Genomic DNA, 70,886 nt, shown 5'->3' with positions numbered 1-70,886 from the left:
AAAGAGATGGAGTTATCGCAACTATGTCCGAGTGGTAGCAGCAGCAAAGCCCACCAGGCACCAGCAGTGGCTGAGGTCCATGCCCAGGAGCAGCCGTGGATGGCCATGGTGTGGGCAGGCAGGAGCCAGGCAGGGGCTGCTGTGCCCAGCAGCGGGGCCCCGAGGGGATGGGGGAGCCCATGCTGAGCGTCCCTGGGCTGAGGCCACATTTCCTTCTTTGGCATCATCTCGGCCTGGACCCCGTCCAGGTGCATGCCCAGGAAAAGAGGGAAACCACCTAGAAAGTGCTTGCCTTGAGATCAATGGAATGAGGCTGGACTCTGAAGGAAGTCCTTCATAGCCTGAGGGGTGAGCTCAGAGCCCAGAGACAGAGACTGAGCCTGTGGCACCCGCAGATCTCTTATGAGCAGAGTGGCCATTTGCCCCCAAGCCTCATCTGTTCACCCAGGGACACGTGGTGAGCACACACCGAAGATGGCTCAGCCCTGTTGCTGCTCCCTGAGTGTTATGTTTGGCTCCGTCTAAAAGGCACGCAGGGGCTTTAGGTCATCTCGGTGCTGTGCAAGGGGCTGGGGGCACCCAAAATTGTGCAGGGAATTTACTGTATGTGGAAAGGTGTGCAGGGGTCAAGGGACACCTGTAAATAGAGCAGGGGTCTGGGGTCTCTTGTGAGGCACATAGGGGGATTTTAGGGTGGCTGAGGGTATAGCCATAAGATGTGCAGTGGGTTTGGGTGTCCCCTAAAGTGTGCAGCTCCCCTGATGGCCTGTGTTGCATTACTTTTGTAAGCTATGGCATCAAGTCCTCCACTTTTGAAATAGGGGTCAAAGGCCAGCACAGCGCACAGCACGGACTTGGTGGGAGCGGGGCAGGGCTGGGGCTGCCTGCAATAGTGGGAATGGCCAACGTGAGATGAATTTTGGACATGACATTGCTTTGGCATGTAGAACCATGAAATGTCTCACATGCCCAATATTGTCTAACTCACTTCTGGTGAAAAAGAGCTAGATTGCACATAACTACCAGCAGGGACACACTCTCCTTGCTGGAAGGGCACCTCTTGAGATCCTTTGCCACAAAAACCTGCCCCGGCCATGAGGTCACAGCAGGCTCACGGGTCACAGCAGGCTGAGCTCTCAGCAGGCTCTGAGGTCACAGAGGTGCCAGAGCCCCGTGGTTGCACAGCAGCACAAGGAGCCAGCAGTCAGTCCCTGAGCACAACTGTTGCGGCAGCAACGGCGGTGGCAGCAGCGGTGCTGACGTTGGGACAGCGGTTTCGGGACAGCGGTGGCAGCAAGAGCTGCGGGACTGGCGGAGGGCAAGGCAGCATGGCCCTTGCTCTGCGCCTCTTCCTCCTGCTCCTCCTGGCCGTGGCCCTGCCTGCCAGGGCTGCCCAGGCTGCTCCGCTGCAAGCGCGGCGAGCAGGTGAGCCGGCAGCCTGGCTGCCCTTTCCCGGGACAGCGCTCCCTGCTCCCTGGGAAGCGCTGGGGATGGTTTTGGCCAGGGCTTTAGGGAGGGTTTCCTCTGTGGGAGGGACAGAGCCCCCACAGGGCCTGGGCATCTCCAGCCATCACTCCAGGGATGTTGCACAGGGCCTGCAAAGAGGGTGGAGAGTGACCAGGAGCCAGTCCAGAGCTCCCCAGGCCCCTGTGCACCTCTGGCCTTGTCCACTGACATCTGGCTCCCACAGCCTTACCCAACCCCCTTGCAGTACCCAGTTCTCTAAGGCAGAGGGGGATCCCAGCACACCATGGAAATGGGTCTGATCAGATCTTGCTCCCCTCTAGATGAGCATGCTAGGAAGGCTTCTCCAGCAGCTTGGCTCCATGAAGATTTTCAGCCTCTTAAGCCTCCTGCTGGTATGTTGTCAATGTTCCTAAAAGAATAATCATTGACAGCCTGGTAGGCACCAGGTGACAGGAGCTCCTGTGGCTGTTGAGTTACAGGTGTGTCTGCAGCAAAGACTTTTCAGGCTCCTTTCCTGGTTGCTGCACACAAGCCCCGCTCCCATGGCAGGGGTGAGTAGTGTGTGCCTGCTGACCCCACAGGCTGAGCCCTTGTTCTGTGGGATCCCTCCCAGGGAAAATGCAAATAATTCTCTTAAAGTCCTCCAAGAGGGAGGAACAAACCTATAGGAGACAGGAAGTCCCTGGAGGCATCCAAACACATGGATAGGGTCCTGAGTGAGGTGGACAGGCAGCGTGGTGGGTGCATTTCCCTCATGCTTCCCCTGGGACTCATCACCCACGGGCTTCGGCTGCACATCTGGACACGCCGTGCCCGGCACAGCGGGAAGGGATCCATGGCAGCCTCGCTGCCCCGCTGCTGCTGCTGCTTTCACGCCCTGCAAGGCTGTTTCCCAGCCTGGCCTGGCTGCAGCTTCTGCCCAGCCTCTGCAGGAAGGCATTTGGCATCAGCTGCGAGGGAGCCCAAACTGCACCATGGGCCATGCCCACCCTGACATCCCCTGCAATTTCCCAGTCTCTGAGCACATCTGGAGGGGCCGCTCTTTGGAGGAGGGAGGGCCCTGGAGCAGCCCCAGTAACCTGGTGACAAGCATTGCCTCCTGAAGATGCCACATTCCCACTGGGGAAGAGCCACACCTGATTCAGCTGTCCCTTTTCCTTTCTGCAGAGATGGAAAGAAAGCCTGTGCTGAAGGCAGCATTACCCAGAGGAAGCAGTGGCTCCATGGCAGCCTCTGCTGCAGGAAGGGAGGCGATGCCAGGCACAGGCCCAGGAGGTAATTGCTGTGCCTCTGGGCCTGAGCCCTGCTGAGGCTTCAGCTGCCCTCTCTGCTGCCTGGCAGTGCGGGCACACAGCATTACCTGACCCCCTTGCAGTGCTCGGTTCCCTATACAAGGGGATCCCAGCACAGCATGGAACAGTTCCCATCTGTGCTCCTTTCTAGACTGGGAACGTGACTTCCGTCATTTGTTAAAGCACAGTTTAAGGATCTTGGAGCTTGGTGAAGGTAGGTTATCAGCAACCCTTCGCTAACAGAATAATCATTGTCTAAGTGTAATCATTGTCCAGAGTAATATTCCTTTGTGATTTCCCTTAAGATCCTCCAAAGTTTGATGGATTCTGTAAATCCTAGCCTCCAAATTTTTACTCTTGTACCCAACAATGATCCCACAGGATTGCTGTCAGTGGGAGGAAGGAGCATTTAGCTGTCCATCTTCCTCCCGTGGGCAATGCCAGTCTGTCCTTCCATGTGCTCTGTGCAGCCAGGGCGAAGAGCAGAGAGGGAAGGGGCCGGGCCCAGGGCTGTGCCCCGGGGCTGAGCCTTTGGCAGCTCCTTTACCGACCCCTGGGAGCCTGAGCTGCTCCTGTTGCCACTGCCAAGCCCTGGCCCTGCCTGTGGCTGGGTTTAGAGCTGCTGGCAGCTCCCGGGAGTCCTTTCTGCCCCGACTGCCCCGCAAGGGACTCCTTCCATCCCAATGTGGGGCCACTGCAGGAACGTGCTCCCCCTGCTCCTGCTCCTGAGTGGGAGGCAGAGCTGAGGGAGTGCCTTGGAGGGCACCAAGAATCCAGGTGCCCTCATTGCCACTTGGGCCTGAAGGAGAATCTTCAACAGTGTCACAGGAGCTCTTCAGTCCTGCCTTTCTTTGCAGATGAACCTGATGATGATCCTGATGATGAATATGAGCCTGTTGACGAAGACTATCCTGTGAATGGAGATGACTTGGATTCCCAACGCATATCCATTACTGAGCCTCTGGGCGATGCTGAGGGTAGGTCAAGGCCTTTCCCCTGGGAGAGCTGCCAGCGCAGAGCCCAAAGCTGGGCCAGGGGGGCATTGCTGCAAGTACCAGCACAGAACCAGGCACGTGTGTGCCCTCTCCCTGCGCAATCCCCTCCCTGCTCCTGCGGCTCAGTGGTGCCCGTGCAGATCAGCAGAGATGGCAGAAGCTTCTGTGGCTGTTTTGTTACAGGTGTGTCTGCAGGGAGGACTTTCCCAGGTCCTTTGGTGGATGTTGCACGCAAGCCCAGCTCCCATCACAGGGGTGAGTAGTTTGTTCCTGCTGACCCCACAGGCTGAGCCCTCGTTTTGTGGGATCCATTCCTGGGAAACGGAAATATTACTCTTAAGGTCCTCCAAGACGGAAGAAGAAACCTACAGGAGCTCGTACATCCCTGGAGGAATCCAAATATCTGGAAAAACTCCTGAGTGATGTGGACAGCCAGCGTGGTGGGTGCATTTCCCTCATGCTTCCCCTGGGACTCAGCAGCCGGGGGCATTGGCTGCACATGTGGACACACCGTGCCCGGCACAGCGCGAAGGCATCCATGCACCACAGGCCATGCACACCCTAAGATCCCCTGCAATTTCCCAGTCTCTGCGCACATCTGGAGGGGCCGCTCTGTGCAGGAGGGAGGGCCCTGGAGCAGCTCCAAAACCCTGGCCATTCTCCTTATCCATGTCTTTGACAACTGTTGCCTGGAGCAGAAGGGCACAACACAGAGGAATTATGGCATGCAGGCTCAGGGGGTTTGGGTACTGAGCAGGCCTGTGCCAAGGGGCAGCAAGGTGCCTGCAGGCCCCAGCTCTGGGGTAAACAGGGAGTGAGAACGTCCTGCCCGTATCCACAGTGCTGCCAGCTCAGCAGTGCAGCACAGCACGGGCTCACGCTCCCCATTGCTCCAACAGATGCAGACAGCACCTCAACACATTCTGACATCATCTGGAAAAGCATGAGAAGAGTTTTCTGCTGGGGAACACCTTGTTTGATTAAGTTGATGGCCATTGTGGCTGGTGCGGCACTGTGCCTGATGATGTGCTGTGCAGGAATCTGGTATTGCTGGAAGAGAAAATCGTGAGTGTTTTGCGATTCTCCACCTCAAACAGCTTCCTTTAAATGCTGCTCATAGTCAGGGAACATTCCCAGAGAGTCTGAAGTGGAGTTGTGGCCAGTCCATGATTTTCCAAATAACTCTGCTGAGGGTTCTGCTGCTGCCCAGTGCTTCCATTGGCCTCTCAATTGCTGGGGCTTGTCCTGGGGGCCCGCTGGGGCAGCAGCCAGAGCTGGCTCCCACTGAGGCTGCCTGGCCAAGAGCAGCCCCAGAGGCACGGGGCAGAGGCAGAGGGAGGTGGGAAGGAGAAAGAGCAGGGCCAAGATTGCCCTTGAAAGGCAGAGGCGCTCTGGGGCCCGCTCCTGGTCAGGGACCCTGCCCAGAGCCGTGCCCTGCTGGCCGGGGCCTTGAGGGGCAGCTGTCCAGCTGGGCCCAGCTGTGCCAGCAGCTCCAGCCGTGCTGGGGAGCCTTGCCAGCTCTGGGCCCTGCTGTGCACGAGGGTCCCTGTGTGCCACTGGCAGCTGGGGCCTCAGCCACCTCCTCTCTTCACAGGTGCTCCTGTGCATGTTCAGAAGACGCAACTAAAAACAGAGAAAATGAGAACCTGAAACTTTATCCCAGCTCTTCACTTCTGCCCCTATCTGCCCTGCCATGGCTGCATCCCCGCCATGAGGCCGTCCCAAAACCCACCCCTCCTCAACGAGACCCTCTGCCCCTGAGCCCTCTGGTCCTGTTCCCTGGCCAGGAATGAAGGTGGGCAGCCCTTGCCTGGCAGGACAGAGCTTGTCCCACATTTTATGTTTAAATAAAGAAATAGAGTTTTCACAACCATGTCCGGTTGGTAGCACCAACAAAGCCCACCCGGCAGCAGCAGCAGTGGCTGAGCTCCATGCCCAGGAGCAGCCGTGGATGCCCACGGTGTGGGCAGGCAGGAGCCAGGCAGGGGCTGCTGTGCCCAGCGGCGGGGCCCCGAGGGGATGGGGGAGCCCATGCTGAGCGTCCCTGGGCTGAGGGCACATTTCCTTCCATGGCATCATCTGGGCCTGGACCTGAAGAGGCTCAAAGGGATATTTTGGGGTCCCTGCTGAGGGGTGCAGGAATCCCTCATGAGGCACAAAGGAGTATTGATGGCCTCTCCTAAGGGGTGCAGGTATCCCTCATGCGTTGGGCAGCAGGGTTAAATTTGAGAGGGTTTTTACTCTTCTCAGCACAGCACAGGGACACTTGGCCGAGGTTTTGCCAAGCTGGGAGAAAGCCTCTTGCAAAGGCTTGGGCCCAGCCTGTGGGCACAGCGGGCGGGCGCAGCCCATCCCCTGGGCCAGGCCGGGCTGCTCAGGCCGGGCCGGGCCGGGCCAGGCTCGGGCCCCGGCAGGGAAGGGCCGCGGCCCTGGGCTCTGCTGAGGCTGCTGAGCTCCGGCCTGCCCTGTTCTGCAGCCCAACACATTGACAGCCATGGCCGTGCCCTGGGCCACCGCAGGCACCCGGGGCTACAGCTGAGGCCGCGCCTTCTCCCACTGAAGGGAGGCTGGCTCTGTTCCCTTGGAGGGCACAGCTTAGCTCCCAGCACCATTGTGAACCTGCCTGCTGGGGAAGTGCTGGGGGACAGAGTGTTCCAACCCTTCTCATTGGGAAGTGTGTCTGGTGGTGTGGGGATTTTAAATTTTTTTCCCTCTAAATTTGTGTCCTGGCAGAGGGTTAAGTTTGGTTGCTCTCAGTAGGGCGCTTTTCTTCTTGGCAGTCAGTGGGGCTTCAATGCAGCCAGGGTTGAAGGAGGATCTCTGGCTGCTTGGGCTGTGGTTGTGGGACACCTTGGCTTCATCCTCCCTTTGGCTGTTATTTGCACTGGTGCTTGTGCAGGCATTTTATGGCAAGTGGCTTCAGTTCGTTCCTATGCCACCAAAAACTGAGAATAAACCACTTTTACCCCACTGTAGTATTAAGAGGCAGGCCTTACTTTCTTGTCTTGCTGGATGCACAGGCCATTGGCATCACAGGGCCTTCTTGGTGGGGTCTTCAGATACCCTGGTGGTCACTAAAGAAGGAAGCTGATTTTTCTGGGAAAAAGATTGTTTCCCATGTGTGGAAAAGAATAACCTCTCACTTCCCCATCCCTTTCTATATAAAGTGATTCATCTATCTCTATCTGCCTTGTCTATCTATCTATCCATCCATCTATCTATCTATCTATCTATCTATCTATCTATCTATTTATCTATCTCTATCTATCATATATCTATCATCTATCATCTATGTTACTAATCTATTGTGATGTTGCATTTTATTCAAATGGTATGCTCTGTCTCAAAAATGTACCCCTCAAAAATATATGGTTTATTCCAATCTGTGTTCCTCCCCTGAAGTCCCATGAATCTGCAATCCCATTGGTCCAAATGTTATTTCGCACCCACTTTGAATTTCCCTCTTAAGCTGTGTGAGGAAGACCAGATTCTCTCATGGCCCATCTCTCCCCTGGGCTCCCCCTCTCTCCCCCTCTCTTTCCCTTTCCCCCTTCTCCCTCTGAAACCATGTTACTCCTGGGGCTGGGTCCCCCAATAAACCCTCATCTAATCAGCACCCTCAGAAGCCGTGTGGAGTCTCCTTGCGTGCCTGCTGCTGCCAGCGAACTCACAGCCCAGGGGGCCCTCCGGGGACTCCCCGGAGAGCTCCTCGCAAAGAAACTGCTACAATCTGTGAAATATTTCTATGTATGATATTTTGTTTATTCGTACATTATGACACATCTCTTGAGAGCTGGAAAAGAATACCATCCATCTTTGATACAGCAAAGCTTGGGTGGAGGAGCAGACATGATCTGTGATTTCCTTCTTGCTAGACACATGCGGGCTTGTTTAGATTGACTTTCAACTGAAATCCGGCAAAGCTGGAAAATGACTGGTGGCCATCACTCTGATTTCCTTAAAAGCCCTTTTTTCATTTTAATTTTTTTCATCTATGGTGGCTGGTAAATACCTTTCTTCCTTAAGCTATGTGCTGGCAATACTGGAGGTAGAAAATAACATAATACTGCATAGTTTAGATAATGAATAGTTTTCTTGTGAAATTTTATGGCAGTATCTCCTGCCCCAAAACTAAAGCAGCAGGTCAGCTACTAAGCACAATTTAGTGCATAGCTGCAGCTCATGTTTCTACAGTGGAATTGCCTTTTTGTTCTTCTGCATGGGTATGAAACACTACCAATTGAAAGGCTTCTTACAGAGCAAAGACCCTTTTTTAGGGTAGCCTGGACTTTGGGATGCTGGTAGCTGTTAGATCAATACCCAGCAAACTACCTAAATTATTTTTCGTGACTACTCCCTCGTGATTTTGGCCTGGCTTCTTTAGGAGATTCAATTTTCATTTAGAAATGGCACAGTGGAGCCAGTGCTGCCTCAGGACAGGTGGAGCTGGGACAAATGGCTCATTGATTTGGGTCTCAACAAAAAGCCACCTGAGCTCCTCATGACAGCAACCCCATGGACTGGTAATGGATCCATTAAAATTATCTCATCACAGAGCTTTTAACTTGAGGCTCTGACATATGGTGCTTGTTCAGTTCTGCCATGGAGGAAGGGAGTTTGAAGACAAAGAGGTTTAGCAAGGAGATCCATGTACAAAAAAAGTATTTGTATTTTAGCAAATGAAGTATCTTAGGATGTAAAACTTCATCCGTACTCCAGTCTTATCCCTCCATTTACCCAAATTCTCGGTCTTAATTCCATTGTCAGTAGGAAAATATGACAGGGAAGTGTACATCCTCCTTTCCTTCTTCAGCTGGACAGCTTGTAATCTTGTCTTCTTCCACAAACAGGAGCAGCCAAACAGGAATCTTGTCATGAAAGCACACTTGGGAAAGTTTGCCCTGTGTTTGTTTTTGCCCTGAAGCAACTGAGATTCACTGGAGTCTTTACAAGCCATAAATGATGGATTTATTTGGGTTGCTAGAATCTTTCATATTTTATGACTTTTCTGCTGCACAAGAGCCTGGCACTTGCAGAACTCTTGCCCCATGCACTTCTCCAGTGCTTCTTGCAGAGAAGCTTTGGGAAGCACTCAGGAAAAGTGCCATGTTCTTGTGTGGTTTATGGAGCCCACAGGACAGGGAAATGTCTTTGCAGTGGGCACTGACTTTTATTCCAAGGTGTAGAAGGATTCTTGGCTGAACAAGGCCATGATATTCTCCTGCGGGAATGGGACAGCCCTGGTCTGCAGATTACAGAGTTACTCTGAAAACCATGTACTGTCCTCGAACAGGAACAAGATAGACCATGCACTGTCCTCAAATAGATACAACAAGGAAGAATGAGCATTGTGTCAGGATGAAACCAAATGCGCCAAGCTCGTCGTGGGATCTGCTCATTTGGCACACCTTAGCTAAAGATGCTTATAGCGTGACAACCAATCAGTAATTAAGATGTATGTGTGAATATAGCTACTTAACCAATCAGCATTAAGCACTAGTGGCGTGCGACAGTGTATAGAGAAGGATAAATATGCCAAAGTTGCTTAATAAACGAGGAGGACATGTAGCCACATTGGCTGTGAGTGTCGTTACTCAGCCGACTCTCCAAGGAATTGGGACCCTCCTCACCAAGGAATTGTCATTGCTGTGGGCACTGGCTGTTATTCCAACACCTGTGTCATTTATTCTACTGGAATCCTTGTGAGAAAGGTTGTTCTTCGCCATTGAGATTTTTAGGTGACATTTTTGATCTCAAACAGCCCAAAGTTTTCCATCTCTCAGGTTTCTGATGCTGTTTTTTCCTTTCCAGTCTGTTGTTGGCCAAGGAAGATGCTGCTTAGATTCTGCAGGCCCCCATACATGGATACTGTTATAGGTAAAAATCGATCCAGCCAATTCAATAAAAATAAAATGTAAATTTATTCACAACCGATATACAGTCCCGACAGCCAACAATCAAGGACAGCACTGACCCTGGGATGGAAGCTGGGTGAACACAGATCCGCCTTCTATCGCACCCAATCCCCCCTGTTCACCAATGCTGCTTGGCAGAATCCCTTCTTATACTCTTTTTCTAGCCCGTGGCAGAGTCCCTTTGTCTTTCCTCAGGGTTTTTCACATTCATGATGCCTCTATTCTCCGTCCTGTGCTGGACAGAACCTTGTCTGGGAACTGATGTGTATCCACTCTTCGGTTACCGGAATCCCGTATGCAGATGTATGTCCTTGATGGTCCCCTCTGTCTAAGATGAACATCTCCATGGGCCACCATCACTGGGCCTCCTCCTGTTCACACCAGTGAGAACGACAATCTCCTGTGCCGGCTGGGTTCACTTCCTATGTTAATGACACTCCTCCTAGTCGACTGCCAGCTGCGGTTTCCTCACCCTGTGAAGCAATCCCCTCTTCCCTTGCTACTGTGATTTCAAGGCTTGATATTTTATTCTTTTATATATATATATTTGTGTTCTATCAGTACGAATTACCATAATATACATAACAGGAACCAAGCTGAAAGTTCTCCAGTGCTCCACAGCAACCCAGTTATCCACAGGAGGGCCAAGAGCAGCTCCAGAAGCTCCAAGGGATTCTAACAGATGAATTTCTGTCCCTCAGGAAAGCAGGGCTGTGTCTGAAGTTAAGGGTCTGACCCTGCACCCACATTTGCATGGCAGCAGCTGTCCCATACTTTGTGCAAGACACATAACATGTGCCACTCTTAATTCAGCACTGGCTCAGTCAGTCTTATAAAGTTCTAAAAAAAGCTTTGACTGGTCAAAAAATTATTTGTATTTTAGCTGTTTGGGTTTTTTTGTTGTTGTAGTTGTTGTTGTTGTTTGTTTTGGTTTTTTGGGTTTTTTTTGTGGTTCTTTGCTTTGGCGCTCAGAAATCATGGAGGAAGAGGCAGATTTTCTGTTCAACTTGCCTGGCAGTGTGCAGGGGGCAAGAAAAGGAGATGACTTTTTCACCAGCTGGTTAAGGAGCTCTAAAAGCAATTGTGCTGTCCCTAATCAGGGGGTGGGGGCACTGCTAACAGCCTGGATTGCCCCCACCTGTGTTCCCCTCCTTACCAAAGTGCTGTGTAGATCCACAGCCTTGTGCCTTGGCCCAACGGTGCAAAAATCCTCCCAACATCCCTCCGTTGGCAAAAATAAAGGCTTTGTGCTCATTAAGGTGAAAAGCTGTATGGGTGGCCTGCAGCTTATGTTCTTTTATTGCCTGGACCCCAGTCAGTACTGACATCTAAATGACTGACCAGCCCCAAGCTGCTCTTAAGACTGATTTGATCAAAGGCACTGAAGCTCTGTTGAGTGCCAATTCTCCAGGAAAACAAGCACAGGAACTTGGATAATGTTGGTGGCAAAAGCATATTACAGAATGGTACCGATTCCAGCCTTTATTTTACCTTCTTTTGCTGCCATGCATCAAACTGTGTCAGACTCATCACTGACCTGGGTTCTTCCAGGATGGGGTGTGCAAGGACGATCCCACAGCTCATGTGTGGACCTGGTGTGCACCAGGCCAGAGACGTGACTGTCATCCATAGCCAGCCCCTGTCTGCCAAGAGAACAGGGAGCTGCAGCTCTGAGGAACTCAGGGGTGAGGCAGCAAACAGCCCAAATGCCTAGTTTATATCAGTTACTGGTCAGGAGGATTTACTGCTGAGAGATTTTTATCTTCCTGCTTAGAGCTGGAATAAAAGAACCCTGGCAGTTTGCTTTAGCTGTGAAGAGACTCTCTTCAACAGGTTCCAGCTCTGCTGCTTGTTTCAATTAAAAGCAGAGCCAAACTCTTCTGTTGGTCACATCAAAGCAACATAAGTTTCAGGAGTCTGTGAAAGACCTAAGAGTGTCAACATTATTTCATTTTATAATACTTACAGTCTTCTAATTCAGCCATGGGATACCTTGGCCATCACTGACTATATCAAATAACTGGAAAAAGCACTGGGAAAGAAGTTTTATTACAATTAAGTTTTAAAAACTAATGAAGGAATTTCATAACAAAAGCCATGTAGTAAGAATACAGTAATTTAAACATCTCAACACTCTTTGATAATGGAGCCTTGAACACCAGTCATGTGCAGTGCAGCCTCAGCTCTCCCTTTGAGGCCAGAGAACTGCCAAGGCTCAGGGCTGGGATGAGCCTTCGCCCAAAACCAGCTCCAAGATTGATTGGGAATCAATCCAGAGCAGGGCTCACACAAAGAGGAAAGTCTCAAGGCCAAAGCCAAACCTTCATCACGTTGGATTTGTTTTAACACTGATCTGGAGCAAATTTGCTTGACCTGCAACACCACTCTTACTGTAAAACTTTACATGAGGTACTAAATAAGCACTGTCCTTTCCTGTCCTGAGCTGTGCTGCCCAAATGCTGTTGAGAACTTGCTCTGCCTCTGCCCTGTGCCCCTGGGGCTGCTCTTGGCCAGGCAGCCTCAGTGGGAGCCAGCACTGGCTGCTGCCCCAGCGGGCCCCCAGGACAAGGCCCAGCAATTGAGAGGCCAATGGAAGCACTGGGCAGCAGCAGAACCCTCAGCAGAGTTCTTTGGACAACAATGGACTGGCCACAACTCCACAGTAGCATGACTCCCAGTCATGCTACCAATGCCAGAAGTAGAGTTATAAGAAAACTGTGGAGAAAAATCAACAACTGACCGTCTGAGCTCGTACAGCTTACGAATGCCAAGATAGCAGCCTATCAGCACAAGTGGCACAGTGAACACTGTCACCACCGTGCCTATCATGCAGGTCCTGCGCACATCCTGGGGGCAGACAATTCTTGGGAAGCGCACTGGATCCGGGGCATATATTCCTGTTTCATTGATAACGTCTGTGGGAGCAATGGGGAGCGTGAGCCCGTGCTGTGCTGCACTGCTGAGCTGGCAGCACAGTGGATACAGGCAGGACGTTCTCTGTTTCCCCCAGAGCTGGGGCCTGCAGGCACCTTGCCGGCCCTTGGCACAGGCTGTGCCAGCCAACAAAGCCCAGCAGGCCGGGAGGAGAGCCCGGGGGCAGCGCAGCTGCTTGGGCAGTGGCTGCTGCCAGGGACACGGGCCAAAGCCATCCCTGAGCAGCCACTGCCAGCCCTGGCCCTCCCTGCCCCGTGACAGCTCCCCCAGCCCCAGGGGACAGTCAGGCCCTCTCAGGAGACACTGGAGCAATCACCTGCTGTGCCAGTGCCTGGAACTGCCTGTTCTCCTGCAGAAGAGGCTGCCACTGAGCCGCTGCTTCTTCCTGGAACAGCCACCTTCTGTGCCAGCTTTTGGGTCATCGCTGGAGAAAGAAAAGGGACAGATGGATCAGATGGGACAGTTCCCCATTGGGGAGGTGTCATCTTCAGAAGCTAACACTGGTGAAAGTCATGGACAAGGATCACGAAATCAGATGAGCTTTTGGGATTGGACAGGCCCCTCCCTTCTCCAAACCACCACCTCTTGTGATCTGCCTGGAGACTGGGAAATTGCAAGGGATCTCAGGGTGGGCATGGCCCATGGTGCAGTTTGGGCTCCCTGTCAGCAGATGCCAAATGCCTTCCTGCAGAGGCTGGGCAGAAGCTGCAGCCAGGCCAGACTGGGAAACAGCCCTGCAGGGCGTGAAAGCAGCAGCAGCAGCGAGGCTGCCATGGATCCCTTCCCGCTGTGCCGGGCATGGCGTGTCCAGATGTGCAGCCAAAGGCCCTGGCTGCTGAGTCCCAGGGGAAGCATGAGGGAAATGCACCCACCACAGCATCTCTCCAGGTCACTCAGCATCTGGCCCAGATGTTTTCCTGACTCCAGGAACTTGCTGTCTCCTCTTTGGTACTGCCTGTTGGAGGACCTTAAAAGTACTTCCAGTTCATGTGGATGGATCCCACAAAAATAGGACTCAGCCTGCGGTGTCAGCAGGGACACACTACTCACCCCTGCCATGGGAGCTGGGATTGTGTGCAGCATCCAGCCCTGGGGCTTGAAAAGTCCTCCCTGCAGACACACCTGGAACTCAACAGCCAGAGAAGCTTCTGTCACCTTGTTCTTCCAGGCTTACAATAATTATTCTCTGAGGGAAACTGGTGAACTAACCTGCAGAAATTCCCAAGGGCTCCAAATCATCTTCCATCCCCACTGCTGGAGAAGCCATCCCAGCACCCTCACCTAGAAGGGAGCACAGATCAGAAGTGTTTCCATGGTGTACTGGAATCTCCTTCTGCCTTAGGGATCTGGGCACTACAAGGGAGGGAAATGCACTGACCATGGCGTCTCACCTGTGCACTCATCATCTGGTCCAGATGTTTGGCTGCCTCCAGGGATTTTTTGTCTTCTGTGTCTTGGGTCTTGTCTCTTCGAGGACATTAGAGAAAGGTAGTTCCTCTTCATGAGGATGGGTCGGATAAGGCCATGGGAGCCAGATGTCAATGGCCATGACCAAAGCAGTACCGGGGGATGGGGAGCTATGGCCTTGCCCCGGTCACTCTCCACACTATTTCCGAGCTCTGTGAAACATCCTTGGAGTGGAAACTGAGGAAGCCCCAGACCTCTGGGGTCTCCCTCCCACAGAGGAAACCCTCCCAAAAGCCCTGAGCAAAACCATCCCCAGCGCTTCCCAGGGAGCAGGGAACACTGTCCCGGGAAAGGGCAGCCAGGCTGCCGGCTCACCTGCTCGCCGCGCTTGCAGCGGAGCAGCCTGGGCAGCCCTGGCAGGAAGGGCCACGGCCAGGAGCAGCAGGAGGAGGAGGCGCAGAGCAAGGGCCATGGTGCCTTGTCCTCTGCCAGTCCCACAGCTCTTGCTGCCACCGCTGTCCCGACACCGCTGTCCCAAGGTCAGCACCGCTGCTGCCACCGCCGCTGCTGCCGCAACAGTTGTGCTCAGGGACTGACTGCTGGCTCCTTGTGCTGCTGTGCAACCACGGGGCTCTGGCACCTCTGGCACCTCAGAGCCTGCTGTGAGCTCATGGCCAGGGTGCAGTTGTTTCGGGAGCTGGATCTGCCTTCTTCGGGAGGGAGCTCATCCTGCCCAGCTGCTCTGCCCAAGGGCTGTGACACAGTGCCAGCTCAGCTGATCTCACAGGCTGGGACATGAAGGGATGGAGAGCAGCTCCACCATGGACTTGGGGTTGCTGCTAGAAGAGAGGCTGGACATGAGGCAGCCATGTGCATCCAAGGGAGAGTGCCCAGCAGGTTGAAGGAGGTGATTCCACCTCTCTGCTCTGGTGAGACCCCACCTGGAGTACTGTGGAAGAGGTTTTACAGTGATTTCTGTGAGCCATTGAGAAGTTTGATAAGAGGATCCGTGCTAACCCCTGAAAGAACTTTCTACCAAGGTTGTTGACATAGAAACCAAGAAAGAAACATGGATAAATAAGAGAAACCTACAACTCCCTATTTCAATGAGTATTTTGTTTGTATCTCGTGACCAATGAGTAAAGTATAAACTTAAGAGCTTTGTAAAAATGGAGAAAAAGCATGCAGGCTAGAATAAAAACAGGGTTTGAAGTCTTCTGGAAATGGAGTGTGTTGCTTTGTAGTGTCTCGGTCTCTCCCACGACAGAGTACTGCATACTGCTCTGGGTCCCCAAGACAGGAAGGACACGGTCCTGTTGGATCTAGTCCAGAGGAGGGACAAAATGCTCTGAGGGCTGGAGCCCTTCTGCTTTGGAGACAGGCTGGGAGAGCTGGCAGTGTTCAGCCTGGAAGAGAGAAGACTCCAGGGACACCTGATTGCTGCCTTTCAGGGCCTTCTGGGGGCTTGTAAAGAGATGGGACTGAATTTTAACAGAGCCTTTCATGACCAGACCTAGGGGGAATGGTTTTAATCTAAAAGATGGTCAATTCAGACTAGATGAAAGAAACACATTTTTTACACTGTTTGTTATGAAAACCTGGCACAGGTTGCCCAGAGAGGTGGACATCCATCCCTGCAGACATTCAAGCTCCTGCTCTGAGCAACCTGACCTAGTTCAAGGTGTCCCTGCTCACTCCAGGCCATTGGGACTAGATGGCCTTTAAATGTCCCTTCCAAGCCATTCTGTGCTCCTGTGCACCATCAAAGCAGTGCTGCATTAGTGCTGGGCTGATTATGCTGGCACCTGTATTTTGGTACTTGTGCCATTTAGCAATTGGCCACGAGAGGATTGATGGGCTGGACAGTGAAGTCTGCAAATAACACTCAGTGTGCTCAAGGAGAAAAAGGAGAGGAACACGGCTTCCAGTTCAGATAAATGCCAGCATTTTGCTGCCCATTCCTGGTTAGAGAAATAAAGGAATGTCCTGAAGATCTTTTCTTGTGGGTGCATTATTGGCCATATCAGTACTTGTGTTCTGTAAAACAGGTAAGTTGTTACAGCTTCTTGCCCCATTTATCCCTGGATAAACCCCAAATACTGCATTGCTCCTTGTCTACTTTCTTCCAAGTCAGGGCAAATTTTGTTCATTACTGAGTGGGACATATTCATCTGTTCACAAGCAAATTCCTCTTGCCACTCACACAACGGCAAGACTGCTTTGTTGATTTGCTCTAATCAGACTGTAATTAAGGCCTACCTCTCACTAGAATTAAAGCTGATGCATTGGGAGGCAAAGTGTTGAGTCATTTCTCCTGGAGTCTGGCACTGTAGAGAGTTGTTCTGTAAGTAAATGACATTTGAAGATAGGTGTAATCTACCATACTTCTGGCATACTAGAAGTGAGAAAACAGCTTTTGAAACAGGATTTTATCCTTTCTTCCTCCTCCTCCTCCCAGGAATTTTAATCGCTGAGGTCTAAGCTCTTCAGCTGCCTCACAAACATTGTTTTAATTCAGGCAGGTATCCATGCATTGAGCCACAAATCAGGACCGTGGTGTGAACCTTGAAGCAATGTAGGTTTATAGCACTGAAAATAGTAACCCATTACCCAGGTTAAGCCAAGCATTTCCCAAATAACTCCACATGTCCTCAGAGATGTTTCAAAAGGGATCACTGTTATAGGTGGGAGTGGGAAGAAAGAGTGTCCTCAAAATTAAAAATACAGCTTTCTGAGATCTTTATATTTCTATAAAAAGAGAGTCCAAATTGTTCTTCTACAGAACATTAACTATGAAGTGAATGACAGATTGTCAAAATAATTCCTTGGGGAACCAAAAAAAACCATAAATAAAAACAAGTTTACATGTAGATAATAAGTAAACCATCATGCTGAGGAAAAACCCAGACCTGCAAAAACTAAAATAAATTAGGCTGTATCGTCTGTCTCAATACAAAAAAACCCAAATACTGAAAAGAATCAGAGATCCTCAAGGGCATTACTAAATATAGAAACTTCCAGGTACTGGGAAAAATGAAGGAAACTGTAGTGTGCAATTCACAGATGTAACCTCGAATTTATTGGTGGATTTGTTGCAAAATTTCTGAGAGCAGAGTGGAAAAGCATAGGGGCTAATCAGACAACGTGTGGGCATTTACAGCAGTCTGAGGGATTTACAACTGGAGGGAGGAAAAGCAGCACACAATTCCTGGGACAATCTCTTTGCTGGCTGTGGACTTTTTGACAGTCTGTCCCCTGGGGCTGGGGGAGCTGTCACGGGGCAGGGAGGGCCAGGGGTGGCAGTGGCTGCTCAGGGATGGCTTTGGCCCGTGTCCCTGGCAGCAGCCACTGCCCAAGCAGCTGCGCTGCCCCCGGGCTCTCCTCCCGGCCTGCTGGGCTTTGTTGGCTGGCACAGCCTGTGCCAAGGGCCGGCAAGGTGCCTGCAGGCCCCAGCTCTGGGGAAACAGAGAACGTCCTGCCCGTATCCACCGTGCTGCCAGCTCAGCAGTGCAGCACAGCACGGGCTCACGCTCCCCATCACTCCCACAGATGCAGTCGGCACCACAACACGTGTTCCCGATGCCCAGAAGGGCCTCAGAATGGGTTGCTGTTGGGGAATCCTTTATTTCCATGTGATAAGGGCAAGTTGGGCCAACTGTTTCTGCCAGGAAATAATTTGGAAGTGCTCAACTGAACCTTGAATCAGAGCTTCCCCACTGCAGTTCATGTCTTTGATTGTAATTCGGTCCTAACAGACAGTTTTATAAACCCCTCCCCTTATTTTGTATTGTTATAGCATATTTTATTACTAATGGGTTGCTCCTTTCCCACTGTGTTGTTGGTTTTGCCCCACTCGTCCATCTCCCCAAAGACCTGCCCTTTTGTTCACTGTTCCTCCTCCCATTGCATGTCAGTCCCTCTCCAAGCCTGCCCCTTGCTCTAGAGACTTCCCTATCAATTTTGTATCCTTCGGAACCCCATCGGTTTGTTTAAGTTCTTCCCCTCCCCTGTAATCCCCAATTGGTTTAAACCTTGTATTCCCCGCCTGGTGTTCCACCCTCAGTTTCTCCCAATTGGCTAAAGATTGGATCCTGCCCTGGGACCCTGCCAAGTTTGTAGGTTGGTGTATGCCTTTAGTGCAGTGTTGGCCTGCCCCTGATGGTCTGTAGAATAATCACCTTTGGAAAACATAGAGCAGACCTCACCCCGTTCCTTGTCCCTACCCTCAGGGCAGTCCTACCCCCAAGGCAGTCCAGCTGTGCTGTAGAGCAGCTGTGCCCTGCAGCCACAGCCCAGATTCGACAGTTTTCTGGGGGCGGCCCAGTGCCACTGTGGGTGTGGGCAGCTAGTGGGGCTGAAGAAATGGGGCAACACAGCACTTCCCAAATCAGCTCTTCTGCTGCAATAAAGAGATGGAGCTGTGACCCAGTGTCCTGGTGGTAGCAGCAGCAAAGCCCACCCGGCACCAGCAGTGGCTGAGGTCCATGCCCAGGAGCAGCCGTGGATGCCCACGGTGTGGGCAGGCAGGAGCCAGGCAGGGGCTGCTGTGCCCAGCGGCGGGGCCCCGAGGGGATGGGGGAGCCCATGCTGAGCGTCCCTGGGCTGAGGGCACATTTCCTTCCGTGGCATCATCTGGTCCTGTTCTTCCTCCAGGGGCATGCCCAGGAAAAGAGGGAAACCACCTAGAAAGTGCATGCCTTGAGATCAGTGGAATGAGGCTGGACTCTGAAGGAAGTCCTTCATAGCCTGAGGGGTGAGCTCAGAGCCCGACAGAGACTGAACCTGTGGCACTCCCAGATCTCTTATGAGCAGAGAGGCCATTTGCCCCCAAGCCTCATCTGTTCCCCCAGGGACACATGGTGAGCACACACAGAAGGTGGCTCAGCCCTGTTGCTGCTCCCTGAGTCTTATGTTTGGCTCCCTCTAAAGGCACACAGCAGCTTTGGATCATCTCTGTGCTGTGCAAGGGGCTGGGGGCCCCCAAAAATTGTGCAGGGAATTTATTGTATGTGGAAAGGTGTGCAGGGGCCGAGGGACACCTGTAAATTGAGCAGGGTTCTGGGGTCTCCTGTGAGGCACACAGGGGGATTTTAGGGTGGCGGAGGATACCCATAAGATGTGCAGTGGGTTTGGGTGTCCCCTAAAGTTTGCAGCTCCCCTGATGGCCTGTGTTGCATTACTTTTGTAAGCTATGGCATCAAGTCCTCCACTTTTGAAATAGGGGTCAAAGGCCAGCACAGCGCACAGCACGGACTCAGTGGGAGCGGGGCAGGGCTGGGGCTGCCTGCAATAGTGGGAATGGCCAACGTGAGATGAATTTTGGACGTGACATTGCTTTGGCATGTAGAACCATGAAATGTCTCACGTGTCCAATATTGTATAGCTCGCTTCTTGTGAAAAAGAGCTAGATTGCACATAACTACCAGCAGGGACACACTCTCCTTGCTGGAAGGGCACCTCTTGAGATCCATTCCCACAAAAACCTGCCCCGGCCATGAGGTCACAGCAGGCTCTGGGGTCACAGCAGGCTGAGGACACAGCAGGCTCTGAGGTCACAGAGGTGCCAGAGGTGCCAGAGCCCCGTGGTTGCACAGCAGCACAAGGAGCCAGCAGTCAGTCCTGGAGCACAACTGTTGCGGCAGCAGCGGCGGTGGCAGCAGCGGTGCTGACATTGGGACAGCGGTGTCGGGACAGCGGTGGCAGCAAGAGCTGCGGGACTGGCAGAGGGCAAGGCAGCATGGCCCTTGCTCTGCGCCTCTTCCTCCTGCTCCTCCTGGCCGTGGCCCTGCCTGCCAGGGCTGCCCAGGCTGCTCCGCTGCAAGCGCGGCGAGCAGGTGAGCCGGCAGCCTGGCTGCCCTTTCCTGGGACAGCGCTCCCTGCTCCCCGGGAAGCGCTGGGGATGGTTTTGCCCAGGGCTTTAGGGAGGGTTTCCTCTGTGGGAGGGAGAGAGCCCCCACGGGCCCTGGACAGCTCCAGCCACCACTCCAGAGATGTTGCACAGGGTCTGCAAAGAGGGTGGAGAGTGACCAGAGCCAGTCCAGAGCTCCCCAGGCCCCTGTGCAGCTTTGGCCTTGTCCACTGACATCTGGCAGTCAAGACCTTACCCGACCCCCTTGCAGTGCCCAGTTCCCTAAAGCAGAGGGGGATCCCAGCACACCATGGAAATGGGTTCTGATCTGATCTGTGCTCCCCTCTAGACGAGCATGCTAGGAAGGCTTCTCCAGCAGCTTGGCTCCATGAAGACTTCCAGCCTCTTAAGCCTCCTGAAGGTATGTTGTCAATGTTCCTAAAAGAATAATCATGGACAGCCTGGTAGGCATCAGGTGACAGGAGCTCCTGTGGCTGTTGAGTTACAGGTGTGTCTGCAGCAAAGACTTTTCAGGCTCCTTTCCTGGTTGCTGCACACAAGCCCCACTCCCATGGCAGGGGTGAGTAGTGTGTGCCTGCTGACCCCACAGGCTGAGCCCTTGTTCTGTGGGATCCATTCACCTGAAATGCAAATACTTCTCTTAAGGTCCTCCGAGAAGGAGGAACAAACCTAGAGGAGACAGGAAGTCCCTGGAGGCATCCAAACACATGGATAGGGTCCTGAGTGAGGTGGACAGGCAGCGTGGTGGGTGCATTTCCCTCATGCTTCCCCTGGGACTCAGCAGCCGGGGGCTTTGGCTGCACATCTGGACACTTCGTGCCCGGCACAGTGGGAAGGGATCCATGGCAGCCTCGCTGCCCCGCTGCTGCTGCTGCTTTCATGCCCTGCAGGGCTGTTTCCCAGCCTGGCCTGGCTGCATCTTCTGCCCAGCCCCTGCAGGAAGGCATTTGGCATCAGCTGACTGGCTGCCGAAACTGCACCATGGGCCATGCCCACCCTGACATCCCCTGCAATTTCCCAGTCTCTGAGCACATCTGGAGGGGCCGCTCTTTGGAGGAGGGAGGGCCCTGGAGCAGCCCCAGTAACCTGGTGACAAGCATTGCCTCCTGAAGATGCCACATTCCCATTGGTGAACAGCCTCACCTGATGGAGCATTCCCTTCTCCTTTCTGCAGAGATGGAAGGAGAGCCTGTGCTGAAGGCAGCATTTCCCAGAGGAAGCAGTGGCTCCATGCCAGCCTCTGCTGCAGGAAGGGAGGCGCTGCCAGGCACAGGCCCAGGAGGTAATTGCTGTGCCTCTGGGCCTGAGCCCTGCTGAAGTTTCAGCTGCCCTCTCTGCTGTCTGGCAGTGCAGGCACACAGCATTACCTGACCCCCTTGCAGTGCTCGGTTCCCTATACAAGGGGATCCCAGCACAGCATGGAACAGTTCCCATCTGTGCTCCTTTCTAGACTGGGAACGTGACTTCCGTCATTTGTTAAAGCACAGTTTAAGGATCTTGGAGCTTGGTGGTGGTAGGTTATCAGCAACCCTTTGCTAACAGAGCAATCACAATCCAAGTGTAATCATTGTCCAGAGTAATATTCCTTTGTGATTTCCCTTAAGATCCTCCAAAGTTTGATGGATTCTGGAAATCCTGGCCTCCAAATTTGTACTCTTGTACCCAACAATGATCTCACAGGATTGCTGCCCGTGGGAGGAAGGAGCATTTAGCTGTCCATCTTCCTCCCGTGGGCAATGCCAGTCTGTCCTTCCATGTGCTCTGTGCAGCCAGGGCGAAGAGCAGAGAGGGAAGGGGCCGGGCCCAGGGCTGTGCCCCGGGGCTGAGCCTTTGGCAGCTCCTTTGCCAGCCCCAGGGAGCCTGAGCTGCTCCTGCTGCCACTGCCAAGCCCTGGCCCTACCCGGGGCTGGCTTTACAGCTGCTGGCAGCTCCAGGGAATCCTTTCTGCCCTGACTGCCCTGCAAGGGGCTCCTTCCATCCCAGTGTGGGGCCACTGCAGGCACGAGGTCCCCCTGCCCCTGCCCCTGCTCCTGAGTGGGAGGCAGAGCTGAGGGAGTGCCTTGGAGGGCACCAAGAACCCAGGTGCCCTCACTGCCACTCAGGCCTGAAGGAGAACCTTCAGCAGGGTCAAAGGAACTGTTCTGTCCTGCCTTTCTTTGCAGATGACCCTGATGATGATCCTGATGATGAAGATGAGCCTGTTGACAAAGATGATCCTGTGGACGAAGACTATCCTGTGAATGGAGACGATCTGGATTCCCTACGCATACCCATTACTGAGCCTCTGGGAGATGCTGAGGGTAGGTCAAGGCCTTTCTCCTGGGAGAGCTGCCAGCTCAGAGCCCAAAGCTGGGCCAGGGGGGCATCGCTGCAGGTGCCAGCACAGAACCATGCACGTGTGTGCCCTCACCCTGCGCGATCCCCTCACCGCTCCTGCGGCTCTGTGGTGCCCGTGCAGATCAGCAGAGATGGCAGAAGCTTCTGTGGCTGTTGTGTTACAGGTGTGTCTGCAGGGAGGACTTTGGTGGATGTTGCACGCAGGCCCAGCTCCCATGGCAGGGGTGAGTAGCGTGTGCCTGCTGACCCCACAGGCTGAGCCCTCGTTTTGTGGGATCCATTCCTGGGAAACGGAAATATTTCTCTTAAGGTCCTCCAAGAAGGAAGAAGAAACCTATAGGAGCTAGTACATCCCTGGAGGAATGCAAACATCTGGAAAAACTCCTGAGTGGTGTGGACAGCCAGCGTGGTGGGTGCATTTCCCTCAGCCTTCCCCTGGGACTCAGCAGCCGGGGGCATTGGCTGCACATCTGGACACGCCATGGCAGGCACAGTGGGAAGGCATCCATGCATCACAGGCCATGCACACCCTAAGATCCCCTGCAATTTCCCAGTCTCTGCGCACATCTGGAGGGGCCGCTCTGTGCAGGAGGGAGGGCCCTGGAGCAGCTCCAAAATGCTGGCCATTTTCCTTCTCCTTATCCATGTCTTCAGCAAGTGTTGCCTGGAGCAGAATGGCACAGCACAGAGGAATTACGGTGTGCAGGCTCAGGGGTTCGGGTACTGAGCAGGCCTGTGCCAAAGGGCAGCAAGGTGCCTGCAGGCCCCAGCTCTGGGGGAAACAGAGAACATCCTGCCCGTATCCACAGTGCTGCCAGCTCAGCAGTGCAGCACAGCACGGGCTCACGCTCCCCATTGCTCCCACAGATGCAGCCAGCACCTCAACACATTCTGACATCATCTGGAAAAGCATGAGAAGAGTTTTCTGCTGGGGAACACCTTGTTTGATTAAGTTGATGGCCATTGTGGCTGGTGCGGCACTGTGCCTGATGATGTGCTGTGCAGGAATCTGGTATTGCTGGAAGAGAGAATCGTGAGTGTTTTACGATTCTCTGCCTCAAACAGCTTCCTTTAAATGCTGCTCATAGTCAGGGAACATTCCCAGAGAGTCTCCAGTGGAGCTGTGGCCAGTCCATGATTCTACAAATAGCTCTGCGGAGCTTCCATTGGCCTCTCAATTGCTGGGTCTTGTCCTTGGGGCCCCGCTGGGGCAGCAGCCAGAGCTGGCTCCCACTGAGGCTGCCTGGCCAAGAGCAGCCCCAGGGGCATGGGGCAGAGGCAGAGGGAGGTGGGGAGGAGAAAGAGCAGGGCCGAGGTTGCCCTTGAAAGGCAGAGGCGCTCTGGGGCCCGCTCTTGGCCAGGGACCCTGCCCAGAGCCGTGCCCTGCTGGCCGGGGCCTTGAGGGGCAGCTGTCCAGCTGGGCCCAGCTGTGCCAGCAGCTCCAGCCGTGCTGGGGAGCCTTGCCAGCTCTGGGCCCTGCTGTGCACGAGGGTCCCTGTGTGCCACTGGCAGCTGGGGCCTCAGCCACCTCCTCTCTCCACAGGTGCTCCTGTGCATATTCAGAAAATGATCCTAAAAATAGAGACAACGACAACTTGACAATTTATCCCAGCTCTTCACTTCTGCCCCTATCTGCCCTGCCGTGGCTGCACCACCATAATGAAGGCATCCCCAAATCCACCCCTCCTCAACGAGACCCTCTGCCCCGGAGTCCCCTGGTCCTGTTCCCCGGCCAGGACTGAAGGTGGGCAGCCCTTGTCTGGCAGGGCAGGGCTTGGCCCCTATTTTATGTTTAAATAAAGAAATAGAGTTTTCACAGCTATGTCCATGTGGTAGCACCAGCAAAGCCCCCCTGGCACCAGCACTGACTGAGCTCCATGCCCAGGAGCAGCCGTGGATGGCCATGGTGTGGGCTGGCAGGAGCCAGGCAGGGGCTGCTGTGCCCAGCGGCGGGGCCCCGAGGGGATGGGGGAGCCCATGCTGAGCGTCCCTGGGCTGAGGGCACATTTCCATCTGGGGAATCATCTGGGCCTGGACCTGAAGAGGCACACAGGGATATTTTGGGGTCCCTGCTGAGGGGTGCAGGGATCCCTCATGAGGCACAAAGGAGTATTGATGACCTCTCCTAAGGTGTGCAGGGATCCCTCATGCGTTGGGCAGTAGGGTTAAATTTGAGGGGGTTTTTTACTCTTCTCAGCACAGCACAGGGACACTTGGCCGAGGTTTTGCCAAGCTGGGAGAAAGCCTCTTGCAAAGGCTTGGGCCCAGCCTGTGGGCACAGCGGGCGGGCGCAGCCCATCCCCTGGGCCAGGCCGGGCTGCTCAGGCCGGGCCGGGCCGGGCCAGGCTCGGGCCCCGGCAGGGAAGGGCCGCGGCCCTGGGCTCTGCTGAGGCTGCTGAGCTCCGGCCTGCCCTGTGCTGCAGCCCAACACATTGACAGCCATGGCCGTGCCCTGGGCCACCGCAGGCACCCGGGGCTACAGCTGAGGCCGCGCCTTCTCCCACTGAAGGGAGGCTGGCTCTGTTCCCTCGCAGGGCACAGCTTAGCTCCCAGCACCTTTGGGAACCTGCCTGCCGAGCAAGTGCTGGGAGCCAGAGAGTTCCAACCCTTCTCACTGGGAAGTGTGGCTGGTGGTGTAGGGATTTTAAATTTTTTTCCCTCTAAATTTGTGTCCTGGCAGAGGGTTAAGTTTGCTCGCTCTCAGTAGGGCGCTTTTCTTCTTGGCAGTCAGTGGGGCTTCAATGCAGCCAGGGTTGAAGGAGGATCTCTGGCCGCTTGGGCTGTGGTTGTGGGACTGGCTTCATCCTTCCTTTGGCTGTGATTTGCACTGGTGCTTGTGCAGGCATTTTACAGTAACTGGCTTCAGTTCTTTCCTCTTGCCCCCAAAAACCGAGAATAAACCTGTTTAGCACCAATGTTTGGGCTCCCAAACAGAACTGTTCTCATTCTACGAGTGTCACAGACACATTTTATGAAAAATCCTTTTTCCAGGGTCTTTTCTCCTGTGAAGCTGGGAAGCTTCAGCTTCTCCATGTTTTGTTGCTTTGGAATGTGATTTGGAGAATTGTTACCCAGCATGTGAAATTGTTTTTACTTGATGAGCAATGACAGCCACCTGTGTTAAAGTTGTGAACAGTCACAAGATTTGTTATTCATTCCTTTGCTTTCCCTTCCAGCTTTTTGATGAATTCTTTCTCTCTATTTAGTATAGTTGTAGTGTAGTACTTTAATATAATATCCTCATATATCAGCCTTCTGAAACATGGAGTCAAGATTCTCATCTCTTCCCTCATCCTGGAATCCTCAAACACAGGTATACCCAAGTCTTTCAGGCTTGCTCAGTGAATGAGCAGCTGATTGAAGTACAAAAATACTGAGAAACCCCACAGTCCCTTCCTAGGAAGAAACATCTCCCCATCTAAACCTCACCTGTCTTTATCCAGTTACAGGGGAAACAGACATATATATATATATATATATATATATATATGTATGTCTGTAATAAAATAACTTCAGCTTTAAATGAAATCTCTGTATTTATCCTTTTCCTATGAAATTTTGGTTAGAAAGAAGTTTTATTTTACACAGTTACATTTAGTCAGGACATTAAATAACAGATGCTTTTAAGATGCCAAATACTGGAACTGCAGCAAATTCCTCCCTGACTGACATTCATGTGTGCCTGCTCTCAGGGAGGAATCAGAAGGTCCTGTCCAGAGGGTGAGAGCAGATGTATGCCCTCTTCTCCAGGATCTGCTTTGCAGCTTTTTTAATGGAATCATCCAGGTTTTCATCAGCATCTGTGGAGAAAGAGAGAAAAGTCAACTAAGGGACCACAAAGAGCTGTTGTAAATTTCTTTCAAGAAGTGTTTTTGAACACAAATGCAAGAGTGTGAGGGCCAGGAAGAAACTGAACATTCTCTATTGAAAAAGATTGGTTATTACAGACTGAGCTTCAGAGACCCAATGCCCAGCTGGTCAGTACTTCCCAAAGAGTCCAAATCCCTCATTTCTATCAGCTACTTGTCAGAAGTATATACATGAAATGTAGATATTATCTTCCTCAATAAGGAACTCTTGCAGTTGGCTTTAGCTATGAAGTGAAGAGACTCTTTTCAACAGGTTCCAGCTCTGCTGCTTGTTTCAATTAAAAGCGGAGCCAAACTCTTCTGTTGGTCACATCAAACTCACCTTTTTTTGATTACAGTCTGAAAGACAGAAGAGCGTAAGAACTATTTTATAGTACTTACATTTTTCTAATTGAGCCATGGCATAATTATTCTTGAAATAGGCTTCTGTGCAGAAGATATTTGTAAGAAGCACCTGGAAAAGGAGTAAAACTGAGTTTAAAAATAGTGAATGAATTTCATAACAAAAACCATGTAGTAAGAATACAGTAATTGAAACATCTCAAAGCTCTTTGATGATGGTGCCCTGAACCCCAGTCATGTGCAGTGCAGCCTCAGCTGTCCCTTTGAGGCCAGAGAACTGCCAAGGCTCAGGGCTGGGATGAGCCTTCACCCAAAAGCTACTCCAAGACTGATTGGGAATCAATCCAGAGCAGGGCTCACACAAAGAGCAAAGTCTCAAGGCCAAAGCCAAACCTTCATCATGTTGGATTTGTTTTCACACTGATCTGGAGCAAATTTTTCTTGACCTGCAACACCACTGTTACCATGAAACTTTACATGAGCTACTAAATAAGCACTGTCCTTTCCTGTCCTGAGCTGTGCTGCCCAAATACTGTTGTGCTTATGTGTTTTTATTAATGATTATATGGAAAGAGCTTGGGAAGAACTGCATGGTGTTAACAGATTTGAGAGAACGTGCAGAGTTGTGGTGAGGTTCTAAATGTCTGTGTATGTGTTAAAGAAGTATTTTAAACATGTTGAAAGTGTGCAGCTCAACAAGCAGAGCCCCTGAGAGGCTCCTGCACTCTGGCAGGTTTAGCCACGTTCTGCTGCACTTTTATGGGAGAGTTTGCTGTAATTCCCCAGAGATGCAGCCTGCCTGCTGCCAGGAGCACAGCCTGAGTGGGAATGGTTGGTGCTGAGGGACACTCACCTCGTGGTCATGGTTCCTGAGCCCGATGCTGATGGAGCGGCTGGCCCGGGAGATGGCTGCAGTCATTGCATACAAATTAATCACCACATCTGCCACTCTCTTCAGCACCAGCTGCTCATCCACTATTGTCTGGGAGAGAGAAAATCATTATCTGCTTGTGGTTTGCCAATTTAAAACTTTAACCAAATATCACTGTCCATACTTCATGTTTAGGTCCAGCTTTATTTCGCATAAACCGGTTCTAGCCTAGGTCAGAAATTATCATTGTTAGTTTTGGGTTTACTAAGCTGCACCTTTTAAATTCTACTTGTAAAATTGTAATATTGATGTGTGCCTTAAACCACTTTGTTAAATGCCTGTAGCAGCAGGATTTGTGCTTACACAAGAAGAAAACAACCAATTCACTGAGGGTGCTGGTACTTTGGTTTTGGTTCTAACAATGTAACTTGCCCATTACACTGAGTACCTAATGTCAGTGTGTTTTCTCACACCCAGTGAGAAGGTGTCATGTGAAGGAAGTGCTGGTCCTGCCACACTCAGTCCCCTGCAGGTTCCAGTGGGGCCCTGAGGATAAACTATTCAGTAACAAAGACAACAGACAAAATAAATAGTTACCTTGCCAAACCTACTTAGCAGGCCCCTGACTGTAGTTCCAAAATAATAAATGTTTTCTTCAAGTTTCTTGGCATTCTCCTATAAAACAAAACACAAAATAGAACAATTTAAGTAGTCTTATAACAGAAAAGCAACATACCCCCACCCCCTTTAAAGAGGATACTGGATTTTCTCTTTTTTAACATTCATCCACCTTGCTGCTAAAAGCCAGACAGGCACATTTCTTTCTCTCAAAGATCCATTACAATTTTCTGGAGTTTACTCTCAGTAACTTTTAGTATAGGCTTATGATAACAAAAGTAACTAACAGAACGCCCCATGAAAAATACACCTTATCTTTTCCCTATTAACAGAACATTCATTTTTGGTCATAAAAACCTTTTCCTAAGTGATTAAGCAAGTATGTGTATGTGTAATTCACAGTCATTCTGACCTGAAACGCTGTTCCAATTAAACAGGAAAAACTCCTGTTTTGTAACTAACCTTATAACAAAGGGCAGCTATTAAAAACGCTTTCATATGGTGAAGGCTCAATTTATACAAATTATCCAAATGGATCTAAAACTGGATTTGGTATAAACACAGGCTTAGAGCAGCCTTCATCCTCCCTTGATACTTGGACAATAACTGTAACTTCTTACCCTGTCATGGTGCCAACATCTGCTTACCCTGGAAAATCTCACTGCCCCTAGGTATACATTTTGGTTTGCAAAACCAGGAGATGAAATTGTGGCAAGCAGCAAAGGGAACAAACACACAAGCAGAGAGGCCCTTACCTGGAGGCTGGGATGCACCACCCCACTGTCACCTACAAGCCCCAGATCCACCTTCCTGCCCAGGGTGTCCTGTAACCTGGTCAGGAACTCCCCCAGCGCCACTCCCACGTTTCCTTTCTTGATTGCTCTGAAATGTTGGGGAAAGAATGGCTGTTAAAAAAAATTCCAGGAGGTTCAGACACAACCAGTTGCAATTCCAAATACTTTAGCACCAAGTCCTGATCCACTACTGTGAAGTCTGGAGAACAACTGTGGAGCCTTAAGAGTCATCAGCTGCTCTCCAAGACACCCACAAGGAATTCCAGAGACCAGTACTCAATATGCACAATGCAGCTGTTGCGCCAATACAACTTCATTCAGATACAAAATATTCATTACTGGTCTTGAAAGAAATAATTACAGCTTGTGTAAAAGTCCAAGATAAAATGCATTAAATGCTACAATTCCTAAATCTATGAACCATCCCATTAAAAACACAGAGTCCCTGTAACAGTGAACTTTTACAGACAATAAATAGAAATACTGCAGGTATTCCCTGCAGTTTGTCCTCTTATCTATAAAGTTATCTGATTCTGTTTAGTTTATTTAAAACTATTAAGAATAAATAAGAACATACTTAATTTTGTCAGTTAAGATCTTCCCTGCATGCTGCATCCCTGTCAGTGCAATGTACATTCTCAGGATTTCATTGGTGCCCTGGAAAAAGCAGAAGAGAAAGTGAGAAGGTGGGTAACCAGAGTTTACAATAGTGTTTTCCAAGCAGGTCTGTTGTGCCCCTGTGCTCTTCCCACTGCTCCAGTACCACATGATGACTCTCCCCACACATAAACTGCCGCCTTTTGCTTTATCTCAGTTTTAATTCTGATTTCATGGGGCATTGCAGAAGTTGAGCCCCTCATCATTAAACACACAAATATACCCCAATGTAAAAGAAAACAGACAAAATGCATTTTGATTAAAAATGCTCTGCACTGTTCCAGTGAAGGAACATTTGAACAGTTGTAGAATTGCTCAAAATGAGCTGAGTTAAAATCAAGTCTGACAGTGAGTCTGATATGCACACGATGGGTCACTGACAATCCAGCTTGGAATGAGAACAAGCTTCAGAACCAACTTTTCTTTTAATTTAAATGCCCATCAATAAGTTAATTAAACATCTAAGTTGATCTTTTATGAGTTTCTCTGCTTCACTTGTGAGAAGCACACAAGAGGAAAGGTTACTGCTGTAACTCACACTGTGGTCAGTCTTTAAAAGCCATCATAGCTTATTTTATTATAGGGAACTACTATTGATATTCCAAAGAAAATAAGGTTAGTCCTGCAGTTTTACTGTTAGAGACTTTGCAGCTGAAGGAACAAGATCCTGGTCAATCAAACCTTCAGGTTTCTACTCCCCTTTATAGGAGGTGTGAACTGCAGTTTGCAGAAAAAGGGGATCCTGGTACTTGCCTCAAAGATGAGCAGGATCCTGGTGTCTCTGAGGTAGCGTTCATAGGGATAATCCTTCATGTAGCCAAGGCCTCCAAGGATCTGCAGAGCCTCACTCACACATGCCCAGGCACCTTCAGAGCTGAACACCTGCCATGGAACAGGGTTTGATCAGCAGAGAGTAGATAATAAATCAGCAATAAACACAGGATGCCCTGCTTTGGGGTTGTATCCACAGGACACTGCTGCAGCGTTTTCTGTGTGTTACACCGGTCCTGGAGCAGTATCCCTGTGGCTCAGGGGTTTGTCAAATTTAGTGATGCAATGCACAGGGCACTCTCCACATTCCAGGGACAGGGGCAGCCCCACACAGGGAGAGCAGCTGCAGCTGCTTGGCTGGAGCCCAGAGCAGGAGTTTTCTGCAGTGACCATGAGGGACACCCTGACAGCCACAGCCTGGATATTCCACAGGGTTTGTTGTGCCATCAGCTCCCTGGGAAAGCTGGCACAGCAGCAGCTTGGCCAGGATGGCAGCTGGAGTGTGACTGAGTGTCCCAGTGCTCATGTGAGGCCTCCTCAGACGCCAGCTCAGCGGCTGTGACATTCTCAACCTGTTCCCTGCTGGTTTTATTTTGCACGAGTCTGAGCTTGTGGGGTACAGACAGAACAGTATCTGTCACTCCACCTGGCTGCAGTGCTTCTCTCCTCTAAATGCAGCCCTGAGTTCTCAGCCCTCTGCAGGCTGAACACTGAGCCTTTTCCCAGCCCTGGTTACCTTGACCATGGCAGCCTCGACGGAGCAGTCAGGGAAGCCTGGCCTGTCCATCATCCCTGCAGTCAGGTAAGCCATGCTCTCCATCACGTAGGCTTTCACAGCCATCAAACAAAACTTCTCCTGCCACACAGCAACAGGAGGAATCGTACAGAAATTCAGATGCAAAAGTCCACAATCAACCCTCAAACTTAAAAAGACCTGCAGTTCTTATATGTTTTACATCATCAAATTAATCAATCAATAAAAAGTACCACTTTGAAACAACAATAAATAAAAAATACCTTTATACATTTATCATTCTGGACATTTAAAAGATCAGTGTACAGAAGTCAGCACCAGGTTCACACAAATTTCTAGCAAATCCTTTAAACCAGTACAGCCAAAATACACCCAATGCAATCTATGTCCTGGCACTTCGCACAGAGATTTAGGTGTTTCATGTTTTGTTATCTGAATTAATCCAAACTGGCTGAGTTTCTTATTGAATTGTTTCCTGGTGCAAGCATACTCTGATGTCAGTTCTTCAAAGAAAGAAAAACAAGTCATTCTCAGAAGAGCTGTGACAGACCATTCCAGCAGCTGGTGTCCTTCCCTGGGTGGTGACAGTCTGTGCCCAGGAGCCCCCTGGCTGTTCCAGAAGCAGCACTTTGTGAAAATCACCCTCACACTGATGATGTTGACCAAGTGTGGGACCAGCCTGTCAAAGGCTTTTGAACCAGAGGTATGAACCTGTACTCTTAAGAGAAGTGATCAGGTTTGGTGCTAATTGGTTAGAGAGACTTCTGTTACTGTTTTGGCTAATAATTGGCAGAAAGCAGTTTTAGCCCTAGTTACTGTGTGCAGCTTTGAGCCAGTTATTCAGGTGGGAGGTTCCAGGGGAGATTACACCTTCTAAAATCAATAGTACAGAGGTTTTTTTGTTGGGAATAACATTTTACCTCAGGGAAGTCCAACAGAGGCAATAACCTCCCACTCTATGAACTGAATCTACACTGTACAAAAGGAAAAAGACCTTTATTTCAAAACCTCTGCAAGCAGGCTTTTAATTTAATTTAATTTTTCAAAACCATATTTTCGTGTTTTAAAGATATCAAAGCCTGTTATGACAAGGTCAAGACTCCTGCTCCCACTCTGAATGTCCTGCATGATCTGCCTCAGGCAGAGCAGTTTCTGCTGGCACCCAGCCATGCAGAGCTCCCAATTCACCCACCTATCAACTTCTTAATCATTCCAGCAGATGCACTGCCCATGCTAAATCTTCCACTGTTGAGGATATTCATGGCAACCTGTGAAGAAACAGATGGGGTTTAGGCCACATTCTCCTTAGGTCACTGCTTCCTGCTTCTGTGTTCCCTGGATTTCACTCCTCACTGGGACACACTGCCAGTCCTGGAGAGTGCCCTCACATCAGCCACCACAGCTCTCAGCATCCCAAGGAAAATGCTTCAAAACTGGGCTTTTCCTGCCACCCATTACATCCAATTTTGTATCTGAAGTAGATGATCCGGTGACTTGGAAATAATCTCTAATTAGATGAAGGTAAAATGTAGATAAAAATGCATTTATCTGCAGCTGGTAAACAACATTCCAGCTGGACAGCACGGCTCCAGTTTATCAGATGAAGAAAACCACAGTATTTCTCCTTGCAGCTGACCTGTGATGGCTGCTCTCTGCCTCAGGTGGCTTTCAGCAACACATCACAGAAGGGATAAGAAAGGAGGTATAGAAATGAAATACAGACCAATAATGTAAAAAAAATAGATTTTAGAGTCTGGTGTCTGTAGTGTTGTTTCTCAACATGGGTGACTCATGTCAAAGCCTGTTAGGAAAGAAGTCACTGTCCTACATTTTAACTTGTCAGGAAGGCACCATAACAATCTTCTTTTAATCTCTACTACATTAAGGAAAATAATTTCTTTTAGCACTTAGGCCTGGACTTGCCTGCTACAGCAGGAGTAAGAAATGGAGAAGGAGTAAGAGCAGGTTAGCAACTCCCCAGGTCACACTCTCAGAGAAAGGTTACACAGCAAGGCCACCTGTGGTTTTCTCTCCTGGGGTCCTGCCAGCATTTCCCTGTGCAACAGGGCAGCCCTGGAGAAGCACCTGACAGCCAGGGCACCTTGGAGCTGGGCATGCCTCCAGCACTCCCTGTGACATCCACACAGCCTGTGCCAGGGTGTCTCCCTTCCCACATTCTGCTCTGGAACCAGCAGAGGACATGTCCTCCATTCAGGGCAGAAGGGCAGCTGAAGTCACTCCCTCTTCTGAGGGGACACCACAACAAACAACCAAAAGCCCAACAAGAAGAGAAGAAACACAGAAATCTGAGATGATGGCACACTGTGCACTGTCCAGTGACACCAATTTACAGATCAATGGGGGAATCTCTCTTCCTGTACCCTAGAGTGTGGCAGTGCTCACACCACCCACAAGGAAACTTCAGCACGGGGGGAAACAGCCTCCTTCAGACTTCTATAAATCACCAGTAGTTATTCTCCACTGCTTACCTTAAATCCCCCTCCAACTTCTCCAATTACATTCTCTATAGGCACTTTGGTGTTTTCAAAATGTACTTCACAGGCTGAAACACAGAATTAACACTTGATCAAATATGACACAGAAATACTTAAAAGACATTCAGGAACTTAAGTCACTATTTGTAGCAGGAAATGAAGTCTTCCTAATGCATTGTTTATGACAGAATTATACATGCTTCGCCAAAGAAGTGAGAATTTGGGAAAAGGCTGTAGTTGACATCAGTTATTGATGTAAAATATTTAAAATATTATGAATATACACTGTGTAAACAGAGAACTACAGTTTGGTCTTTATTTCTAGTTCTAAGGAACTGACTGAACAGTCACCAAGATGGTGAAAAGATGCAATCATTACAAAGCTTAGAAGAGCTGAAGAACGTGGACTTCTAGATTAAACCTATTGGCCACTGAGTCTCCTGAATGATTTCTTTCACTGCACAGTGAATGAACTCCACAAATTGGATTTCTTATTTCAGACCCTGCGTCAGGAAGGGCTCCTGGGAAAAGCCAGCTAAAGAAACATGAAACTTATACTGTAACATGGAATACGTATTGATTTGCCCCTGAATTCAGATGATCCAACCAAAATAAAACCTTAAACTATGAAAACAAGTTCTGCTAACAGTTTTAGGTGGCTCTTACTGTTGGAGCCTCGAATGCCCAGTTTATCCTCGGGTTTCCCATGGGTGACGCCCTCGAAGTCCCGCTCCACGATGAAAGCAGTGATTTTATCCTTCACCTGCCCGTCCTTGTCCACAATCTCTGTCCTGGCAAACACTGTGAAAATACTGGCCAGGCCACCATTGGAGATCCAGACCTGTTTTGAGAGAGGGAAGATGTGTAAGAAAGGTAAATGTGCTGATTTTGTGGGCACAGCCCTCCAGGGTTTTGTAACAGGCTGGGAAAAGAACAGAGTGCTGAAAAATTGCTGTTCCTTCCCTTCAGTTCTAATGAGGGTCTGCTCCCAGGGTGAGCACATTTCTGAGGAGAGCTGACCACATGTGCTCAGTTTAGAGCAACTTTAAAACCAGAATGTAGTATCAATATGCATTAAATTAAAATCCACAGTGCATTTCCACAAAAGCTGGTCCATCCTGCTGCTGCTGGCACCTGAGAGATACAGGGGCAATGCAGACTGGACAAACCCTGTGGCCAAAAATTAACTCTGATGAGAAATTCTCTGATCAGCCTCTCCCCCAGGGTGGGTCTCTTCACACCACAAATGGATCAACAACTACAGACCAAGTCTGCAACGCATCCAATACTGCTGAAACCAGGACATCTCTGATTTCTTCAAGACTGGCTTTTGTCACGGTTTCTTTTAACAGAAAGGTTCCAGGCAGACCTATTTCTAATTAAATATCAAGTTGTATTTTAAAATCTAGCCTGCAGAATGAAGAGATGTCAAATACAGGTTCAGGTTTCCTTTTACCTAAGCTGTCATGGAAGGGGCTGATTTACTAAGAAACCAACCCGCCCTGAAGCTGAACACACAAATGGCCAACAGAGAAAGAACCCAGGGTAGTTTTCCATTTTCCTTACCAGGAGTTTAATGCAGTAATTCTCTAACAATAATTTTCTAGTCCCTTTGTGCCTAATCTTTTTGACAGGGTCATTCTCCTCTAGCTTGGAAACCTCCCAGTTCCAGACTGATGCAAAAGACAAGAACACTGCCTACATTTGTAAGAAACCCCTTTCCTGTTCCCAGTCTGTGAGTAGGTACCTTGGAGCCATTTAACAGGAAGTGTTTCCCATCTTCACTCAGGGTTGCCCTTGTCTGGATGGATGCAGCATCACTCCCACTAGAAAACAAACAAGTTACTAATGTTTAAAGAAGTAAACACGCTTTAAAAAAACAAAACTGCATATTCCCCCTCTTCCTATTCTGTAAAAAGGAGGGGGTCTCAAATAGCAGTATATAAATTTTAGCTTTTAACTAACAAGGAAGCTCACTAGACTGAACAGTTCTAAAAGTTACCTGAGGGGACATTTCTTCTCATTACCATGTTATCAGGATTATAACCTGACCAGACTGTGTAGAATGCCACAAAAGCAACATTTTGGAGCTACACTTTGAGCTATGTGAACACACAATGAGCCTCTCACTTAAGTGACAACAAAAATTCTTCCTTTTAGTTTTGGTAGCTCCTTCAAAACAGGCTTTTATATTTTGAATAAGAACTGAAAGCATCCCAGAACAGTCACAGCACATTATTTCTGACGTAGCACAAAGCATCCTTTCAAGTAAATGAATTCCTGGGATGAGAACAAGAATCAAGGATTTCATGGACACTGCCAAAAGCAGCATGTTGGGGAAAGAGTAATTGGAGTGTTCCTTGAAATACCAAAACTAAGCCACAGATGTATATACTGAAGCCATGGGCCCCAGATAAAGAAGCCTGAAGGTATGAAGCAATGCAGCTAAGGCAGTGAGCCCCTGTGGGGCTGTGGGGCAGCAGCACCTGCCGGGCTCGGTGAGGCAGAAGGCAGCAATGTGCTCCCCCGAGGCCAGGCGGGGCAGGTACTTGGCCTTCTGCTCCTCGGTGCCAGCAATGAGGATCCCCTGCAGAAACAAGCACAGGAAACTTTGCAGCATCACCCTGTGGGAAAAGAGAGGGAGCGGACAAGCTCCAGCATGTTTAGAAAGCTTCATCTGCAAGTTTTATGGCATAGCAAGAGACAGTTTAATCAACAAGACTGTATTATTTGTCAGTCATTAAAATATTTTTTCATTAGCATTCTCTGCTCAATTCCACAAGGAATCTTCTCTTGCTATAACAAACTGAGTGTGGTTTCAAGCTTCTTTCTGCCATCCACCCAGCACTAAAAAGGTAAATACCTATGGCTATATTCAAGTTCAAAACTGACACACTTTCTCTCAGATGAGTTATCTCCTCTAGGCCCCCCAACATGCAGCCCCAGCCAGCCAAAGTTCCTCTTTTCTGAATTCTTTCCTTCCTCATCACCTGAGCCCCCCTGATACTGTTTCAATTCTATTTATTCTAGGTACTTTAGACAAGTTTAGCCAATTTAAAAAAAACCAACTTGGACTCATTCACCTAAGAACAATTATCCTAATAGTAACTTCCTTGTGTACTTCCTATGCAGCCTTTCTGTCTCACACTGAACCAGTGGCAGAGGCTGCTGCAGACACCAACAACCTGATTTATGCTTTGCCAGTAATTCTGATTTGCTCCCCCTAAGCCCCACATTTTTCACTTCACCTTTTCCATGCAATTTGTGCAGAAGCCCTGGCCCCAGAGCAGCAGCATTACCTTCAGCCCAATGGCCTGGTGAGCTGCCAGGGTCACTGCAATGGAGCCATCCAGGGAGCTGATTTCTCCCAGACGTGCATACATGGTGTTTGACAGGCCCAGCCCACCTGGAACAGGCACCAGGTTTTATTTCAGTACATTTTTTGTGCCACTTTCCCGCTCCCCCAAAAATCCATTTCAAGTACAGAAATACAGGAATGTAGCAGCTTTAACTGGAGAGGTACAAAAGCGGCACAAAATGCACCCCTAGATGTTCTTCTGTGGCATTTACTCACCATATTCCTCTGGAATCTGCATGCCAAAGAGACCCAGGTCCTTCAGTCCTTGTAAGGTTTCGGGTGGGATTTTTGCATCTTGATCGATTTTCTTCGAGTCCACTACAAATAGAGAATTTTTTCTGATTTAACACTGTGTTTCTCAGTGCCCAGAGCAGCTGGGAGGCTACAGGATTCTCCCACCAGGGCCACAGTCACTCATGACCCTTCTCATTCCCAGCTTCACAAGAATTTCTTCTTTCTAGCTTCAGCCTGACCATCCTGTTTGTCCTCATGACATATTCAGGAAAAAGACTTGGAAATGGGAAAAATACAGCATTTATTTCATTTTCTCAAACATTTCTACTGGTTCTGCATGCCAGCAGATTCCAAGACTGGAATAAGCAAAGTATTTTCAGGATTTTCTATCTGAACTAAGTCTAGGTTGTGAATACAAGAAAAAAAAAAGTACATAAATGAGGAAATTAGAAAATCTTGTTCTTAGGAGATTTTAAGATTCTTGGGGGATTAAGAGAGCTGTTCTGTACCATGGCAGTGAAAACAAACAGGAATCATACTTTCTCCAGACTCCATAATTTGACCCTTTTATTCCTTCCCTAAACATCAGGCTGTTTACTCCATGAACCATGTTCCCCCCCACAGAGCAAAGAGTTAAAAAATGTAATTTGAATAAATCCTTTATTTACTGTCAGTGAGCAACACTACAATTTTACAGTTAAAATCACCTGGATCTCGCCAATTGTGATGTGTGACAATCACTGGCTTCTCCAAACTCCTACAGAGTTTGGAAAACCTCTGTCAATGGGAAGGCTGAGACAGTGCTGTTTAACTGCCCCAGAAATTGCTGTCTGTGCAAACCACTATTCTGCAATTGCTCTGGAACTGGCTTATCCAAGGCAGCACGAATGGAAGAACACCCTGCAATGCTCTCTGGAATGCAGACGGGTAATAAAGCCTTTCCCAAATGGAATTATTACTCTAATACTGAAAAAACAGAAATGCTTTTGATTTTTCATAACTCCTCAACGAGCCAGCATTTCTGAGTATCTCTGCTGCATTTTGCCACGGTCAGTTTTAGCAGAGTAGGACAGCTATAAAGTTCTAGGAACTAGAACTAGGAAAAAAAAATCACAATGTATGAAGTAGTTAGAAGCACAATTCAGCTGAGCTAAAACCAATTTCAAATCCTATCTTTATCCCAGAATTCTTTTACATCCTTGGTTTTTCCCCTGTTTTGGAGATTTAATTCTTCTGATCAGCACCCAAATACTTCCCAAAAAAGCCACAAATGGACATGCTACAGAATCAGCATCACTGTGTGAGCAGCAATAAATGCATAAACTAAATTAAATGTTTGAAACACCTTATAGAACTGCTATAGTGAAATAATTTTGTAATCACTAAATCACTTGCATGGATAAAACCACAATAATATACCTTCTTCATTGAAGAACTTTTCAACAGGTCCCACAAACTGGTTGATTTCTGCCAGTTCTTCATTGCTAATTTCTGGGTAAGGAAAAACTTCTTCCTAAAATAGGAGAATAGGAGAATTATTTAATAATTTTTAATACACGAACCATGCAGTTAAAATAAAAATCATGGGAGATATGCCTTGCAAAGACTCTAAAACACTGTGCAAATTAAGAATTGTGGAAAATGTCCCGAAACAGAAATAGGGCTCCACAGGACCCAACTTTATTTCACATCAAAACCAGACCAGAGGGTGTTAACTGAACAACAGAAACATGAGGGAGAAATCAAGAGATCTTTTAAGAACCACGAGGATGCAAAAGTTCTTCATCACCCATGAGTTTTAACCCTATTCAGGGACTGATAAAAATGAGTTTGATGTTTCCAAAGCTCAGCCCATGAGCACTGTCCCTTGCGAACACCCAGCACATTTCACCTGCTAATGCCTCGAGGACAAAGGTGAGTGAGCCCCACCACTCCTTATCATCCCCAGGGTGTTCTGGCCATGAACTGGAAGCAGCACAGCCTGACAGGTTGGAATTGGTAAAAAATACAAACAAGGAACACAAGGAGTGGGAGGCTACGTGAGAAGAACACTTCTGATTTTTACTGCCTTTCCCCTTTTAAACAGAAGAATTTATCTCTGTCCACACAAATCTGTTCATGGTACTCTGAGCAATATATCAGCATCAAAAATTCAGGACCTGTGAAATGTTAGAGGTTTTCAGAAAGCTGCTGTGTTGAAACTTGAGGGAAGAAACACCCGAGACACATCTGTAGAGGGGTTTAACACAGTGGAGCCTGAGTGCTGCCTGTTTTAACACCTTATCTGACAAGCTCCATTGCAGGAGACTTTATTGCTCAACTTATTTCAGTGGATTTGAGTTATTCCTTCTTTCCGTTTACTTCACCCTGCAATCTCTGATAAATGCACACTCTAAGCCCTGCAGTAACAAACTCTGCTTAATACAGCGTTCCATCTCAGATTTTAACTTCTTTGTCCAGTGGCATCTCAAGGCACCACAAGAACACCGATCTTTCCTACCAAAACTGTAGGCAGAGATTTACAAGAAGCCTCCATCCTTGAAGAACAACCAGAGGACGAAGCCATCCAAGTTCAGCGGCATGCCCAGAGGGGGAGCACGGCGACAGGCAGCGCCCAGGGGACCCGCGGGGCTGGCAGGCACAGGGGCTCTCGGCGTTGTTTGGGTCACTCTGAGCCCCATCGCCTGTTCTGTGTGCAAAGGCTCCCTTCAGTTACCCGGCTGCAGCTGAGGGACACACAGAGCCAGGGCAGGGAGCTCCGCAGGGCTGGACCCGGGGGCTGCGGGGCAGCCGGGCCGGGCCGGGCCCTGCCGAGGGCTCACAGCAACGCCCGCAGCCCGGGCTGGGATGAGCAGCTGGGAAAGGCCCTGGCGCTGCTGCGGACGAGCCCCCGGTGCGTGCCAGCCCCGCTGTCCGCCGGTGAAAGGGCAGCGACCCCCGGGCGCGGCCGGCCCCTACCGCCCCCCGCGGACCCACCTTGCGCAGCGTGCCGAGGAACAGCTCCTTGGCGAAGGCGCGGCGGGGCGCGGCCGTGCGCAGGCCGCGGGGCCGGCCCGGGGCTGGGGCTGGAGCTGGGGCCGGGGCCGGGCGGAGCGCAGGGCCCGCAGCAGCAGCAGCACCGCGCTCATGGCCGCGCTCGGCGCTCCGCTGACGGCACCGCCGAGCGCCCGGCCCCGCCGGGGCGGGGCACGGCCCGCAGCCCCACAGCCCCGCGGCCTCACCGCCTCACGGGGCGGCGCTTCGCTCGCAGGAGCCGCGGGGATGTGCTCCATCCGGGTGACCTGCGGCGGGCACGGCCCCACAGCCCTGCGGCGCCTTGCTTCGCTCGCAGGGCCCGCAGTAACGCCGCTCACGGCTTCCTCACGGCTTCCTCACGGCTTCCTCACGGCTTCCCTGGTGCCCTCCCCTCCCCGGCCCGGCAGCTCTTGCCCGAGCCGCACGGTCCCGCCGAGAAGCAGCTCTTGGTGCAGCCTTTGAATCGCCCTCATGAAGCGAAAGCCGCGGCGCAGGCCAGCCCGCGAGCAGCACCGCAGGCAGGGATCGCTGCTTCCCCTCCTGGAGCTGCGGGACACGCTGGGCTGCAGCGTGGAAATCGCCCCCGAATCTCCCAAATCCAAGCCTAACTCCCCCTGCTCCGTGTGTCGGGAGCCGGGGCAGGATGGTGTGGGCAGCTCCAACCTCCCCTGAGCGGCCCCGCACTCCTGCAGCCCTTCCCGCACATAAACAAGTGTCAAAGACCTGTCTGCTCGCTGTGCCCTGCGAGAGCGCTGCCCTGCACCGAGCATCCCCCTCCTCCTTCACTTCCCCTGCCATCCCTCTGGCAGCGGGTTTTGTCTTTTTTTAAAAACCCAGGTGCCAAACCTGTGTGAAATTACTGATATTCACTGAAATCTGGCTGAGAAGCACTAAGTACGGGAGGTCACGGTCAGTTTTGTGGCACCATCACCCCCCAGCCGCTGCCTCACCTGCAGGTGGCTGGGGCTGCTCACCGACACAGAAGGGCTGTTAAAGGCGTGTTGAGCTTCATTTACTCAAGGGTAGAATTAATTTGTTTGAACTATTTATTTCAGATAAAATAATCCCTTTAAAGGCTGCTGCTACTCTGTAATTTTAGGCATGTCCATGTCCACCTGCCTTCACTTTGCTTTGGTCTGTGTGGAACTGCAGAATGTGACAAAATGGCATTTGCAAAAAGAACAAGTAAACACAGGCTTAATGAACTCACTTATTTTGCTTCCTTTACTTATGACTCATAAAATGAAAATCCTTTAATGTTGTAACCCAAATAAATTGCCATGTTGGTTGCCTCTCGACTGTACTGCAAGTAGGGAACAAGAAGGGCTGAGAGTGAGGGATCAGGAAAAGGTAAGGATGTGCTCAGCTCTGATTAAGTAACATTATCCTGCTTCTTTTGCTTTTGAAGGGTGGAAAAGCAAGAGGTGATGTCTAATCCTCCCGGGCAGCAAAAAATGGGTGGGGAACGCTGAGCTGGGTGCAGCACTTGGCAGTCTTTGGGGTGCAGTGATGAGGTGCCAGTGCTTGATGGTATGGATAGAAGGGCACACGCCTCAGCCTTGTGACATGTAGGGTTAATGGGGCAGAGCCACACCATGTCCCTCTGAGGGGACCTGGGTGGCACTGCCACAGCAGTGTCACATCCCAGCTCTGGGCAGGAGAGGTAAAAAATGATAAAAAAAATTAGTTTTTTATCTTCCTGGGCAGGAGAGGTGCAGGTCCCACAACACCTGCCAGACTGAATATCAGGAATGAAAGGGTTAAACTGAGGCCACCCTCTCCTGGGACAAGTCAGGCAGGTTCTGGTGATGTAGGGGTGATGTGGCAGCTTGAAAGAAAGGATAAACAGAGCGTGGTACAAACTGCTTGAAGAAAATGATCCAAAGAGTGAAAACAAGGCTGGGCAGTTGGGAAGCACAGGGAAAAGATGCCTCATCATGAAGCCCACAAGAACTGAGGCAGCAGCCAGCACACCCCACCCTGTGTGTTCACTCAGCAAGCATGAGGATGGCATTGTGGGGATATCCTGAATAAATAAACACCTGGGGTTTTCCAGTCACAGGGGGTGATATCACACCCACAGCACGAAACTGCAGGTGGACCATCACTGGCACAGAGAATGCTCTGTCCCTGCGCTGGCACCAGTGGTGCCACACCACAGATCTTCTCCCATCCAGTGCTGTGTGTAACCACAGCTGAAATCACACTGCTGGCAGCTGCAGTTCTCTGCAGAATCCCTCCACCCTGACCTGACACATCTTCAAACTGCCTTGCACAGAAGTGCACCATCTACTAAAAAAAAAGTTAAAACAGTATTTTTCTCTTTTGCTTCAGCAATATGCCCAACCTTTTCCTTTCCCCACTTTTATTTATGACTCCTCTCTGCTGTCTCTGCCACTGAGGTATTCATCCACGTGTTCCCATCATTTCAGGTTCCCTTCCTGGGCCATCCAATCCCTCAGCTGTTACAGCTCCTCATAACCCACATTTTGTGAACAACCACAACTCCCACAGTGATGTCCATTTCAGCCCATTCCACACAGAAGCGGAAAAATTTCTTCCTGAGAAGGAATTAATGCAAGAGAAGTGGAGATCAGTAAATGACTACAATAAAAATACCCTTCAGCTTTCCTTTTTATTCTTCCATATTTTTCCAGCAGCTGCTTAAAAACTGGTATTCAGCAATAAAATGACCTGATAACATTTAGGTCTTTGAGACATAGATATTTTATTTACTGAAAAAGTGTTACTAAACCACTTTACAAAAACATTCACCAGGCTTTGCAGCACTTCCAGGAAAATACATACAATTCCTCCTCTCTTTATGCAATCATTGTTTGCTCCTGTTCAAGCTGACAGATGGTATGAAAGTTTTGCACTTGACATCCATAATTGTCTTTCCCACAGGCGTGTGCTCATCGATGATGTGCTCATTGCATCACCTCCTGACTTGGAACATTTTTTTAAAAAGCTGTTTCACATATGAAATCCTGGGAAAGGTGAGGGCAGGAACGGGTATTTCCACTTTTGCTCCTGGTTGTGGGCTGTGCAAGTGATGTGATGTGTTTGAAACCCAGATGTTAACATGGTCACTGTATAAATACATCAATAAATTCGTCCAGGCTCTTGTCCATTCACACTGACTGGACTGTGGCCATCTAAGAAACCACCTGAAAAATAAAGACACATTCTGTTAGTCAAAGGGACTCTCACAACGTCAGGTGGCACTTGCAGGGAAATTGTCCATCAGCTCTGCCATGTTAGATTAAAAGGAAGCACTAAATTGCCTCATGTTTTGAAGTATTTTATATTTTATTTCACGCTATAATTTTTTTTAACAGCCAAATAAGATTTAGTTTCTCAAGCAAGGGAAAATGTGCCGGAGAGTGTATTGAAATCAAGTTTCTGGCTCAGCGAGGGGAGGTGACCTGAGCTCAGTGCAGGAAAGAAGCTGTTGCTGTAGGATTGCACCCAAGGAGCTGTGGGCCAGCCTGGAGAGTGCTGCCTTTATGTCACACACAGGGGACAGTGATGAGTGAGAGGCCAAGGCTGGCTATAAAAAGACCTTGCAGCAACTGGTTAAAGCACATCTTGGCACTATTAATGGATACAGAAGGGACATGGGTCAAGAAGCTCTTTGCCAAAATAACCTTCATTGCACTGTAATGTCAGAGACAAGGGAAGAGCTCCATGAACTCAAGAACATTTCATTAATAATTATTAGTACAATATTAATAAACTATTATTTACATTATTTATATTAAATAATTTAAGTATTTCTATTAAATAATTTATTTATATATTTATGTTAAATATTTCTATTATTAATTTAATTTATTATTTATTTATTAGTTCAATGAGGCATCTGTTTCTCCCTTTACTCATCTGGGAAGAGAAACAGATGACCCAAAATGCCAGTGCTTTTTCACCAGCTTTTTTTCAAAGGCATTTCAAATTCCTGCAGTCAGAGGAATTGCTGAGGACATGTCCCCTGTGGTTCACTACTAATATATAGACAGGTTGGGTTTGTGTGGTTTTTTTTTGGTGGTTTTTTTTTTTTTGGTTTTTGGTTTTGTTTTGTTGTTGTTGTTGTTGTTATTGTTTGTTTTTTGGGTTTTTTGTGGGTTTTTTTGCATGAAGCTATGCTGGCAGTCTGGAAATTTGTGAGGAGGGTAATGGAATATTGCAACAGCCCAGGAAACTGCATATTGTACTAGTAGAAAAAAAATAGGAAGAGCAGAAACAAAGTTTCCTCCTCCTTTAGGCACAAAATACACAAACAAAAGATTTTGAAAATGTACAGATTGGCATAGCAGAGGAGTTAGCACATAATCAAGGACATTTTTAAAACCTGCTGAAATGCCATGAAAATTCAGGGCTATAAACACGTGGGATGCTCCAAGTCTGAATTGGAATATTCAGCGCATTCGTCACTGGGCTGGAAAATGTTGCTGCTCTTCCAGTTTCAGGGGTTGAAGGACAACAGAAGCATCTCAAACTCTGCTGATTGCAGGGGTGTGTTTGGTTGGTTGGTTTTTTGGGGTTTGGTTGGGGTTTTTTTGGATGTTATTTTTAATTACAGCAGAGTCATTTTTTGGAGCCTGGTGTAAGGGCTGAGGCAGAAGCAGAGACACGAGACTACCAGAAAGATGGCAAGGACAATATACAGGATGAATCATTAAATAAAAATGTTCTTCCTTGTTGGAGATGGACATAAAGAAATATTAGCCAGCAAGTGAAGGAATATCAGCCAAGAGAACACAGGGAGCTGGTGGAGGGGGAAGATGCTCAGGGGGTGGGCACCTCCCTTCAGGGCCCCACACTCAGCTGAGCTCTGCTCCTATAAAAAATCACTACAAAGTCAGACTGGCAATGGTTAAATGAACTAATTTCCAGCCTTGGTTCACTCTGATCCCACTGCTGAGTCACAGAACTCCTGCACGGTCCCTGCTTCTCCCACTTCCCTGGACACTCACCCAGGGCCCATCTCCTCATCAGAAACCAGGCACTGTGCTGTGGCAGAGCTGAGAAACTGCAGAGAAAAGACATTTCCATCATGCCCTCCTAATATTTCATTTGCCTTGGAATGAATTTCCTCTGCTCATCTTGTTAAAGACAGATTATTTTTGCTTTGCTCATTACACAGACCTGTCTAAAGCACTGTGTCCAAGGATGAAAAATAAATGAAAGCTCCAGTGGTGCCGTTACCCAGCAGAGCTGATGGATTGCACTCTCCTGTGGCTGCTTTCAGCTGCTGTGTCTCGTGAACCATGCTGCTAATTTCACATCTCAGTTACTGCAAAAATGCTAAATAAAGGTTTTGTTGTTTTTTTTTATTTCCATTTTATCCCTAAAAATGTGTGATTATTCACATGGCAAAAATGATAAATCTAAAGATTTGAAAAAGTGAAGAAGTGATGGCTTCAAGTCAGCATCATGCACACACAACTTTCATTTAAGTCTTGCTTAGCTGAGGAAGTACTTCCAGCAGAAATATTAATTTAAGATTTTCCTAACTTTCATGACCAGCCTCATCCTGAAGTTGATTTACTTTTGCTGAGTAATACAGGATTTGTCTTTAATTCTTGAAATAATAGGAAACAGAAAGAAGGCTTACTTTAAAAAACTACACCTAAAATGAATTTTTTGTGTGGTTCAGATATTTCTATTAAATTGGTTGTGCTATGTTCCCTTCCAGGAATTTTACATCAACAAAATATGGCACCAAAATCACTAAGCAGGGTAAAAATCTAGAAAGATTCCTTTGGAAAAGGTGTATTTAATGCAGCTGTAACACAGGGTGGAGATGAATAAAACACTACACAACTATTAAAATAAATATATGCTAAAATACCATACCTGTTTTTATGAAACTCTGAATGAAAATCAATCATTAAGGCCAACTGGAAAAAAACAAAGTTAAATAGAATTCATTGATTGTTAAGTCAACAAAAATCTGAAGAAAGATACAGATAAAACATTTGAAGATCTTTATTTTGTTTTTCTGTCCTTTTAATCTTGCATTTCTTTATTTCAACCAAAAAAAAAAAAAGGCAAAAATTCTTGGGAAAGAACCTGTTTTTAAAAAGTTGCTATCTAGAAGAGCTTGAGAAGTTGTTTATTGCATGACGACTCATTCCCACAATCTGTGAGTGCACTGCCACGTGCAAACCTCTTGTCTTCTCAAAATCTGCTAAAGTTCTACAAATCCTAATTTCTAAACCAGGAATAGAAGCATCAGTGAAGAACAGCTCTGCAAATTCTTCTACTTCCACTAGAGGATGTTTCACTGATCACCTTCAAAGGGCTGCCACAGCTCAGAGAGTGGCACAGAGGATGATGGTAAGTGGGAACTTACCTACCAAAAAAAAAATTGATGAAGATGCGCATCCTGAAATTACAGCCCTCCAGAAAGAGGTCATAGTTGACTATTCCCACAAAATAATTCAAGAATGTCCTAAAATTTGTAGAAAACAGAAGCAAACATAGTGTTTAGTTTAACTGACAGCTGAGCATTAGCTTGGCCAGGCTTTCCAGAACACACTACAATCTCCTGGAAAGGCTGGAAATGCACCAAGTTCAGGGCACAATGGAATATCCACAGGTGATTGTCAAAGTGTAACTGCAATTCAAACACTGGGAAGGTCACGTGTGGCAAAGGATCCTTCAGGGCTGGAAACTGAGACACACAAACAGAGGACAAGGAGTAACTGGGCAGTACTTACTCGGTGCTGGGCTGAGGGGTCCGGGGCTCCCTGCCCGTGGCCACGAGGCACTGCCAGCTCCTGGGGGTTCCACGGAGCAGCCCAGGACTTGACCCTGGAAAGGACAAACGGGGCCCTGCCCAGGCAGGGCACAAGTGCCCTGGACAGGAGCTCCTGAGGCTGCCTGGGGTCAGCTGGACACACAGCCCCTGGGACAGAAGGTCTCAAAGCTGCCAGCACTCTCCGGGGCTCGAGGGTTTAGGAATTGTCCACCAGGACCTCTGCCGTGCTTCCCTGTCTGCACATCTGGGTGCTGGAGTCACTCTCTCCCTGTCTGCACATCTGGCTGTTGGATTCATTGCTCTTTAGTGACTCTAGAACTCAATTTATTTCAGCACTACCCCACCAAGCTGAGTGAGGACGGGTCACAGACTCCACTCACCACCTCCTCCACCTGATCCTCAGTTCCTGGCCCCTCTGAAGTGAGCAGCACAAATCCCACTGCCTCAGCAGGGCCAGGATACCATTGGAAGGAATTTCCTTCATTTCAAATATGAAGAGTTGAAGCTCTTGGATTGCATTAAATGAGAAACAAAGAGTTTTAAATGATTTATTTGATTTCTCCACATGATCACAGTTATAGTTTTACATCAATAGGGTCTGTTACTACTTACAAACAGAATGCATATTAAAATGAAAGCACTCCTTTCTTCCCCAGAGTTACAAAAGGGGTCTCGAGCCTCCCCAGAACAGAAGCTTCTTGTAAGCATAATGATTTTTGAAGTCTTTAAGAGTCTGCATTCAAGACCTAATTCTAACAGTTTAATACAACTCAAAGCTGATTTAAGTTCCTAGCAGGAGATAGGCAACCTCAAAGTGACTGCAGACTTATAGTAATGCTAATTTACACACTATGTACAATTTAGATAATTCTCTATTCCCCCTACTGGTCCCATTTTCACCACCCCCTTTTCTCTTTTCCAAATTGAATCTTGTTATTGGTTCCACTTTTCTTTGAAATATATACACGAGAATCCATTTTTCAGTCAAGAAGTGCGATGGTATTTTACAAGGGAACAGCAAAATGCATGCTTAACTGCAGAAAACACACAGCTTCATATGGAACAGCAAGTCAACATCTAGAGATTCAGTGTTTAAATATCTGCTGACTGTCTTTCAGCTCATTTTATCAAGAAACAAGAGGCTTCTGCTGCATGCAGTACATGATGGGAAAATCATTCTACACTGTATGTTAGACTCTTTTTTTTAGCAATACAAGGCGGACATTATATTAGGATGAACTTTGATTTTTTGTTTCTTTACATTGTTTTACATTTCATTCTTAACTTAAAAAAATAAAAACCCCAAATATATATTTGATTGTTGTCCCAGAAAAGATTTTTTTTGTTGTTGCCACACCTTCATTCTTTACATTTCCCTTTCATTTGTCCAAATCAGCATTACTGCTTTGCCACATCGTTTATGGGAAGAGAGAATCACGGTCAGTCTATGCAGTTCTGTACCAGTTTGTAATTGGCAATGGTATCTGATAAAAAACCCTCTCCATTCTACTCCTGTCTGCAGGCTGAAGAATTCATTTTAATTCATTTTCTTAACCCCAGGCAGTGTTAAGTGCTGGAATTCTCCTATTCTAGGCACGACCCACACTGCTCTAAGCAACTGTTGATCAAGGATGGAGTCAGAGAGGTTTTACTATGACCCTATACAAGCAGCAAAGGTCTGGAGACTTGTGCTGACACCAAGACACTTTTGTTTGGTTGGAGTACATAGAAACACATAGTCTAAGAAACAAAACAGAACAAAACTAGGAAAAAAAAAAAGTCCACTGTTTCTCCTCCTTGGCTTGAAAGAGCAAGAACAGAGTTTCCAAATCCCGTGCTCTCAGGTTACCAGTTTTGGTTTCTAACCAGCCTCCAAGTGATCTGTGATTTCACACTCCCTGCAGGCCCAGGGCAGGCACATTCTCCTCCCCAGTGTCCATGGAACCATGTGGAAATGTTTCTGTGCATGCACGTTTGTGACATCTCCTCAACACTTTGGTTCACAAATACATTGACTGCACATGGAAAATCAGTGGGCAGGCATTAAACTGTGGCTCACTGTTTAAGCACAGAATATATGTAACTCTAATTTAAATGAATGAAAGGGTTTTTTAAACACAAAGCAAATGCAGATCTGGGAGATTTAACACCTTCAGCGTTAATCAACACAGTGAGTCAGATTTTCCTCTCCACTGCTACTGCATATTCTGCCTTTATTCCATCTACAGAATTTTACTTCCATTATGCCTCTGCATCTGAAACAAGTACAGACTCCATCACCCAGTGAAGAGGAGCTTTCTTACCTCTGTTTTAATTAAAAGATGCAGTTTCTCAGAGATGTTTGCACCTAAATGGTTCTTCATCTTTTCTGGAACAACCTATAAATTACAGTTAGACTCTACTATTGGTACAGATGTATGAAGAAAAGTCTACATATTGAAACATGTTATCACTTTACTTCAACTAATATCAACAGTAACACTGATATATTTTGCAATTATACAATATGTAGAGTGTAGCCTCACACTAATAACATTAGATGACATGCAGACAGTTCTACTTTCCCTTATAAGAACAGTATATATTTTTTAAACTGCAAGGAACAGAGCCTCAGGGGACCCAGGTGAGCCCTCTTAAGGTAAGCCGCAGAATTTAGAATAGAATGAGTGACACAGAAAAATAATAATAATCACTTGTTTTCTTTTCATGGAGATCATTCTGAGGAGAAGGAGCAGAAGGGGAAAACATATTGCACATGTGTGAAACAAACGTGGACTGCTGGAAACAAAAGGCTAAACTCTAGATTGCTGTATTTGCTCTCTGTGGAGGTGAACAAAGTGCTCAGTTTGCAGTTCTGCTGGTATTGTGGTATCCATGGTATGAAAGGGAAAAAATGACTGAACCTCTCCCATCCTCCCCACACTAGAGATGCCATGAGCAAGCCAACAGGACAAGTCACTCTGTTGCTCCCATGTCCTCCCGATTTGGGACGCTTTTATTACTGTTTGTTTTCTGTTCCACAGAAACCCGACTGGTTGGAGCTGTGATTACTTTTACCCATCTCTCACTGGAACTTTTTGCTCATCCTCTTCAAGGTTTGCTTTTAGGCTGGTACAGTTTTGCAGTTGTGATTCCTTTGTCTCTACTGTTTTAGGTGTTAAGTCCTTGCAGTGGCTCAAAGTGCTGAAACTACAAAGTAGGTGCCATGGATAACTTTGTACAGGATTTCGGGATACAAATTGTAGAGAAATTTGCAAATTGTTTGGTTACAACACATAAGCAACAACAGCACAGCCTATTTTTATGTGATGTCTTGCAACTAACTGGACTATGGAAGTGAACGTTTGAGCATAAACTCAGCCTGCTGAGTGCTGGGTGTTTCAAACTAACAAATGTGATGAGTAAAAATGGTAAAGCCACTTCATTGCTAGCACATGGCTACATGGAATTACAGATTTTGAATTTCTTTTATATATATATATATATATATATATATATATATAAAAACCCTATACTAAATTCTAAAACAAACCTTCAAGTTTTAGAGCACTTCCACTGGAAACACTCTGGACTAGAATTCAGCTTCGCTGGGGGTAAAAATGAGCAATTATGGTAAACAGGAACCAAAGTAGCTGAGAAGGATGGAGGTTTGCCATTTTCATGTTTGAGAAGAATGTTTTTGCAGTGTTTACATGCACCTGGCGGAACTCTTCCCATGTGCTCGTTCAATCCATATGCTTACAAAAGAAATGTGGATCATGTAAATTCACAGTTATCACAGCCTTTAAAGTGTCTAAGAACTTGTGTGACCAATGCTCGGAGGTGCCCCCTGGTAGGTGGGCACCCTCCATTGCTACGGAATAATTACTGCATCTTAACGAGTTTGCTTACCTGAAATAGCAGAGCAGCTCTAATACTGATTACGTATGATATCATCGTGTTAATAAAATAAGGATTTATACAAAGCAGTATTGGACTATAACATTTAAATGCTATGTTACTTGGCACATTTAGTAATGATTGCTTAGAAATCTTAACAAGTCCAGGGGACTTGTGATGAAAATACTGAAATGTTTGAAATTGGTTTCTAACGTTTAATGGTTTTGGTCTACTTTCATATGCTATTCATCTATTATACTGTCCTATCAAGTAAGTGGAATTCCTTGTAAAGTCTATACTGCTAGTTTTGTGGACTGAAAAAATTTCTTTCCAAGCACAAATGTTAACTATACAGTATATATATATATATATATATTTATATGTATATATTTATATTATATAAAGTTTACTTACGTACTTTCATCAACCATATCAGGTCTACTTATTTTTTTTGCCCATTGAGAGTAAAAGAGCAAGAATGCAACACTTGGTTCTGTCTGACTTTTTTCCCTGTTTTTTTTCCATAGGCTAGCTTTTCATTATGTGTGTAAAATTGTCCAGGGGTTTGGTGTAAAAGGTAGCTTTCCTCAGATTCAGCAAGCAGCACGTTGTCAAGGCAAGTTTGGAAATAAGAACTAACCAGATGGTGGTGAACATCTATCCAGTAGATAAGTAAAACCAGTATGGCCTGGGCTAACTGGAATTATTTTATTTAGTAACAGCAAGCCTTTAAGCTCATTAAACGGCCTGGGTAAAAACTGACAATGTGATTTTGTTGCTTCCTCTAAGTGCCTTTGCAGCTGGGTTTGGAACTAGAGTCACGAGGAGGGTCTTTAGGCCTAGACTATGGTGCTGATGCCGCTGTGTTTGGGCTTGGTGCTGGCGGCGGCGGGCGGCGGGGGCGGCCCGTGGTGGTGCGGGCCGTGGTGCGGGCCGTGGTGCGGGGCGTGCGGCAGGTAGGGGCCGTGCCCGTGGCCGTGCCCGTGCTGGTGGTACTGGTGCGGGTGCGGGGGCGGGGGCGGGTGCGGGGGCGGGTGGTAGTGGTAGTGGTGGTGGTAGGGCGGCGGGTTCTGGTGGCAGAACTGCGCGTGGTGCGGGTGCGGCGCGGCGGCCGCGCCCTCCGCGTGGTGCGGGGTCTGCGCGGCCGCGTGGCTCTGCGAGGGGGGCTTGCCCCTCTTGCTACCGAACAGGGACCCTAGGAGTGAGGAGGAGTTGGGCATAGTCTGGTGAGGGCGAGATGGACACTCTCGGGTTGATGTAGCTCTTCGGCGCATGTGAGGACTGCTAATGATGGACCCCTAAAAAGAAATTAATAGAAAATAAAAATTAAAAAAAATATATCTTGAAATGTTCGGAAAGGGAAAAAAAAAATTAAAAAAAAAAAAAAAAGAAAAAGTTCACACTGAATCACAAACTCCTCCTTTAGGGTTAACATGGGTGGATTATGTTAGAGAGCTCTAGGGGAAATTTTATCTCCATCTTCCCTAAGTGGCCAGTGGGGCACTCATGCCCTTCATAGAGGATGTTAAGCATTGGGTGATTTTCTCTCAATATTTTGACATAAAGTGATATGACTTCAAATTAAAAAAAAAAATGTCACGGAAATGTAACATGATATAAGACCTACGAGTGTGTTTTTAAAGGAAAAATACATTTTAAAATACTGCAAAAAATACCATACTTGCTTTTTTACCACAAAAAAAAAGCGCTAGATTAAATGCAACCTAAATAGTTAAACATACAGCAGCAAATATTACAGTTACAGCTCAGATGTTAAAATGGTATTTAAATATTTATTTATAGCAGTTTTCCACTACTATATATGACAGTGCTGCTTCTCAGGCCTACCTCTGCATTTTGTGTTAAATGGAACCATACCATTTTTGCCACTAACATTTCTATGTGCTTATATTTTTCTGACCTATGGTCCAACATTCTCTATTATTTAGCCTGGAATTTAGTTGCTGAAGTTGAGGGTTTGTATTTTTAAAGAGTTATGGGACACAAGAGTAGTTAGGCAAAGTATGCTAGATTTAAACTGTAATCTACCTAAAGCAAACACAAAAAAAAAAAAAAAAAAAAAAAAAAAAAAAAAAAAAAAAAAAAGAAAAAATCTGCAAGCTGAATTCAGAGACATGAACAGTATATATAAATGGTTTGAAGATGAATGAAATCTCATGAAATCCACATTGAATTCACCTATCTGAATAATTTTTTTTGTCCTCCCATGCCCTATCTGTGCAATTCCATGGTGTCATGACTGCATACATTTAGCAATTGAACTCGAAAATAAGCAATGGGGATGGTTGAGCATGACAGTCAATAGTTGTAGCTAAATATCAAACAGCAAGAACAGTGTACTCGGTAACAAAGAGCAAGGTGGGCTTTTAAGCTGGGACCAGACTGAAATGGTGGCAAAAGGACACATCATATCCATTTCACCATGCTGGCAGGAACAAAGGGAACAAGGTTAGCTCAAACCAAAAATGGCATTGCTCTAAAACAAGCTGTCAGTGCTTTGTAAGCTGGAAGAATACAGAGTGAATAGCCTAGGCATGCATTTTACTCGTGGCAGGCAGGTTATATATATGTGTATATATATATATGTTAGAAGAAAAAAGAGCAAAAAAATATGTATGTATATAAAAGAAAGGTTTGAAATGCACATCATCACATCCAGCTAGACATCAGGAACTTCCTACTTACTTCCATATTGCTGTCTAGCGATCCTGCACTGCTGCGTCGCCCACGCTTGCCTGCCCAGGACATGCAACAGCAGAGATTAGAGACTGCGACACGACCGGCGCCAGGAGCCGCGGCCCCACAGCCCCACAGCTTCAGGGCCAGCAGGGACAGCAACTCCCTGCACCTGCCTGCGTTTCTAGGGGATCAGTGGAAATTTGGAGAGCTGCTGGTGCTGGGGATCGGCTCACACGAGCGGGGGGTGATTATTTTGTTGGTAATTTGCACAACTTTTGAAGTAGAGGTGTTTGGGCAGCTGGGTTTAGTGCTGCGCTTGTGATGCTGAGCAGCAATGATTTTAAAGGGTTTGGTTTACTGGAAGCTAATCGGCCATGGAGGTTTTTTTTTCTTTAAATATTGAGATATAATTGTGGGGTGGCATTAACTTAAATGCAAAATTTAACGTTGAAATATTCTGAACTTCAGTGTGGGGCACTGTGAGGGCCATCGGTTTTATCAATTAATCAGTTTTATCACTTCATCGGTTTTATCATTTTATCGAATTTATAATTTCAATTTCAGCTTTGAACCTCAGTGGATTTCATACAATATTCTTTCATGAGGTTTAAAAAAAACCCTAAACTTAATTTTTGATCAGTAAATCTGGAATCTGTCTTGACATTATGGCTAGATTTTGTTTGTTTAGCTGTGCAGTGCTTTATCTTTAAGCATGTTGGATTTGTACTCCAACAGTCTCAAACTGCAAAAACTTTTGCCTAAACCCACACGTGAAACTCCAGACAGTTTGCCTAAAGAGCCAGAAGACCTCAGTGGCTGGATAGGACACAGGATCTCAGATTTTCTTTCTCACTTCACAGCAGAGAAAATAGCATCTGGCTGCAGTGGAAATAGAGATTTTTAGAAGATAACTTGTGGAGCTTTGCTTTGCAAAGTTTCAGAATACTTTCCTGGCAGGGTGCAGAAACAAAGCTGAGCTTTGAGGAGCCCTCCTGGTGCTCAGAGCTTCCCTAAAATCTGCAGGGCTTTCGAAACCAAAGCTTTCTCAGCACTCTCTCCTTGTTTTCCTGCAAGGCCAAATATCAGTCTCCACCCTGCATTGGCTGCATTCAGAGTTTTCTACACTGAGAGGTAGTTTTGGCAGAGAATGTGAGGATTTCAGCATCACTTAACCAATTAATGATGTACCCTCATCACAGACACCCCAAAAGCACCTGTGATCAGAACTAGAGAGCAGTGGAACTGCTCATAGGGCAATTCAGACTACCCAAAGGATCAGGATGACCAAAAACTACCACCTGCTGGATTTATAAGCATAGTATTGACCTGGTTGGTCACAGAACACTGCCCTGAAACAAGTTTCTTGTAAGAGCTACAGTTCCAGGCTACTGGAACATTCTCCCCTCTTAAAAAGAGTTGCTCCCCAGTACAACCCCTCTGCAGTGACATTAAATTGAGGGGAAGGCGTTTGTGGTCAAGGTGTTGTGTTTGACTTGAGAAATTCATTGGGATTTGGAACAATTTCCCTGGATGGGCTCTTTGTCAAAAGCTCACTGCTTCATCTCCTGCTGCAGTTTTAGCCTCAGCCAAACTCTACTATCTTATGAGTCCCCCAAGAAAAACTGGGTTTGTTCATCCCTTATGTTGACTCCTAGTCAGGTTTGATATTTTTCTGCTCTGATAACGGGATTAGTACTGATTAACACTCCAACCACTCTTGCTTGCTGATGCAAACACACTGCGGCAGCCACCTCGGAACTTAGCAGTCAGGGTTGCAAATAAGACTGAGAGCTGACACGGGGCATTAAACGTGGCCAAAAATGAAGGAAAACACAACAATTCAATGCCTTTTGCATATGGCAGGAGTCACAGTCTGATCAAATAACCACGGACACAGTAAATACGGACAGAGAGCGACAGATGGAATTTTGCTCAGAATAACTCCAGGGCAAAGTAGTACTTGCAAAGCCAAGAACAAACAGAAAAATCCACCTTAAATGCCTGTAATTTCCCTCAGATAGGCACTACTGCCGTACAGAGGCTTAGTTCTTTTTCTTAAAAACAAATTGATCCCGATTCTGTGCTGACATGCAGTGTGGTGGGTTTACTCAGTAAATCCCCTGGAGCATTCCCCCTGCCAATGTGTGTTTATTCCAGACTGTTCCCTGGTCTTTGGGATAGCATCCCATCGCAGAAATGCCTCCCTGGAGCTCCAGCCTTCACATGCATCTCAGGGAAATTCTAAACTAGAACTGCACCCAAGCATGTACTGGCAGGATAATTAGTAGCTGTGGTACAAAGCAAGGTGGTATTTATCAAATCTGAAGATTAGTTTTGCTTAATATATTAAGCTTACTTTAATATTTTAAGGCTGTTAGAGTGGACTTTAATTTATAAAAATAAATTTTCAATTAATTTAACCTTATCTGTTAGATATGAATATTCCTTGCAAGAAATATCTTGAACTTACACAAGTGTATGCCTCATATATGAACATGCACTATATAGGGCCAAGAACATTTCAAATTTATAGTAGAGATATGAAGTGATTACAAGATTTTTACAAACTTAACCATGCCAAAAGAATATTGAGCTTCATTAATAAAGGCCACTGCACCTTGCAGAATGGATGTGTGCAGGACACATCACAGGATGTGTGGTGATCTCACAGTTTAGGCTACAGATCAGCTCAGTACATGGAAATATTTCTCACTCCTGCTCTGTAGTTCTTGAAACTCTTCTGGGCCAGTGAGATAACTGATAGCTAAAGACTATCAATGATTTGATATTATGATTTAGTATTATGATTTGGCTTTGAGTGTCTTGGGGGAGAAAGCTTGGAAAAAAGTTTTAAGTTAAATTACTCTCTCCAATGACTGGAGAGACCACTTTTGAGGGGGAAAGTACTGTTTGCCACCTTTACATTTTCAGCTTGTTTCTGTGTGAAACAGGTACAATCTTAAGATTTCACACTGAAACAGAAGTATTTTAATCCTGGAAATACCTTTGGTTTTGTTTTGATTTTGCAGTAATCTTTTTTGGCCTGTGGCTGTTTTAGACAAGCCCAGCTCTCAGTAACAGGAACCACTGCACCACCCTCACCTGGTCAGTACTACCTGGCTGTGCCAGTTGTGGAGTACTGGGGCAAACAAGAAAACTGCAATTTTTAAACCAGTTCAGTGTGTAAATACTACTCCCACCTTACAGATTAGTGATGTGGGAATAAAGTTTGAATTCCTCTGTAAACTCAATGTAAAAGCACTGGGTCCCCCAGCAATTCAAAGTGGCTGGAATTCAAATTGAAGAACCTAAAATCAGTGCAATGGGACTGTTTCTGGGAGAAACAGAATGGGAAACACAGCCAGTCCAACTCTTTCTGCTCTGCTTTAGTGACCAAATCATTCTTCCTGTGGAACAGTGGCCATGAGGGGACATCACACTTTTCCCATCTTCCTGTAAACTCATAAAACTCAGCTTTAGATTCATTAAAATTTGCCTGGCTCTAATATTTTTGTATAAATTAAGAATTTCAAGGTCTGGAAAAAATAAATTCAGTTCTTCCAGCTCAAGAATGTGCAATAAAAATTACACATTTATCTTTAGAGAAAAATAAAGCCCTAAATATTTTTGACATATTCGCATCTTGGAACACTTGGATGTCACATTCTGTTTTATATTCCATGGAAAGAACTGTCAAGGCACAAGGAACAACAGCATCTCCCAGTGAAGAGATCCTCAGCACATCCTTCCCACAGCTGGGAGTTGAGCTGCTGTGGCCAAGGCATGGAAACACTCTCAGGAAAGGATACCTGATGGACACATCCTGCTTTTCTGTGCATGCCCAGCCTAGGAGGCAGAATCAGTCAGGGTATTTGCTAGATCTCAGAAGCTGCTGAATTGTCACTCAGAGAAATTTAGTAATTTCCACAGCCTCCATTTACTGGGATGTCTGGGGGACAGCAATGGATTTTTTTCCTAAATAGTTCTGTCAAGTACCTGTGCAGCCAAATGCTGTTCAGTCACATTTCCCTTCACTGAATAAACAGTTAAAATTTTGAGTTTGCATGTTCACTGGACATTTACCTGCCTTCCTGCATAAATATGAAATCAGGCCATTTTCTCTTGTTTGTTAGATTTATTTTTGATTCAAGGTAGAAAGGTCTCTCTAAAAATCTACTTTCCTACAGGCCCACACACTCCTGTTCCTCCTCCTTGTTCATCCTGTGCTTCATCCACAGAAGGATTTGAGGGAACCTAACTCAGGCCTGTTTTAGAGAAGCAATTTAATATGGGATAATCACTGAGGGGCAGTATCTTCCTAACTGAAAGAGATTTCTTTGCTTTTCTGTGGATCACTTCTCCCACATTAAAAATAAAATTAGCCTCACATGCAAGCTATTCCCTGAGAGAAGGCAGAATGATATGGATCATCTCCCTTAAGTCATTCCACCAAAAAACACAGCAAATAACAGGCTGGTTGTTTCTCAAGTCAGTTGCACTGCACAAGACCAAACAGAAGCTCTCCATAATTCTCAGTTATTTCAGGTTAAAATTAAGTTTAGTTGGGTTTAACAAACTCATTGATAAACCCTGCAGTCTGTGAGTGATTTCTACTTTTTGTCATGGAAAAAGGTTATTTTCAGTAAGAAGCATGCCAGTTGTAGGCATGCCCTGTGAAATGTGTTTGTGATTACAAATGTTGGTTTGTTGAATTAAACCCATAATATGAATTCAAATACATGGCAGTGTTTGAAAGAGAGGGATGAGTAATTCTAATGGAATGAAAAAATTAATCAGAAATCACATTTAGGGGTACAGATACCCACTGAACTCACATATTAACAATATGGTAGTTCTCATTCTAATGAAATAAAACCAAAACAACAGAAAAAGATGAAGTATCTTCAAATCTGAGAGATAAGAGTGGTGAAGACTAGGGCTTGATCTAAAATCCGCTGGAGCCAAGCAAGCACCAATAGTCAACTTCAGCCTGATTTTGGATCAAGGGCCTAAGTCTTTTTAATGAAGCACATGGAGATGTGAGTATGAAAGCCTAAACAGAGAAGAAAAGAATTGAAAGAGCTCACTCTCTACATATTTGTATGCACATACATATACCCACAAAACACAGGCTATCATTTCAGTTTACAACAATTTTATTTATTGCAGCATAGCTAATGTCTCCTCTTTAGTGAAAAAAAAAAGGAAATAGGTAAGTAGTGTCTACTACCAAAGATATACAGAATATTGAAATTATGACTACACTGGACATCATCACTGCAATTGAAAGAACAAAGCAGAGTATGCAACACAGCCTATGAACTAAAAACCAAATAACTAAAAAAATAGAGTTGCTACTATCTATGGAAGTACTTTCTGAATAGTGGACATGGTGTTCAGATAAGAGTTCTTGTCAGTGACAGGAATCTTTAACACTGAAAGATTACATGGCTATGCCAGGTGTGAGGCAAACCATCAAATAAAAACATGCCCAACTTCCCCTGGCTTGCTTTGGCTAACAAATTGTATCACCACTGCTTTCCAGTCTTTGACCAGTTAATAAAACTTAAGACACATCAGTGGCTTTGTGGGTTATCAGCATCCTTGTCCAATAGAGCTTCTTTGGTTCTGTTGCAAAGAGTACTTCACAACAACCTCTTTTTGCAAGAATTAGGAACTGTGTCTGAGTTACAGAACCAGAAAAGGGCATCAGGGGCACACTGGTGTTACACAGCTCTAGAGAGAATTTAGTAGGGCTTCACTCAGTTTCATTCATCGAGGTGGTGACACAGGTACACTTGAGCACAGAGTACACAGAAAGCGCTCGTCACACAGAGACCAGGAGCTTTCCTTCCCTTTCCAGGCCTAGTCTATGAGGGGGAAAAAGCAAAGGCAATGAAAAAAAAAGAAAGGAAAACCAAGTGAATTGCTCCTAGCACAAGTCAGTCACTTCTGTTTTATTAAAAACTTACAATTTTTCCTCTGTCTTCACTGTCCTTTAAAAGTTTCTATAGCAACCTACAACGGCTTTAATACTTTCAAACAGCAGCCGCTTAACAGAACAAAGGTAAAAAAAAAAAACCCAAAACAAACAGAAATTAACCACGAGCCGAGGAGGGGGGAGTAAGGAGCTACTTGGAAGTGTAAGATTCCACCACTGCTATTTGTGGAGGCATGCAGCGAGCCGGGGAGGAGAGGCAGCTCTTACCTGCTTCGGACAGGTCGTGCAGGGAGGAGCTGAGCGCGCTCCGCTTCAGCCCCTCGCCGCCGGCGTAGCTGTCGTCCAGGCACGCCCGGGGCAGGGTCCCGTTCCCGGAGTCCTTCTTCAGGCTGGAGCACTGCGACATGCTGGGACGCACCACCCCCTTCTGCTTCTCCAGCTCGGCTGCAACACACACGGGGGCTTTTACAGGGGTGTTTGTGGGCATGAAACAACCCAGAACGTCCCACAGGGAGTTTCACCCCTCTACCCACAGCTGGATTTCTCTTTTGGGAAAATGGGATAAAATTTCATCTTCAGACACTCACGGGACTACCAGCAAAATGTATCGGTTTGGACCATGACTTCCTTACTGACCACAGGAATTGCAACCCGGAAATGAAGAAAAATTCAATGAAGCTTATTGGAAGAGCCATCATTGGGAATTTCAGTGTGAGGTAAATTGCCCTTAAAATTCCTGCTGTAATTTGTGATACAAATCACAGAGCCAGCTCTCCTCTGTCCACATTATCCCTAAAATTCTTACAGGAATTTATAGTACAAATCACGGATCCATCTTTCTTCTCCACATTATCCCTAAAAATTCCTGCAGTAATTTATACTACAAATCACAGACCCAGCTCTCTTCTGTCCAAATTATCCCTAAAATTCTTCCTGTAATTTATGCTACAAATCACAGACCCAGCTCTCCTCTGCCCATTGTTATTTGCAGCTTGTCCAAGATGAATTCCACTGCAGCTACACTGCAGTAAATAGTAGTCAATGAACTCAGCCGGGGCTTAAGGCATTATTGGCTTTTTCCTTCTTCTCAAGATAAAGTCACAGAAAAACCCACATTATTTTGAACTTTTACAGAGTTCTAATGTGTTATACTCTTATACTTTTTATTAATGGTAATTTTTAATTTAAAATTTAAATTTTCCAAGGGTAATATTACTTTTTATTATTTTGATTAGCTGGAAAATGCTCCATTATATGTACCTTTGTACTTACACTCTATTCTGTGCTTTTCCATTTCTTGAACTTCTGCAATTGATTCCCTCAAATCATCTGTAAACTTCTTCCTGTCCTGAGGATTTGGTGCATTGAAATTTATGAGTACTTTGATATCTGCTCCTGGAACAGCTGACGTGAGCCGAATGCCATTGGGATAATCTGGAAGAAAAAGGCAAGAAAAACTAAGCTCTGATTAATACAATTACTTTTCTTTTAATAAAAATACCCACAAAACCAGAAAGCTTTTAGTAATATTACCACAGAGGATACAAAGTCAGAGAAATAAAAGTCTGACAGCATAAAATTAGAATAAAAATCCCTAAGGTACATTGGAACAGCCTAACTGTCAAATACTGAACAAATACTGAGAGATATCTTTATGTAGCTGCTGCCCTTAAGGCACAATATGCAATATATATCAAAAACAGTAGGAAAAAAAAATCTAAGGGGATATTTTTTTTTCATGGAACAGATCCCATGATCACCTTATCCACTTGTGACCAAAGTTTTGCTGAGTGTAAAGGCTACTTGAAGACATTTCAAATGCTACAAATTATCTTTTACTTTTAACTCACCATTTGCGGGTGAGTTGACACACAAACAGGTACAGATTTAGTATTTCCTATTGGATTGTTCTCCCTGTACATGCTACTTTCCTTTTTTTCTTTAAAATGAAATTAAAAGTATCTGTGAAATCACATACTGAAGAAGTAAAAGGACTGATTTGGTTTTTTCACCCTTCTTTTGACCCATATTATGGACTTTTAATAAAAGGCAGATGTTTCAGGAAACTGTCTTTGCCTCTTTTCTAGGTGTACTTCTGAAGTTTTAACAGCTGGTCAAAAATACCTCCTGGTTGAGACAGAATGTTCATTTACAGAAAGATACTCAGAATGAAAATATGTTCTGTGTTGAGAGCTTTGTAACAAGCTAGCTCCGAGCTAAAGCTCACAGTGAGATTAATTTGACCAAGATAGAAAATGAGGGGAGTTGCCTTCCAATTAAACTGTGTCCTTGGCCCGCGGATGAAGTAATGCACCGAGCAGGTGGTGGAGAAAAACAGCCTGGGAAAGTAATAAGTAGTTATACCAAAATAGCACGTAAATAGCTGATAGCTAGTTAGCCAATGGTGAGCTGGGATTTTGCACTATGCATGAGCTAATTAAAAGGTGTATAATAATCGGTAATTCGGGAATAAAGACGAGACTTGTCGATCATCATATGGTGAGCAAGTCTTCCTTCTCCATCAAATGGTGACCCCGACGTCGACGACTACGGACAGACACGGCTGCCACGGATGGGGAAGTAGGAGCGGGTCCTTCTGAAGCAAGGGGGGGGGACGGCAAACGACCACTGCGGGTCGCGGCCCTAGGAGCTATAAATATAGTCCTAGCCTACGTGCTGCCGAAGTCTGTAAGCCTTGCAACAGCGCTGATTAGAAATGGAAAGGCAAGCAGCATATGATTATTTATTTGCTTTTTAAAAAAGCGGCAGATTAAAGACATGGACTTGCAGAGAGAGCTCCCACAGTTGTTAGATTACGGGTACGCTACAGGGTTGTTTTTCAACCCCCATACGGTCCATGAGCTAACAGAGTGGCGTAAGTTCGGGACCAGGAGGGCGGTTACGCGCACCGCGGGACAGCCCGGGGCAGACGCGGAGGCGAAAACGCGTATGCCGGCGGCGCTCCCGGTGCTGCGGCGGCGGAACGGACCGAGCGCTGCGGAGGCGGCGTACTCGGTGCCGGCGGCGGTTACGCGCACCGCGGGTCCAGTGACACGCGCGGTGACAAAAACTCGCACGGCAGCTGTCCGTGGGGAAAGCGCACAGATCGTGAGGGAAGTGCCGGCCAGGGCCAAGCCGGCCAAAGCGAGACGCGGCAGCCGAATAGGTGCTAGCGGCGGCGGACGCGCACCAGTAACGCGAAACCCGAAAGCTGGAGCTAGGAGGGCTTTTTCACTTTTTGCAAGCGCACAAAAGCACCAGCGGTGTGGGACATTCTCCCGCTGGCTGCGGGTGTTGGCGCAGAGCCAGGGGGAACCAGCCCGAGCAGAGATCCAGGCCGAGCAGAGCCCAAAGGAGATCGGGGCTGCGCGGGTCCGGGCGAGAGCGTTCCTTTCCGCACCCCCGGGATAGCGCAGACTGAGGCTGTGCCGGAGCACACAGGAGACGGGCGCAGGCAGACATTCCTCAAAGCACCGCCCTGTCACAGCTGCCTAGCAACCACAGCAGACAGCCCATCGCAGCAATTCAAACAAGTGTCTGAGAAAAAACAGGTCAGGAATTTTCTTCAAGATCAGGATAGAAAACTTCTGAAAATTCACACAGTGCTTCATCCAGATGTTATACGGGGCATTTCACCCAACTGTTCCACAGACTTTACAGTTTGTTTACCAGTTTTTTTTGTAAATGTGTTTGCTTTTCTAAAAGTGATTGAGTATTTGGGTTTGATGGCTTTGAGTTTGATGACTTCATTTCCTTTCCCTTGCCTGAGGCGAGAACAACCTTTTAGGGGGGCAGAGTCTAAGTAAACTTCCTAGTTTCTGTTTGGACTACATATAAGAAGATTTAAACTGTAATATTTCTGTATACTATGGGCTTTATAGTCTTTGCTTTCTTCTATTCATTAAGAGAGGGCATTACATAAATGGATGTAAATGTGCTAATTATTTTGACTATCCTTAATTTAAGTGAAATTATTTGTGTTTAAGATTATCTGTCATCTTTATCAGTTTTGTTTTAAAATATCTATCCAAGATTCAAAGTTTTAAGAATTATTGATATTAAGTTTATAATCTTTGTTATTTTTAGTTTTTGTAAGTAATGCTGATAGATAGTGACTGTTGTTAATACCAGATGAATACTTTGGGAAGGTTGTCTTAACCCCTTCAAGCACTTCTTGTTAAGGAGTTTTCAGATTTTTGTGATAAGAATTATTATTAAGATATTGTTGCAGTATTTACAGCCAGCTTTCATGTGTTTTTCTATTTTTTTTTTGTGTGATCACCTACAAGACACGTGTCTCTTTAAGATCCTGTCTTTTTATTTCCTAACTATTTTGATGTTTCTGAGGGTTTTTATCCAAATTGCCAGTTTTGTAGTTCTTTTAATTATTATTACAGGAATACTCCAGCAGAGAATTCAAGAAGTTTGCTGTGTTTGGAAAATCTCTGTCTTGACAGAAACTTCAGAAGGATTCAATTATTTGCTGGTTTGATTGGTTTGTAACCCTAAGGTTTCTTGTTTATAACAGTTGTTTTTAAAAGCCCTGTTTAAAAGGTATGTTAAGTGATACTCACCAATTAGAGTTCGAGCTCTGGCCAAGTTCTAACTCTATTTGGATGGAGTGACTGACAATCAACCCAGATGTTTTCTGCATCAAAAAGTATTCAAGTCCTTTTGACTTGGCGATTTGACCATCTATGACAGCTGAGCCATTTTCAGAGGTAATTTGGAGAAACATGAATCCGGACATGGTTTCTCCAATTCTCTGTCATTTTAAGGTTTATCAGCTGTCGCAGACTCTGGGATAAGAGTTCAGTGTTGTAGTGTTTAGTAATTTTTTGATTTTGTATGTGTTGTTGATTGTGTGTATTATCTAAATTAATTCCTAATTACTTTTATTTTAACATTTCTTTATGTAACATTGCAAAATGAAACCAGGACCCATTTTTCACCTCCAAGATTTTAAGAAGATTCTTCAGTCCTGCAGGAATGTGGGATTTGTTTCTGTTTTAACAGGTGCCCTGTCTCAGCTTGAAAAGAAAACGGGGGAGCTCAGGGTATTGGAGTGGCTCTCTCCACCACTACAGCAACAGAGAACTGTGAGACTGAAAATTGAAATGATTGCATCCCTCATAAAGAAAGGACGTCTTGGAGCAATCCAAGTTACAGGAGCAGAGCCTTCCACAATACGATTGCCCATTAAAAAGGACACGCTTGACTGGTATTTGGTGAACTCTGGGGAGCTCCAGGAAGCCCTTTTAGGAGCTAGAGCTGTCGTGGAGACTGGGAAACTGCATCCTAGTCCCCTCCAGTGGATGACAGAATGGGACTGGATAACAAAGCCCATTCGGAGTCTGTCACCATTAAGGGGGGCTATCACGGCCTTTACGGACGCTGGTAAAAAGTCCAGGAGAGCAGCCGTGACATGGAAACAGCAAAGACAGTGGTGACAACATTTGTTAGATGCAGATGCCAGGGACAGTCTACAGACATTGGAACTTTTAGCTGTAGTATGGGCAATGATGAATTTAAAAGGTCCTTTGAATATTGTGACTGACTCCCTTTATGTAGCAGGAGTAGCTGCCAGGGTACTATACTGGGGGAGGGGATATCTTTGTGTTTCCTCTCCAACAGGACCCTTGTGGATCCCTGCGAAGTGGATTCGAGCTGTACCAGATGCTGAGGACCGTCACGGCCTTGTCACCGGAAGACAAAGAGAGGGTGCACAACAAACTGACGCTGATATTGCGACCCTATTTGCAACGCCTTAAGCCCTACTCTAACGACACGCGACATGCCTGCATTCATCTTCCTGACGATTGGATCGAGTGGTGTCAGGACCTTACGGTAGAAGTAAAAGCCCCTCAATCACAGCCATGCCTGGACTGTGGGGACAATAAATGCGCTGCATGGATCGCGCTAGACTGTGGAGGCTGTAATAAGGTGTTTTGGTTGGAGCAATCGACCATTCGGCAAAACTGGTGCCCAAGCTGCCAATTCTCTTGGAACTTGCAGAACTCGTGGCAGCGAGCACTAAGGGATTTTACAGGGCTTGATTTGGGAGGATCGTTAGGCTTGTATGAAGCCCCGGAGCAAATTATCTTGGCATATGTTACTTGGCAACTTAAGACCTTGTGTGAGCGAGTAGAAAAGCAAGCGCGTACTCACATAATAGCTTCGCGCTGTCGAAAGCTTGTGCCCCTCACACAGACATCCATTGTTGGTCCGATTAAAAAGGACTGTGGGATTGAGGAGGCACTGGACGAGTTGCATCAAGCAACTTAAGTCCTGCTCTTTTCGCTCCAGAGGGACTGCCATAATAAAAGGAGGCAGGAAAAAGGGCAGGAAAGGAAAATGAGGACTGCTGTGTTCATAGGGCTGTTGTCGCGTGTATTGGGGTTTACTCAGTATAACACACCTCGTGACAATGTTTGGGTGACCATTGCCAATAAGACCAAGCAAAGCTCCATATGTTTAAGTCTTGGTGGGGTGCGTAACCCGTTCAGAACCTGCTTAGCTGGACTCCCGGTATGGAAAGTAGCAGAGTTTAGGAGCTACATTAACAATCGCACCCTTATTAATCAGACTCTAATACAGAAGGGCCGTTGCAGTACAAACCCGGGGATAACACCCAGTCAGCAAGATGGATGTTGGCAATGCCGAATTATTCTGGCTCTGAATAAGACATTAGCTTCCCCACCTGAGGAGCTTGATCTATTTGGCAGTGCCAATGCCAGCTTGGGGAAAAACACGGGGGGATGGCTCAGCTTTGAACCAGAGGATTCTGGGGGCCTTAATAGGCATAGAAAACACTGGGCAAACTTAGATTCCCACCTTCCATCGTCGATGGTACATGCCCAATTGTATAGTCAATGTAAGGGCGGTGGCATTACAGTGCCTAAGGCATTACCACCAGGGATATTTCTGATTTGTGGGGATCGGGCCTGGAACGGAATTCCTGTAAAGCCTCAAGGAGGGCCTTGTTATTTAGGGAAACTTACAATATTCCACCCTAATATAACCCTCCTCATGCAGTGGAGCCATAACACTACACGACAGCACCGAAGTCTACATGAGTTTAATTGCGAGAATATAGGGCAACCTGCATTCTGGAGCGAGCTGAAACAGGTGGTAGTAGCCACACTTTTACCTGGAGGGGCAGCGAATAAGGCCATGAATTTGGCCAAGCAATTAGGCTGCTGGGCTAAAGACGAACTGAACGCCACCTCCCAGGTATTGGACATGCTGTCTCAAGATGTACAAAGTGTAAATCACGCAGTATTGCAAAATAGAGCAGCAATCGATTTCTTGTTATTAGCTCAAGGCCATGGTTGTGAGGAATTTGAGGGTATGTGTTGTATGAATTTATCGGATCATTCTGTATCAATACATGCAAAGATTAAAGAGCTCCAGAAAGGGTTACACGCCCTGAAAGAGGATGATGGATTGGGATTAGAAGGATGGTTAAAGAGCCTGGGGCTAGGCCCTTGGCTGAGAACAATGATCATGCATGCTATAGGGATATTGGGTGTCATAGTATTGCTAATGCTTGTATTACCATGCTTGCTTAATTGTATACAAAGAATGGTGAGTCAGATGATGGAAAGGGCTTGGAAAACAACACTTCTAGCCCAAAAAGAAAACGGGGGAAATGTTGAGAGCTTTGTAACAAGCTGGCTCCGAGCTAAAGCTCACAGTGAGATTAATTTGACCAAGATAAGGGATGAAGGGAGTTGCTATCCCAATTAAACTGTGTCCTTGGCCCATGGATGAAGTAATGCACAGACACAGGTGGTGGAGCAAATAGCCTGGGAAAGTGGAATAGTTATACTAAAAACAGCACGTAGTTAGCTGATAGCTAGTTAGCCAATGGTGAGCTGGGATTTTGCACTATGCATGAGCTAATTAAAAGGTGTATAATAATCGGTGATTCGGGAATAAAGACAAGACTTTTCGATCATCATCTGGTGAGCGAGTCTTCCTTCTCCATCATTTATAAATGTGTCAATTGTTGGTTTTGTAGAGCTTTTTTGGCAAAAGTGTGGTTTTTGTTTTGTGACGTTATAGATCCCCTCTATTGGCTTTTCAAAAGTGAAGTTTTTATTAAAGGTCAAAAGCAAAGTTTTTAAATTGAGGAAGATATGGGAGGTTCTTTTGCCAAAAATTAGCTCACAAAAAGAATGGAGCAAAATTGAATGATACACTGATGTTGGTTGTTTTTAATTGTTTAACAATTTAACAAACTAATGCCAATATCACTGCAATAACACAGTGATATTAAACAGATGTTAAGATTGTTGGGCATGCTACCCTTTGAAATAGAACAGCTGTTGATTTTTTCTTTTTCCTGGCACATGGACATGGTTGTGAGGAATTTGTGGATTGTGTTGCATGAACCTGTCTGATCATTCTGAATCCATCCACAAAAGTATACAAAAGCTGAAAGACTTGACAGCTCCAATTAAAGAAGATGCTGGATCCTGGTTAGATGATTTGTTCCTAGGATGGAGCCTTGCACCTTGACAAAGGGAACTTAGTAAAATAGGTCTATATGTGTTGGGTGTTTTGGCAGTGATACTGTAGTAATACCTTGCATACCTCAGTGTGTGCCACAAATGATGGACAAAACTATCAAAGAAGTGTTTAGCATATAAGAGACATAGGTAGGAAATGGATTCACAGAGAGTTCGCAAAATCTTACAGAGATGGTGGATGAAGGTATTGACATAGAAGAAGGTTTTGAATTAAGACCTTGGAACAGGTGAGACTTCTTCTGACAATGACTTGTAATTGCTATCAGACATGACTTATGCCCTTTGAACTGACTGGACTTTCACAACATTAAAATTGCTGTGTTGTAAAATAGCAAGGCTTAATGTGAGCAAAAAGGATGCTTTAAGCAAGTAAAAAGCCGATATACTATAGTACAGCTATGAAACGCAAGGCAGTTAATAAATGACACGGTTATGAAGGGTTTTTTTAGTCAAACCAAGAGGGAGAATTGTGGGAATCCTTAAAATCAGAAGGTTTTGGGAAAGCTGCAAAAGGCAGGGCTCAAAGACATAAGAACTGCGATTAGAGCTAATCAGCAGCCATAAGTCTGCAGCAAAATTACATAAGACGTAAAAAAGTAAGGACAAATGGAACAATGGTCTTTGTAGTAACGCTTGGCTAGAATAACTCCCTAAGCTACAGAAAAGTATATCTAGTGAGATATTAGGAACTTCTGAGCTTAATAATGGAGCTCTGTGCATTGTACTTTAAGGCTTACAATGGGTATTTCATTCCAAATTAGCAAGCATTGTTTGAACAAAAGGTACCTGTGCTTCTAGGGGTTGGATAGAACTATTGTCAATATGCTTTTGCTTTGTGGGATTGGTCAAAAAAGTTTACTTTTTTAAGGTAAAGTAACATTAAGTTCTTTGTGTGCTGCCGGGGACATGAGCTGCTGGCATCTTCCCCTTGTCATAACCATGTAATGAGAGTGGAAACCAAACAGCTGGAAAACAAACAGCTCGAGGTGCGTTCCTCAGCATTCCCGTCCCGTTCATGGATTGACACAGACCCCTGGCCAGCAATGCTCTCCTCTCAGGAAATGTGGAGGGACATGGAGTTATTCAGCTTTGTGAAGAACAGGCCCCAGGAAGACTTTAGCTCCACTTCCCAAAACTTCAGGGTGGCTTTGAAGAAAGTGGGAGACAGCTTTTTTAACAGGACCAGTTACAATAGGATGTGGTCTAATATTTTAAGGAATAGATTGTAAACAAATCAAGTTCTTATATGAACTGTCCATGAGGTGGGTAGACTTCAGGATGCTTGTCTGTGGTTTCCACTGAAGTGTATTTTAGGCAGCTGAATATCATAGGGTTATTATACTGTTATATTATTTACTTAAGAGTCAAAGACGTACCTTCACAACAACCCCTTTTTCCCCTTTTTTCTTTGTATAATAAATAAAAATAAGGACAAAACATGGGTTTTGAGCTCTGCCTGAGTCTCTTTTTCACTATGAGAACCTGAGAAAAACCTCTTCTGGATGAGGCTTTTTTCATTTCTCTCAATGGAAAAAGAGAATCTAGGTTTAATAATATATTTTTCTTTACCAGCCAAGTTCATGGCTTGATCAGGATCATGAGCTTGGTTGGGGGAGGTTTTTTGTATTTATACTTTAAAAACAAACTTTTACTAATATCTAGTGCACAAAAACTTTAGACATGAATAACAGTGCAAGCAATCCACCCTTGTTAAAAGTTATACATTTTGTTAGTGATTTAATAGATGACTTTTAACTTTTAAAATGTGTCTTGGTTTGAAATGACAGATGTCTGCTGAGGAAGGCAGAAACCTCCACTGAAATGGAAAATGTGAAACCCCTCCTTACAAATTGTTGTAGTTTTGAAATTAAGGGGGCCTCTCAGGCAAAGATGCGGGAGCAGGAACAACAGTTCTTTATTAGGGAAGAAAATAAAAGTCAAATAAACAATGCAGTAATACAAAACAACACTGCCAGAGTCAGAATACAACCTGACACCTGTCAGCGATGGAGAGAGACGGAAGACTGACTCAGTGATAGAATCCAATTTTATTGTGGGATACAAACACTTTTATATTATATACTACTTCAGGGAGACTAGTCATGTGTACTACAATGATTAGGTTAAAATCACATACACAAACTTATGCATATAACAACATCTCCTGCTTGCAGAGTTTAATGGGATTTTCTTTTTCTGGTAAACCTCTTTGATTTAATCTTCTTGCAATCTAAGTCTAATTTTCAAAGTTCCATTTGCTTTTGCCAAGGCATCCTGTTATCAAATCTCTTATGTTAACCCGGTCCAAAGTCCATCATCTGCCTTGTGTCCTCCAACACTCCAACAGACACCCTGTTGGTCAGGGGTTTGGTAGCAGTCCAATTGGAATGGTGGCTGCCGTCCTCCTGGAGTGTCAGGTGTGGTTCTGTTGAAGCAGTGATCCCGTAGAAAGGTGTAGTCATCCTCTGATGACCCAGTGGTGGTGTGGATGGGCCTGGTCTTCCTCTGGGAATCCAGTGGAAAAGGCAGCTGCTCCTCTGGGAATCCAGTGGAAAAGGCTGTCCTGGTGTCCAAAATCTCAGATGATATCCAGTTAGGAATGCTTGGCTCCTCCCTCTGGGCAGAGCTTCTCACAGTGTGGGATGATGTAGTTTTATCAGTCATGCTGTGGCACTCAATGGCCCATTAACACAGATGTGTCCCCAGAGGGAGGACTGGTCATGGAAGAGATAAAGAAAACTGCCCAATTAAGAGAAGATAACAGAGCCACACCTCTAACAGATGGCAAATAGAATACACACATTATCTTGCAATCTAGGACAAAATGATGACAAGTGGTAGAACTTCAGTGAAAGAACTTTGCAACAGTAATTTGGTTATGACAAATTGATTTTTTTTTTTTAAATGAGTATTTTAGTGGATATCCCTTGGAGCTTAACCATCCTTCTTGAAACAAGGCAATAATAATTAGTAGGAATACTAGGAAAACACATATTAATAGACACACAAGGAAGTGTGTCTATTGATGCACAGCAGTTATTGCCTGAAGAAGAAATAGCACATTTTCCCAAT

At 46.6% G+C, this 70,886-nt stretch overlaps 2 protein-coding genes and 1 long non-coding RNA gene across 3 annotated transcripts; 1 reads left to right on the top strand and 2 right to left on the bottom strand.

The window, feature by feature from the left end:
- Nucleotides 1-25,772: 25,772 nt before the first annotated feature.
- On the bottom strand, nt 25,773-36,862 carry LOC135308323 (complex I assembly factor ACAD9, mitochondrial-like). The gene is made up of 16 exons (XM_064433264.1): nt 36,847-36,862; nt 36,687-36,793; nt 35,874-35,974; nt 35,135-35,213; nt 34,054-34,228; nt 33,382-33,455; nt 32,085-32,160; nt 31,328-31,395; nt 30,875-30,997; nt 30,121-30,249; nt 29,288-29,367; nt 28,672-28,798; nt 27,896-27,973; nt 27,281-27,409; nt 26,467-26,539; nt 25,773-26,016 (listed from the first exon to the last, which is right to left on the bottom strand). Exons 1-16 carry the CDS (start codon nt 36,860-36,862, stop codon nt 25,916-25,918), a joined length of 1,536 nt encoding a protein of 511 aa, XP_064289334.1. The 3' UTR covers nt 25,773-25,915.
- Nucleotides 36,863-40,328: 3,466 nt separating this feature from the next.
- Nucleotides 40,329-47,934, top strand: LOC135307617 (uncharacterized). The gene is made up of 2 exons (XR_010368323.1): nt 40,329-41,657; nt 42,427-47,934. It is a non-coding gene; the product is annotated as an uncharacterized LOC135307617 (long non-coding RNA).
- Nucleotides 47,935-51,478: 3,544 nt separating this feature from the next.
- LOC135308322 (uncharacterized histidine-rich protein DDB_G0274557-like) lies at nt 51,479-55,070 on the bottom strand. The gene is made up of 2 exons (XM_064433263.1): nt 53,346-55,070; nt 51,479-51,937 (listed from the first exon to the last, which is right to left on the bottom strand). Exons 1-2 carry the CDS (start codon nt 53,406-53,408, stop codon nt 51,479-51,481), a joined length of 522 nt encoding a protein of 173 aa, XP_064289333.1. The 5' UTR covers nt 53,409-55,070.
- Nucleotides 55,071-70,886: the final 15,816 nt, after the last annotated feature.

Source organism: Passer domesticus, chromosome 9, assembly GCF_036417665.1.
Source record: "Passer domesticus isolate bPasDom1 chromosome 9, bPasDom1.hap1, whole genome shotgun sequence".
NCBI classification, from domain to species: Eukaryota; Metazoa; Chordata; class Aves; order Passeriformes; family Passeridae; genus Passer; species Passer domesticus.
This window is presented reverse-complemented; position numbering and strand designations above follow the sequence as displayed.

What these genes read in the sequence shown, in the direction of transcription:
- LOC135308323 (XM_064433264.1), bottom strand. An exon ending in TGCCTCACCGAGCCCGGCAG is followed by an intron (nt 35,214 to 35,873) that starts GTGCTGCTGCCC and finishes TTTGTTTTCTAG; the next exon opens with TGGGAGTGATGCTGCATCCA. An exon ending in ATCTTAACTGACAAAATTAA is followed by an intron (nt 28,799 to 29,287) that starts GTATGTTCTTAT and finishes CCAACATTTCAG; the next exon opens with AGCAATCAAGAAAGGAAACG.
- LOC135308322 (XM_064433263.1), bottom strand. Translation starts at nt 53,408, where the DNA reads ATGTCCTGGGCAGGCAAGCGTGGGCGACGCAGCAGTGCAGGATCGCTA. An exon ending in CGCTAGACAGCAATATGGAA is followed by an intron (nt 51,938 to 53,345) that starts GTAAGTAGGAAG and finishes ATTTCTTTTTAG; the next exon opens with GGGTCCATCATTAGCAGTCC.